At 32.2% G+C, this 68193-nt stretch overlaps 12 protein-coding genes across 17 annotated transcripts; 8 read left to right on the forward strand and 4 right to left on the reverse strand.

Annotated features, from left to right (window-relative positions):
* Positions 1-1416: 1416 nt before the first annotated feature.
* Positions 1417-5302, forward strand: LOC100806628 (3-dehydroquinate synthase). Of its 2 annotated transcripts, NM_001354557.1 has the most exons (8): positions 1417-1880; positions 2405-2555; positions 2644-2811; positions 2965-3191; positions 3791-3914; positions 4568-4630; positions 4734-4877; positions 4956-5302. In NM_001354557.1, the coding sequence occupies exons 1-8, from the start codon at positions 1576-1578 to the stop codon at positions 5085-5087; spliced, it is 1314 nt and encodes a 437-aa protein (NP_001341486.1). In that variant the 5' UTR covers positions 1417-1575; the 3' UTR covers positions 5088-5302. The 2 variants fall into 2 exon arrangements, with proteins under 2 accessions (NP_001341486.1, XP_014619379.1); XM_014763893.2 differs by lacking the exon at positions 4568-4630 and having other exon boundaries at positions 1418-1880; positions 4956-5237.
* Positions 5303-8110: 2808 nt separating this feature from the next.
* Positions 8111-10265, reverse strand: LOC102664467 (pentatricopeptide repeat-containing protein At1g80550, mitochondrial). The gene is made up of 2 exons (XM_006590667.4): positions 10035-10265; positions 8111-9786 (listed from the first exon to the last, which is right to left on the reverse strand). Exon 2 carries the CDS (start codon positions 9778-9780, stop codon positions 8431-8433), a length of 1350 nt encoding a protein of 449 aa, XP_006590730.1. The 5' UTR covers positions 9781-9786; positions 10035-10265; the 3' UTR covers positions 8111-8430.
* On the forward strand, positions 9895-13407 carry LOC100809148 (uncharacterized). The gene is made up of 5 exons (XM_003538836.3): positions 9895-9951; positions 10666-10772; positions 10862-11184; positions 11878-13032; positions 13111-13407. The coding sequence occupies exons 1-4, from the start codon at positions 9895-9897 to the stop codon at positions 12684-12686; spliced, it is 1296 nt and encodes a 431-aa protein (XP_003538884.1). The 3' UTR covers positions 12687-13032; positions 13111-13407.
* Positions 13408-14612: 1205 nt separating this feature from the next.
* Positions 14613-18778, reverse strand: LOC100807689 (3-isopropylmalate dehydrogenase 2, chloroplastic). Its single transcript, XM_003537599.5, has 9 exons — positions 18217-18778; positions 17908-17983; positions 17695-17783; positions 16741-16827; positions 16060-16176; positions 15820-15927; positions 15629-15682; positions 15396-15548; positions 14613-15261 (listed from the first exon to the last, which is right to left on the reverse strand). The coding sequence occupies exons 1-9, from the start codon at positions 18664-18666 to the stop codon at positions 15178-15180; spliced, it is 1218 nt and encodes a 405-aa protein (XP_003537647.1). The 5' UTR covers positions 18667-18778; the 3' UTR covers positions 14613-15177.
* A 1508-nt stretch (positions 18779-20286) lies between these two features.
* Positions 20287-22831, forward strand: LOC100808748 (rac-like GTP-binding protein ARAC1-like). 2 transcript variants are annotated; one of them, NM_001252934.2, is made up of 8 exons: positions 20287-20450; positions 20529-20769; positions 21019-21106; positions 21187-21296; positions 21476-21539; positions 22100-22164; positions 22243-22308; positions 22396-22831. In NM_001252934.2, exons 2-8 carry the CDS (start codon positions 20671-20673, stop codon positions 22495-22497), a joined length of 594 nt encoding a protein of 197 aa, NP_001239863.1. In that variant the 5' UTR covers positions 20287-20450; positions 20529-20670; the 3' UTR covers positions 22498-22831. The 2 variants fall into 2 exon arrangements, with proteins under 2 accessions (NP_001239863.1, NP_001354217.1); NM_001367288.1 differs by having other exon boundaries at positions 20287-20327.
* Positions 22832-24333: 1502 nt separating this feature from the next.
* Positions 24334-33229, reverse strand: LOC100809289 (vacuolar protein sorting-associated protein 35A). Its single transcript, XM_003537602.5, has 21 exons — positions 32985-33229; positions 32760-32856; positions 32523-32646; positions 31847-32032; positions 31341-31428; positions 31105-31161; positions 30906-30995; positions 30683-30805; positions 29744-29878; positions 28947-29063; positions 28392-28631; positions 28254-28319; positions 27999-28088; positions 27488-27577; positions 26793-26882; positions 26527-26595; positions 26357-26437; positions 26083-26190; positions 25894-25997; positions 24959-25072; positions 24334-24861 (listed from the first exon to the last, which is right to left on the reverse strand). The coding sequence occupies exons 1-21, from the start codon at positions 33075-33077 to the stop codon at positions 24639-24641; spliced, it is 2385 nt and encodes a 794-aa protein (XP_003537650.1). The 5' UTR covers positions 33078-33229; the 3' UTR covers positions 24334-24638.
* A 4465-nt stretch (positions 33230-37694) lies between these two features.
* LOC100809686 (heavy metal-associated isoprenylated plant protein 27) lies at positions 37695-38271 on the forward strand. Its single transcript, XM_014763692.2, has 2 exons — positions 37695-37763; positions 37873-38271. The coding sequence occupies exons 1-2, from the start codon at positions 37695-37697 to the stop codon at positions 38269-38271; spliced, it is 468 nt and encodes a 155-aa protein (XP_014619178.2).
* A 1965-nt stretch (positions 38272-40236) lies between these two features.
* LOC102666180 (heavy metal-associated isoprenylated plant protein 27-like) lies at positions 40237-40656 on the forward strand. The gene has a single exon (XM_006591482.1). The coding sequence runs from the start codon at positions 40237-40239 to the stop codon at positions 40654-40656; it is 420 nt and encodes a 139-aa protein (XP_006591545.1).
* A 3416-nt stretch (positions 40657-44072) lies between these two features.
* Positions 44073-44639, reverse strand: LOC100810220 (uncharacterized). Its single transcript, XM_003538838.5, has one exon. It carries the CDS (start codon positions 44637-44639, stop codon positions 44073-44075), a length of 567 nt encoding a protein of 188 aa, XP_003538886.1.
* A 1431-nt stretch (positions 44640-46070) lies between these two features.
* Positions 46071-51508, forward strand: LOC100810354 (GDSL esterase/lipase EXL3-like). Of its 2 annotated transcripts, NM_001415731.1 has the most exons (6): positions 46071-46418; positions 46549-46679; positions 46783-47016; positions 47571-47826; positions 48425-48645; positions 51080-51508. In NM_001415731.1, the coding sequence occupies exons 1-5, from the start codon at positions 46133-46135 to the stop codon at positions 48616-48618; spliced, it is 1101 nt and encodes a 366-aa protein (NP_001402660.1). In that variant the 5' UTR covers positions 46071-46132; the 3' UTR covers positions 48619-48645; positions 51080-51508. The 2 variants fall into 2 exon arrangements, with proteins under 2 accessions (NP_001402660.1, NP_001242335.2); NM_001255406.3 differs by lacking the exon at positions 51080-51508 and having other exon boundaries at positions 48425-48858.
* Positions 51509-56250: 4742 nt separating this feature from the next.
* Positions 56251-62827, forward strand: LOC100809825 (protein MID1-COMPLEMENTING ACTIVITY 1). Of its 3 annotated transcripts, none has more exons than XM_014763895.3 (9): positions 56251-56829; positions 57054-57220; positions 57455-57890; positions 58997-59412; positions 59677-59777; positions 60847-60918; positions 61689-61795; positions 62210-62303; positions 62501-62827. In XM_014763895.3, the coding sequence occupies exons 3-9, from the start codon at positions 57483-57485 to the stop codon at positions 62551-62553; spliced, it is 1251 nt and encodes a 416-aa protein (XP_014619381.1). In that variant the 5' UTR covers positions 56251-56829; positions 57054-57220; positions 57455-57482; the 3' UTR covers positions 62554-62827. The 3 variants fall into 3 exon arrangements, 2 of the variants coding, with proteins under 2 accessions (XP_014619381.1, XP_014619380.1); XM_014763894.3 differs by having other exon boundaries at positions 56551-56829; positions 57466-57890; XR_001383448.3 differs by lacking the exon at positions 62501-62827 and having other exon boundaries at positions 56548-56829; positions 57466-57890; positions 61673-61795.
* A 2105-nt stretch (positions 62828-64932) lies between these two features.
* Positions 64933-67052, forward strand: LOC100527683 (SKP1-like protein). The gene is made up of 2 exons (NM_001249000.2): positions 64933-65329; positions 66336-67052. The coding sequence occupies exons 1-2, from the start codon at positions 65036-65038 to the stop codon at positions 66507-66509; spliced, it is 468 nt and encodes a 155-aa protein (NP_001235929.2). The 5' UTR covers positions 64933-65035; the 3' UTR covers positions 66510-67052.
* The last annotated feature ends 1141 nt before the right edge of the window (positions 67053-68193 follow it).

Below are 68193 nucleotides of genomic sequence, written 5' to 3' on the forward strand. Positions count from 1 at the left end.
AAATTAGTACTATTACGTTAAATATTTTAAACAAGTATTTATTTTATTATTAATATAAATATTTTTTATTATAATTATGTTTAAAAAAACATTTCAATTATTTTTTAATTTAATTTATCAGCTAAAAAATTCATTTGATTATTTGATAAATAAATTTTTTTAATAACTTCTAACATATTTTGAAACATTACTTAAAATAATTCTTTTTAAAGATTAGCTTCTAGATTTTAAATTTTTATATTTTCTTACACTTTTATTTTGATATATTTATTTATCTTGTTATATTTTTTAAATCAATCTTAATTTTATTATTTGTCTGTTATTTTATATTTTGAAATTATTTTAATAATTAATTTTATTTAATACTTTTAATTTAATAAAATAAATTTTCAATTAGATATAATTTGTCAAAAAAATTGTACAAGCTTCTTTTTTATTTCATAGTAATATATATAATTCGCAATTTAGTCAATGTTTATATTATTATTTTTTTTAAGAAATTTTATATTTTGTGTGTGTGAATCACAATTTTGCATTATCTTATCTTTTCATCTTCTATTTACGCAAATTTTTTCTTCTTCGATAATATCATTTGAGTGTCCTAAGAAATAATGGATTGAGGAGGCAGCATATCAGGTGGATCACCTCATTCTTGTTTATGTACATAATTTTGATTTTTGATGTCTAAATAATATAATCTAGTATTTTAACTTCTATTAATTATCTGTCCATTGATCTTAATTTTACTTCACTCTTTGTCCCTTCAAATTGATTCTTCACTTTTTCTATTATTATTCATTTGACTTATAACTCAAACATAATGTATGTTTATAACGTGAGTATAATAAGATTACGATACATACAAAATGTCTTAAAGGTGGCAAAAAGAAAACCTAAAGTTTATATACAAGTATATTTTAAATTATAAATTTAATAAAATGACTAAAGCGTATAACACAACATAAGAATGTTAAAATTTATAACAAATTTTTAATGCTTGTGTATAAAAGTTTATAATTAATTTTATTAAAAGATAAATTTATGTTTTAGTTAAAAGTCTTATTACAAAATATTTTTAAAATATATTTTCATTAATGATATATTAAACCTGACTTATTTTTAACTTTTCTCCCCTTAAAAAATTAACGTAGAGTCAAACACTCTTTGTATAAAAGTTCTTACAAAAACAAATAAATTAATAAAGTGGCTTTTTAAAAATACTTTGCATGTCTTTATACTTTTATCAAATTTTTAATTAAAATTTTATTTTATTTTAATTGGGTCCCAAAATTTCTTCCTCTCACGTTGTTGTTATTATCATATTAGTTAAAAAGTTTTATTTTAATTTATAGTATTTTTAAAAAACAATGTATTTATTTATTTATATAAAAAACTGATATCTACGAAACATGCACTAGAAAGTAGAAACAGTTTCCTCACCTACCCCGGAGTGGTGTTTGTGTTCAAGGAAGACAGGCGCAGGCACAGGCACATCATGTTATTGTTATTGTTGGCTTCTTCACTCAGCAACCACCAAACCACACCGTCGCACCCATTCCATCGCTGATTCCCCCAATGGCTTCCACTGCCACCAATTTCTCTCTTTCTCTCTGCGCCAACCAACAAACTCCAATCCCCAAACCCTCTTTCTTCTCCAATAACAACCATTTGCACTTCAACTCTAATAATAATTGGGCCTGGGCCTCTGTTTCCACCTCTCGCAAGTCAAGGATATGCGCCACCTCCTCTCAAGTTATGGATCCCTCCGCAGCAAAATCCGAACCCGCTCTTCCCACCATCGTCGAAGTCGATTTGGGTAGCCGGAGCTATCCTATTTACATCGGATCCGGGTTACTAAACCAACCCGACTATCTCCAGAGGTGCTTATAATATTAATAGTTCCTTCATCAATTCAATTTACTGTAATTATTTCCAATATGTCTGTATGTGGATTTATACTTACTCAATTCATAGTGCAATGAATGTAGTTTTTTTTTTTTTTTTATTGGCAAATGTTAATTGTTAGTTCTTGTTAGCGGGGGATTCGAACCCGTGCCTCCTCCTTCCTTCCCTTCTCCCTCTACCGCCAGATCAATCTTATATCTCCGATGCAATGTGTACAGTATCACTCTATTGTATCTTAGGCTGATAGACTCTATTTGGATAAACTTCTTGATGAGTACTTACAAGAGAAGAAAATAAGAAGATAGAATGAATTGAAGTCTCCTCTAAGCTAAAATCAACATATGTGCCTCAACTTTTGGAGACTTTAAATGAAAGAGCTTCTATAAAATTTAATAGTATGTGGGAGAAGTTCAATTCAATTAAAGTTTCTAACAAGGCATGGATTTTATTTCTTGTTTAATATTTATTCTGAAGTGCTCTGTTCTCACTATTGGAATAGGCATGTGCATGGAAAGAGAGTCCTAGTTGTAACTAACGAAACCGTTGCGCCACTTTATCTAGACAAGGTTGTTGATGCTTTGACAAGGGGAAACCCGAATGTTTCTGTGGAGAGTGTAATTTTACCTGATGGTGAGCAGTACAAGGACATGGTAGGTCTCATGTGTTTTGAATTGGCTGTGGTGTTTGTTGGCACTCTTGAGAATTGCATAAGAAAGTCTTTGTGTGTTCAACTGATAGGATACTCTTATGAAAGTCTTTGACAAGGCCATCGAGTCGCGGCTCGACCGGCGGTGTACGTTTGTTGCTCTTGGTGGTGGTGTGATTGGCGACATGTGTGGCTTTGCTGCCTCTGCCTTCCTACGTGGTGTTAATTTTATTCAGATTCCTACAACTGTGATGGCACAGGTCTTTTGCTGCTCTTTTTAGAAAATTATTTTCATGATATGTTTTTATTAGACCTTTTGTGGCTCTGGCTAATGTTAATGGTTCTAGTCTCTGGCTCTCTGCTATCTATGTTATCCCATTCCCTGTTCATTAGGTTGTGTATTATGTTCCCAGGTCGATTCTTCAGTTGGTGGAAAAACTGGGATAAATCACCGCCTTGGGAAGAACATGATCGGTACCTTTTACCAACCTCAGTGTGTGCTTATAGACACAGACACATTAAATACGCTACCGGATAGGGAACTGGCATCAGGGCTAGCAGAGGTTATAAAGTATGGGCTCATTAGGGATGCAGAGTTTTTTGAGTGGCAAGAGAAAAATATGCACTTATTATTGGCAAGGTAAATTTTTTTATTAATTAATGTGCTGCAATAATCTAATTTTCTGGGAATGTTATGTTAAAATATGTATTTTTGGCTGGAAAAAATATCCTAAGCTTGAGCTTTATGACTTTTCATTATTTATTAGCTATGTTGCACTGCTACAGATTGAAATATCTGGTATGATACAATACAATACTTTTCTTCAGAAATTTAAGATACAGGAATGGCTAATATATTAAATAAGATATCTTTACTTATATAAGTAAAAATAAAATACAATAAAATCACCTACATGTGATTATCCTATCCCTATTCAAGATACATGTGTTCCCCCTCTCTCAAGTCCCTATGTAATAATTGAGTTTGCAAATACTGTGAAGTTGATGGATATCCAAAACAACATTGCACTAAAAATACAAGTACTGATATATTATATGAATATCTGGAATGGATACTGATATGATAGTATTTTCCGATTACCTGTGCATGATAGATAATTAGTGCCACATACTGTCTAGTTGCATTGATCTATTCTTTTTTATCAAAATGTTGTGCACCTGCTTTCATAATTCCCGTCTACTCTTTCAGTTTTTACAAGTTAATGTCCTCCACTGCAGAGATCCTAGTGTAATGGCATATGCTATAAAGCGATCTTGTGAAAACAAGGCTGAGGTTGTGTCCTTAGATGAGAAGGAAAGTGGACTGAGGGCAACATTGAACTTGGGTCATACATTTGGTCATGTGAGTGATTGTCTATGACTAATTATTATGAGGTTGTAAAACTGTGAAATCTGCATTCTGAAAATTTTCCATAGGTTTTTTTACACTCCTGATAATATTTATAACATTAGGTTATGAATTATTATCTGTTGATAACCAAATATAAAACTGCCAACATAATGAAAAAAAAAGTTCGAGTAAGATGGAGACAGATTGTTTGAGAAAAATTTAGCTGCTAAGATGGTGTAGAAGTTTATTTTAGCGTGTCCCAAACCAAATAGTTTCAGTTGTTTCAAACGGGAATTGAAGTTTTTAAAGAGGATAGAACATGAAGAATATTAAGAAAAATATGCATTATAAGTTTTTTTTATCACTGTTAGTTTGTAATGAAAGGCAACGTCAGACATTTGATTAATTAATTATTCATGCCCCTTTAATGCTATATTGGTTTGAGTTTATTTGTAATGACTTAATGAAACTTTCAGTCTCATAATCTCTCAGATTGTTTACATATTGTAGATTTTAAAATATAATGGTTAAAAATTTAATAATCTTCATTTATTTGTTGTGATGCTGTGACATCAAACTATTCCCAAAATAAATTGTTTCTGGATTCTCCTTTTCCGTAAATTTTCCTCTCTTATTATTACTCTTTCCCGTGGCACTTATTTTAGGCAATAGAAACTGGGGTAGGCTATGGGCAGTGGCTTCATGGAGAGGCTGTTGCAGCTGGCACGGTATTTTTTTTTAAAACAAAATATCGTGAATTGTACTTACATTTGTGTTTAATACTAAAGTCTATAGGTCTATTTTCATGAATCTGTATGCCAATGTACACAGGTAATGGCTGTTGACATGTCATATCGCCTAGGTTGGATTGATGATTCTCTTGTGAAACGAGTTGGAGACATTTTAAAACAGGCTAAGTTACCCACAGCCCCTCCTGAGACCGTGACTGTGGACATGTTTAAATCTGTCATGGCAGTAAGTACTGATTCTCAATACCCTTTTAATGTTCAATTTGTTTTTATTAGGGCTTATTCATTTATTTTGGTATATCAGGTGGATAAGAAGGTAGCAGATGGGTTGCTAAGGCTTATCCTTCTAAAGGGTCCTCTAGGCAATTGTGTTTTCACAGGGGATTATGACAGAAAGGCTCTAGACAATACGCTTCGTGCATTCTGTAAATCCTGATCTTTGTGCTCCATGTTTCTATTGCAGCTTTATCCAATTCCTTTTAGTGAGTTTTTGTATGTTGTTATATAACCTCACTTGTATTTTTCTTATGTACTTTGGATGGCAACCATGGTTCCCATTATATACGCAAGAGTATATTATTTGAAATTGAGGCATGATCAATAATTATTATTTGAGCGTATCATGTTCTTCTCATCTTTTTTGTTGCTCACAACAATACTGAAATCTATCGCTCTGTCTGTCTCTGTTTTGGGGGAAGGGGTTATGATTAAAATCAACAACCTAAACCTGATAGATGTTCAAAATAAATCTACAAACAGTGCATGCATTTCCTGGTCCTTCATAAGCTCTACCATACAAACACGGTGTAAATAATCTCCTACATTTAATTTGTCCTGCTTTTTCTTCTGAAGTGAAACTAAAGGCCTCCCTCTAAATCCTTACTAAAATTCTCCCCATTGTAAAGATCTCTGGCAAAGTTTCAGAGCTGCATGCAAGGCTCTTAGGTGACCCCATTTTGGTTCCTTTGGCAGACCTAAATCCACAAACAAAAGCACATAAACATGAGGTTAAGGTGGACATCTATAAAGCTGAGTTTAGCAGTGTCTCCTAAAAATTTGTGAGGGTCCAAGTCCAATGTGCCCAACCGTATTCTTCAAGAGGAGCTTCCATCATGATACTGAGTTGTTGCAAAAGAAGCTTATAAAATTTTGTTCTACCATAATGCTGTCAAAACAGATAATCAAAATGATAGTTATTAGATTTTGCTTAAAATTTTGCTCCAAAGCTTGGACAGCCGTGGTTAAAGCTGTTTACCATATAATAGTTAGTAAAAGTGTCATTCTTAGAGAAGAAACGTGCAACACAGAATGCAATGTCTTCAGCTGGTCTCCAAATGATACGAAACCTATAATGAAAAAGTAAATTCAAATAACATGAAGCAAGTATCTAACACCATTTTGGTGTAATGGACAGAGTAATACACTTACTGAGCTTTTTAATTGAAAACTGCAAGTTGAAAAAATGAAAGAAAAAAAAAACAAAAAGCAAAACAAAAGTTATTTGAAAACTGTTAGCTTTTAAATCACAATATCCAAAATTTTGTCTATCGCCAAAAACTATTTTTTTCTTAAGATAATAAATTGATTATAATCAAAATTAACAACCACATTAGCATAGTAACATCAATAATCTTTTTTTATTTCTATCAATAGTCCTGAAAAGTAATCCAAATCTACTTCTCACCCTGGCAACTAAAACACCGTAAGGAAAAACTCAATCACGTCAAGTCAGTTTTCAATATGAGGTTGATATCAATGAGACTTATAAATTATTTTCTTCATAACTCATGCATGTGGAAGGTACGAGAATAAGAGATTTTCCTTTCACTCAAAACTTGGAAGTTACAATTTGATACCATGTCACAAATTTCAAATTGACTGACAATAAGTCACAACTTCTCAATGACAAGTGTTGGATAGTGGTGTGCAAGATCTAATATCTTGTTTGCCAATGATTCACAACTATAAGATCCTGTACCACATACTCAAAAAGAAGATCTTCAGGATTCTCAATTTCATTGTCATTACTAGAAAAACCTTTTTGCTTGGTGTTTGTGCTTATCATGTATAGACAAAGTCCTCATTTGAATGAGAGTTTTCTCCCACCCTTATTGAATCGCCGGGGTACCTCACTTAACCTTGTTTAACGGCCAACTACTATGCTATTTCACATATGGAAATGGATCATATGAGATGCAATTTAACTTTGTATCTGTCTCTCTTTTTACTGGCTTTAATCAAGATAGAAATAAACACATATATAACTATCATCTTATTAAAAATATAATGTAACAAAACTATGTTAGAAAACTGTGTAATTAGATAAAGTAGTTCATGCATTGAAATTAAGGTTAAATTGTTCAAATATTAATCATTCTTAAGATAAATAATGTTTTATCAGACTTCTTTATTTTCTGACTTATTTATTTCTTGACTAAATTTTGAATTAATTAGAGTTTCTTTCCTCAGATGAATTGGAGGATTATGAGAAAAAAAAGTTTATTAAACTAAATAGGATAACTTCTTACTCTCTCAAAATTGAACGGATTTCCTCAGTAAAGTGCAGATTTCTCTAGGTCAATTTATACCGATCGGATAGCTTTTTTCTCTTCTCTTCTTTGTACCAAATACATATACATGATATTAGAGATTAATGAAAATTATTGATAAAAAATTTAAAATACAAAAATAATATAAATAGGCCACAGAGGTCTTAAATAGTTAAATATACTATCTAACTTCTATACTTTTAACCTCATCGTAAAAGTACTTACTTAATCATTAGATCGTTAGAGTGATTACAAGTATACCACCAAAATTTGACTCGTGCCAACAAGAGGAGTTTCCATTCGTCTATTCCTCTCTTTCTGGATTGGTGTTAAACATTTGGTGCCATTTGAAGAAATGATCGAGAAAATACTATCATTATAAGAAGAAAATACTAAAATAATAATTAATTAGTGAAATACTAAAATAGTATTGAAATTTAAATGAAATTGAAAAAATAACTAATGATATTATCTCTATTTATCATATGCAATTAATTGTTAATTATAAATTTAAATATATTTTTAATCCTCTAAATTTGAGTAATTTTTTTTGTTTTTCAAAAAAAAAATATTATTCTTAAAATTTTGAAAAGTTTATTTTTTGTTCATCTTAATTTGTATAAGACTTTATTATTTTTAAAATAATTAAAAGACACATTATTTTATATTATCATACAACATAAATTATTCAATTTTTAAAATCTATTTTAAAAAATTTATATAAATTATTATATAGCCATAAGTAATCAACTTTTATAATAATTACCTTTTACATATTTTATTTTATTTTTATATAAAAAGACAATTTTCAATACTTTTAAAATAATAATCCAGATATACTAAAAGGTATTTAAAAAAAATGCTTGTCTTAGCCAGTAATGAGAGAGAGAGAGATAAAGAAGCATCAGGATGAAAAACAAACCATTAACTTAACGGATAATCATGCTAAGGAAGAACATCGCTGTATTCCATATTCTCAACTAAATGAATTTGCGCCACTATTAATTGTCTTCTAATCTAAAGGTATACGTCACCTTCAAAATTGTGAAAATAAAAAGGGAAAATACCTACAACTAGTAAAAATTAGAGGATGCCTCCTTTCACAAAGAGCAAAGCACAAATGAATGAATCCCCTTCCTCTACATTCCTCTATTTTTTACCTCACTCCTTGACTAACTAACTAATATCCTAACTGTCTTAACTAACTTCCCCTTCCACCTCTCCTAACTCCTAGTAGTGTTGTGTCTGTATGGTACTTTGAGATTCATCAGCAGCCAACAGCTTTGTCCCCAACTCTTTCCTTGGTTTAGGCGAAAGTCCTTTGGCTAACATCTCCTCATCATACTTCCTAGCCATATCTATGAGGGCCTTGTCCACAAGAGCATCTATCAAGGCATTGTAAGCCGCAGCATCGGGACTACACCCAAGTTGCTTCATCTTATTCCACACCATAAAAACCGGGCGAAGAAACCCCCACCTCCCAAACTTGTTGAGGAGCATGACATAGGTGTCCATGGTGGGCCTAACCCCACTCTCCACCATCTCATCAAACATAGCAAGTATCTGTTTAGGCTTCTCCATGGAGGCAAAAAAACAATGGTAAGAAACGGCAGTGGGGTGGCAGCCATCGCGGGGCATGATGGTTCGGAGTAACGCAAGTGCCTCCTTGTGTCTATAGCAATCACACAGAAGCCTAATCAATGTGTTGTAAGTGACAACAGTGGGGTTGATACCCAACTCCTTCATTTCACGGAAAACCCTAATTGAAAAATCAACTCCATGTGATAGACCAATGGCTCGAATGACAATGTTATAAACCACAACATCTAATTTGAAACCTTTTTTTTTAATCTCCTTGAACAATTTTACAGCCTTCCAAGGTTTCCCACCTTTGCAGAGAATATCCATGTAAATTGAATAAGAGTGCAAGTCCTTGTGAACCCCTTTTTTGTCCATTTCCTCCCAGAACTCGTTGCACTTGCTCCACCACCCCAATTTGAACCAGCCGCGGAGAACCATGTTGTGGATCTTGGTGTTGCCGATTGGGTCGACGCTGAGGGTCACGCGGTTGTCGTTTCCGAAGAGCAAGTCCTGAGCCTCGATGACGTGTTTGTACTCGCAGAGGGCGTCGAGGAGGTTGGAGAAGGAGGTGTGATCCTTGAGGTTGAATTCACCGAGGCGATTGAAGGTGTCGATGGCGTCGTTGACGGAGTGGGCGGAGACGTAGCGCTTGAACATGAGACGGAAGGTGGCGTGGTTGGGGGGAGAGGAGGGGTGGGCGTTCATGCGGCGAATGAGGTCCCAGCAGAGCTTGAACTCGAAGAACTTACCGAGGATGTCGAGCATGAGGTTGAAGGTGTCAGTGGAGTGATGGAACTGGGAGTGGGAGTCTTCTACCCAGTTGAAGAACTCGAGGGCGCGCTTCCAGTCGTTGTTGAAGGAGAGGAGCGTTTGCCGAACGGTGGCGTCATCGGGAGGAGGTGTGATTGTGGCTGTGGCTGTGGCTGTGGCTGTGGATAGATGCCATTGAAAGGGTCGAAGGAGACTTGAACGTGAAATGGAAATCAACCCACGACGCATCACAACCTGAAATCACAATTAGCCAATTAGGCAGGGTTTAAATAAAGTTCAAAAAAGAAAATAATTCATGCAACTGAAATTTAGAGATAAGGGTATATTATGTTGGTGAAGCGGATGTATCATTCAGAATCAGGGGAAGCGGATGTATTTCAGTATGGGCATTTGATGTTGGTGATTTCGATTATTGATTCTCTAATTGCATTTTTATAAACCTTTTTGAAAACCCTAAAGCAGAGGGGAGAAGGAAAAATTACCTACGAGAAAACCCGATCTCTCCGGTTAAGATTGTTCCTTCGTTGAGATTACGACAGGGGAAGAAGAACAGATAATCCTTGAAAACAACCCTCGTCTGCTGCCAAGATAATCCAAGAAGCAGTTGCAGCAGCCATTTTTCTTTCTTATTGCACTTATCTTATCTGCTTTTTTCCTTCTTTTAATTCGTCTCAATTCAAGGCTGTTTCCAATTTTAGGCATAGGGGTGCCTCAACAACCCTGTTAAAAATATTATTATTTATTACAGAATTTGATTTCAGGTATGCTGTTTTTTTTATAAAAATAATTATACTTTTAATTAATCATAAATCACTATTAAAAATTAATAAATTTACTATACATAACTTTGTATAGTTAAATAATAATATAAAAACTCTTTATATTATCAACACAAACTATTTTTTAAAAATTATAAAATTGTGAATAGAAGTTTATTCAATAAGAGTGAAACCCGTCTAATTCAGAAATTTTCAATAAATTTTAGTTATTTAAAATAATATACTTTTTCTTAACAAAAGAATATACTTCAAAAAAGTATGATTCAGATTTGAGTATTTGACATCACAATTATCTTTGGCACTAAAGTTGGTGTTGCTGTTGTTTGTTGTATAGCTGGCCAGAAGACCCTTGTTTTTTAGGGAGATCAATCCACAACCAAGGAAACATACTTTGTGGCAGGCAACATCAGACTTTACTGGTGGACAAGCCAGCATAAACAGGTAGGTACTATTGTATTAGTGCTCTGGTCTTGTTTTTGGTGGTTTTTTTCAATGACTCTCTTGTGATGCAACTCTGTATGTTGTTATAGGCGACATTTTCTGCAGTGTCCGCAAGGATTGCTAGGCAAGCATTTTGAGAAGCTCATTCAGTGTGATCCACGTCTCAACTATCTAAGCCAGCATCCGGATTTGGTGCTGGATTCTCCATATTTTGAACCTGGAACAACTTCAGTTCACGACCACATTGAATCTAGTGATGGTTTTGATAGAAAGAGCGAAGAGCGATCTGGTATTTTTGGATTGCAGGATGTGGAATCAGGATCTGCAGTTCAATCATCTTCCTCAAAAAGTGAACATAACCTTGGTAAAGCTGTTGAAAATGTTAACCAAGAAATTACCTCACCTAGCTCAGGTAATTGCTGCTCATTTTTTATTATCATCTGAAAATTTGAATTCAGTATGATGGTAAATGAACCTGTCTGTTTATCCTATCCATCCAACTTACAGCATTTATCTTGATATTCGTCTATCAACAGGGTAAAAGTAAAACTCAACTTTTTTCTGGCTACGTTTATCTCAAATGTTACTTACAAACAAGAAAGCCGTATACTTAAATGCTGAGTCATTGGTGAAGTTGCATGGTATGTGATCCGATATTCTTGCGTATATAATGTCAAAGGATTATGGCAAAATGTCTTTGACGTTTTAACTCAACCCACAATCCGGATTGGGGAGGGAAATTTAATTCCCTCTCACGTGTTCCTTTGGCAGTGAATTAATATTAAATAAGAAGTTTTAAATTGATTCTCGATATTCTCTTTTAAAAATTGTTACCACTGCACTATTATATAACAACGAAATCATTTCGTTGTAGCAATTATTTTGTAGTGTATTCTTTTAATATGTTATAACACCCGTTTCTTTTTTATATTATGCATTTCTTACGTCTAAGTAATGTTTCAACTACCGCCTTAGTAATATAATGATATAAAGAATAAAGAATATGATACATGTGTGTAAAATGTGGATATTATTATAATCATTCTACATGCCTTGTGTCATCATCATCCATATATTGTACTAATGCCGTGTTCATCGTGTGCAGTGATGAACATCCATGCAATGGAAGATTTCAGGAGTAGAGGAGCTGAAACATTGAAGTTTCTCAGTAATTTGGATCAGATCAAATTGCCTGGACTTCACCCATCAATGTCAATGGACGATTTGGTAAGCCACATTGGACATTGCATTTCAGAACAGATGGGATCCGACAATCCGAGTTTGGCTGGTGACAGCCTGTATAGCAGATCTATTCTGGAAGAATTTTCTCAGTACTTGTTCAATGACTCTCAACATGCAACTACCTCTGATGAACAGCGTGTGATGTCAAGGGTGAACTCACTTTACTGCCTTCTGCAGAAGGATCCTTCTTCAGCAGAAGACATAAACACAATGGCCAAAAATGGCAATAGTCTGAGAGATGCAAATGCTTTGTCAAGGGTGAACTCACTATACTCCCTTCTGCAGCATGCAGAAGACACAATGACCAGAAATGGCAATGGTCTGAGAGATGCAGATGTGATGTCAAGGGTGAACTCGCTATACTGTCTTCTGCAGAAGGATCCTTCTACAGCAGAAGACACAAACACAATGACCAGAAATGACAATGGTCTTGATGCGGATGAGGGTGGAAAAGTTGGTGTCAGTAACTCTAACACCACTGAATTGTCACCATGCAAAATTAAAGTGCCTGATTTGGAAGTTCAACCGGATGATGCTTCTGGCTGCAAGCAGGGGGTTAGTGGTATGTCCAGAAAGGAATCAGCTGGCGATTTGCTTCTTAATCTTCCAAGGATCGCATCTCTGCCTCAGTTTTTGTTTAACATGTCCGAGGATTCTGTTAATAAAGTTTAGATAGTAACCATCTTTCGATTAAAACTTGCAAGAAACACAAAAGCTACTATATTATATAGTCTTCAACAGTGAATATTGTATATCTGCCTCAGTTTTTGTTTAACATGTCCGAGGATTCTGTTAATAAAGTTTAGATAGTAACCATCTTTCGATTAAAACTTGCAAGAAACACAAAAGCTACTATATTATATAGTCTTCAACAGTGAATATTGTATATCTGCAGTTTCACTTGCGTTGGATTGATGATTCTCTTGTGAAACGAGTTGGAGACATTTTAAAACAGGCTAAGTTACCCACAGCCCCTCCTGAGACCGTGACTGTGGACATGTTTAAATCTGTCATGGCAGTAAGTACTGATTCTCAATACCCTTTTAATGTTCAATTTGTTTTTATTAGGGCTTATAAATTTATTTCGGTATATCAGGTGGATAAGAAGGTAGCAGATGGGTTGCTAAGGCTTATCCTTCTAAAGGGTCCTCTAGGCAATTGTGTTTTCACAGGGGATTATGACAGAAAGGCTCTAGACAATACGCTTCGTGCATTCTGTAAATCCTGATCTTTGTGCTCCATGTTTCTATTGCAGCTTTATCCAATTCCTTTTAGTGAGTTTTTGTATGTTGTTATATAACCTCACTTGTATTTTTCTTATGTACTTTGGATGGCAACCATGGTTCCCATTATATACGCAAGAGTATATTATTAGAAATTGAGGCATGATCAATAATTATTATTTGAGCGTATCATGTTCTTCTCATCTTTTTTGTTGCTCACAACAATACTGAAATCTATCGCTCTGTCTGTTTCTGTTTTGGGGGAAGGGGTTATGATTAAAATCAACAACCTAAACCTGATAGATGTTCAAAATAAATCTACAAACAGTGCATGCATTTCCTGGTCCTTCATAAGCTCTACCATACAAACACGGTGTAAATAATCTCCTACATTTAATTTGTCCTGCTTATTCTTCTGAAGTGAAACTAAAGGCCTCCCTCTAAATCCTTACTAAAATTCTCCCCATTGTAAAGATCTCTGGCAAAGTTTCAGAGCTGCATGCAAGGCTCTTAGGTGACCCCATTTTGGTTCCTTTGGCAGACCTAAATTCACAAACAAAAGCACATAAACATGAGGTTAAGGTGGACATCTATAAAGCTGAGTTTAGCAGTGTCTCCTAAAAATTTGTGAGGGTCCAAGTCCAATGTGCCCAACCGTATTCATCAAGAGGAGCTTCCATCATGATACTGAGTTGTTGCAAAAGAAGCTTATAAAATTTTGTTCTACCATAATGCTTTCAAAACAGATAATCAAAATGATAGTTATTAGATTTTGCTTAAAATTTTGCTCCAAAGCTTGGACAGCCGTGGTTAAAGCTGTTTACCATATAATAGTTAGTAAAAGTGTCATTCTTAGAGAAGAAACGTGCAACACAGAATGCAATGTCTTCAGCTGGTCTCCAAATGATCCGAAACCTATAATGAAAAAGTAAATTCAAATAATAATATGAAGCAAGTATCTAACACCATTTTGGTGTAATGGACAGAGTAATACACTTACTGAGCTTTTTAATTGAAAACTGCAAGTTGAAAAAATGAAAGAAAAAAAAAACAAAAAGCAAAACAAAAGTTATTTGAAAACTGTTAGCTTTTAAATCACAATATCCAAAATTTTGTCTATCGCCAAAAACTATTTTTTCTTAAGATAATAAATTGATTATAATCAAAATTAACAACCACATTAGCATAGTAACATCAATAATCTTTTTTTTACGTCTATCAATAGTCCTGAAAAGTAATCCAAATCTACTTCTCAACCTGGCAACTAAAAACACCGTAAGGAAAAACTCAATCACGTCACGTCAGTTTTCAATACGAGGTTGATATCAATGAGACTTATAAATTATTTTCTTTCATAACTCATGCATGTGGAAGGTACGAGAATAAGAGATTTTCCTTTCACTCAAAACTTGGAAGTTACAATTTGATACCATGTCACAAATTTCCAATTGACTGACAATAAGTCACAACTTCTCAATGACAAGTGTTGGATAGTGGTGTGCAAGATCTAATATCTTGTTTGCCAATGATTCACAACTATAAGATCCTGTACCACATACTCAAAAAGAAGATCTTCAGGATTCTCAATTTCATTGTCATTACTAGAAAAAACCTTTTTGCTTGGTGTTTGTGCTTATCATGTATAGGCAAAGTCCTCATTTGAATGAGAGAGTTTTCTCCCACCCTTATTGAATCGCCGTGGTACCTCACTTAACCTTGTTTAACGGCCAACTACAATTTTCAATACTTTTAAAATATTAATCCAGATATACTAAAAGGTATTTAAAAAAAATGCTTGTCTTAGCCAGTAAAATTAGTAAAAGAAGAAAGTGGAAACACGAAGGGAGCCAAATTAGGGAGATTTTCTCAGCTTTGGCAGTCGTAGTGATCTCTAGGATAAAAACCAGAATCCAAAGTTCTATGGCGAGTTGGTCTCGAGATCACACTGTAGCAGCACCAGCATGAACGTTAGATTCAACTGACTTCAGTATCTCTTCACCTAACTGTTTGCATCCTACCAGCTTCTGCATCAATACACAATCCAAACATCAAGTTTACTCAGCAAAATAATTCCAATAATTAATCAAAGAGAAAATAATATGAAGTGTGATTTAAAAAGGACCTAAGTCTTTTCAACATTAATGAAAGATATGCTTACTGTTCCTGCAGAATATATGTCACCAGTTCGAAATCCCCTGTTCAAAGTGTCCACCACTGCATTCTCTATTCTTTTAGCTGCCTTTTCTTCTCCTAGGCCATACCTCAAAAGCATAGCAGCACTAAGAACAGTAGCAAATGGATTTGCCTTGTCCTGTATATAAATAATTGTGCTGTTGTTAAGCATGCCGGCAGTCAAAGCAAATGAAAAAAACGGAAATAAAAGACACCAACCTGTCCGGCAATATCAGGTGCAGAACCATGTATGGGTTCAAAAAGTCCAGGTCCCTGATCCAATAAAAATCCAAAACTCAGTGAAATCAATGAAGTTACTTGCCACATAACATAGCACAAATTGCAAAATAAAATTGAGAAACATGCTCATAATTTATATCATAATTGATTGTGTATATTTTTTTTCATACCGAAGCCCCTAGGCTAGCAGAAGGAAGCATCCCAATACTTCCAGTGACCATTGAAGCCTCATCTGATAATATATCGCCAAAAATGTTGTTTGTCACCATGGTGTCAAACTGAACTTTCAGAGTTAGATATTGTAACACTTACATTTTAACCATGAAAAGATTTTTTGTTTGTGAATATAAATTTGCATAGCCATAAGTAAAATGAAAGATAAATTACAATAAATTATTCCATGAGCAAACCTGTTTTGGATCGCGAATTAGTTGCATTGAAGCATTATCGACATACATATGTGAGAGCTCAACATCAGGATATTCTTGCGCTATTGCCAAAAATCTCTTTCTCCATAACATTGATGCCTGGAGAACTCAAATATAGTAAGTATAGGAACTGGACCTAAATAGCCACTAGTATCTTCTTGTTCATTCCCCCAAGTATCCAAAGCATGCACAAATTTTAAATATTCAGTGAGTGAGGAAATTCCATATATAGGTCATTAACTATTATGTTTATGTGCTCATTAACTATTTACAAATATAGGTCAATAGAACATTGCATTTTTTGGAGAAATATAAAAATGTTAACAGAAAAAGTGTTTTATACTGAAGTTGTCTTGAAAGATATCTGGAACACCTAATCTAAGCAGAATCTTAAATAAGACAAAACAACTGAGAGGCATTTTCTTTGCAGCATGATTGAATCTTCCAATTTCCAGTTTAAGCAATTTGAGGCATGCAACTAGATTCTAGAGTTAGAAAATGTAAGTATAGAATAGCACCGGTATTCTCATTATATCAAACAAGGCCATATTCAGTTGGAACTTGGAAGGCATTTGCCATTAACTCTTTTTTCTGTATACACATCATACAAAAACATCACAGTATCCCTGAATAAGTTTCATGAGGTAATCCAGCAATACATACCTCTAGTACATTGGCTTTGTCAACAGAGCAAAGTTTCCCACAACGCTTCTGAGCAACCTTAAATGCAAAGTGAGCTATGCGATCTATCTGTTATACCAATTATTATTGATCACACAGTCATAGATCCAGAGATAATACAGAAATTTGTTAAAGAAACAGCTCCAGAAGAAAACTAAAAGTCCCTTTAAAGGGAAAGAAAAAGGTGAAATCTGCATATAGTACATTCCTAGTGAGTTTGGATAACAAGTGACAATAGATTCTAGTTCTAGTCCATAAAATCATGGTGACACCATGCAAAAGCTCAAGCTAGTATTTGTTGCTTCAGTTTAACACGTGATTTTTTAATCAATTATGCTAAAAATGAATTTAAAGTTTAAACAAAACACACTATACATCCTTCCTTGTAGACAATGTGTTACGACCCTAGACTAGAAATGGGTAAAAGAAACAGATTTTATTGAATTGACAGAACAAAGGAGAGAGATCTCTCGTCTAAATATTTCCTCTTCATAGAGGATGCCTCCTTTCACAAAGAGCAAAGCACAAATGAATGAATCCCCTTCCTCTACATTCCTCTATTTTTTTACCTCACTCCTTGACTAACTAACTAATATCCTAACTGTCTTAACTAACTTCCCCTTCCACCTCTCCTAACTCCTAACACAATTTTACCTGTTTTAATTAAAGATCTTAAAGATACCCTGGCTTCGACTTTTAGTCAAATTAGAGATATTTTTCAATTTCCATCATAACTGGCCATCATATAATCATTATGAAATCATTTGGAATGATTGTACAACAAGAAACTCCGCTCAAATCCTTCACATGAGTTCTCTTTCATGGAAATATACAAGTGGATGCTTCAAAGCCTTCATCAACCTTCATTAATCTGTTGCAATTCATATATATTTTATAGCTCACGTGTAGTAGAATCATCTTATAATAGTAAGATACCTCATGTGTAGCGTAAATCTCAGTATTAAAGCCAATCTCTTCACCATTTTCATTGGTGCCAAAGCCCCTGGGTTCTCCAAAATAGATACCTAAATAATAACAGAGCAGCAGCAACAAGACTAAGTCCAGTTAAAGAAAAATAGATGAAGAAATCACATTTCAAAATTTAAATATTATATAGGAACATGAAAGCAGAATCAGAACACCACAGACCTCCAGTGAGTTCCCTTATAAGCATGATATCGACCCCTTCAGCAACCTCTCTCTTCAAAGTTGAAGCATCCACTAACTACCGAAGAATATAACACAAATTAAAATTACTTTGCACACAGTTACCACATCATAAAATACATCCCTAAGATTTTCCTGATCCGTCTGTCTTCCGTTCCAAGGGACAACAAGCAAAGCAGGGATATGTAATTTTTTCTAATAAATTTCAACCAATTAATTGTTCGAGAATGTGCTTATCCTTGACCTAACTGTATTGAATGAGAAAATGCAGTATGAAGAAAATATTTTTACCGGAGAGTACACGGTAGCTGGTCTAAGATTTGCAAATACTCCAAGCTCTTTACGTATCTGAAGCAAGCCAGTCTCAGGCTTGAGATGTTTCTCGTTCTTATCCCATTTATAACCTCCAACAGCACCAAGCAGAACGGCATGAGATTGCTTAGCGGCAGAAAGGGTATCATCGGGTAAAGGGACTCCGGTGGCATCCAATGCAGCTCCACCCATAAGAACCTCTTGGAACTCGAATTTGATCCCTTCGAGAGAACCCACGAGGACAAGAACGTCTTTGGCCACGGAGATGATTTCGGGGCCGATTCCATCGCCGGGAATGAGAGTGATGCTGTAGGAAGAAGGGGGCGAAGCGCAACACCTCAGACTCAGAGGGGGAGTTGACCTTCGCAAAGGGAATGGCCGAAAGGGTCTCGCTAGTTTGCATTGGAACAGTTGCAGAGAAGTCGCCATTTCTTCTTCTTCTGCTTCGATGAGAACAACTGTGACTCACTCGCTCAACTTGTATCTTTCTTTCCCTCTATTTTGGTAAAGTTATATTTAACCTGGTTTCGGATTATTAACTCTCACAATTGGTAAAGTTATATTGAACTATTTATTGTGGAAGGGCAAGGAATACTGACTAGGTTGTGAAACTGACTGTTTGGGTTATTTTATAATTTAAACAATTGTATAAATGTTTGAGAGTTTAAGAAAATAATTAATAATGCTTATAAAAAAGGAAAATAACTAATAATTTATTGATTCCAGATTATTCAATAAACTTTTTAGAATAATTATGAAAATAGTTTTTTTCTTTGATTATATACATAAGTTTTAAATGATAATAATCACTTATTCAACAAACGCTTAATTAATTTGTTTATCCATATACAACCCAACTTGCCACCTTGGTCACTTAACAGAAAATCGAAAAATGTGAGAATTTTCTGTATCGCACGTGATATAAATCTAGCCTTTGACTTCTTGTTGTTTGTGGACTAACTTTTAAGTTTCAAATCAAATACCGTACTTTATGTAGTAATTGAAAGCCCAACAAAGGAAACAAGAAAAATTGGAAATACAAGTGTCGTGTCAATTATCGATTATAATGGTAAAGATCAATTTTGTTGGTTGGCATTTCATATTCATCGGACATCCTAATTAATCAATGATGTTTGTTCTGATGCACATCTTAAGCGAGTTTCACAACATATTGTTGTATGCTGTACCAAAAAATAGATATATTGACATTGTTGAAAAAGAAAAATAAAAATGAGGTAAGTCTATATCTTGTTTACTTTTTTTATTAAAGTGAAGGGGCTGTTACAAGTTTTTTTTTTCGTATCACAACCTATTTAACAAATCTCATAATTTTATATTTTTTAATAAATTTTAACCAGAAAACATGTTAGGATATCATTCTAAAATAGAAGCTGCACTTTAAAGAAATTTAATCCATTTCCGGGTGTATTGTAAGCACTCATCTTAGCTATAAATGTTTTTCGTAGTTTATAAGCAGTAACTAGAGGATCATGCAATGAAATCATAATTTAACGGTTCAAATTTTGAGTAATATTTTCTTTATACACATTTACACAGTCAATCATTTAAGAGTGTAAGATTCAAATGGAACGAGTTGTTTTATATTTTTGATAAATCAAATTCAAAACATAAATTTAAGATGTCAACCATCCGATATTCACTTAACGATTTTAAAAGCATTGACAGTATAAAAATGTTGGCAATTTTGGACTGTACCAACCAAAGCCATGTCCTTCATTAAAAAAAAAAAAAACAACCTGAACGAATATGCTTTTATTGGAATTTATTTTTACCCCCTTATTTTGCGTAAAAACACAATGAAATTTATCATGTAATAACAGTAACAATGACGATAAAAAAATAAAAAAAAAATACCCCAGAATGGGTTGAGTGGTGACCATGAATTTATGGCATAGGGATCCGAATTTGTCTGCGATTTAAAGGCAAAGTAAAAATGGCCAAAAGAAAGTGAAAACTGTATTTATTTATTTTTATTTTTAAAGAAAAAAAAAACAATAAAAAGAGGAGAGTTTGTTGCTGTGCTGGGTTGTATGAGCGGTTCAACAGGAAAATCTCGCGGGCCAAAAAAGGTTTCTCTTTCTTTCTCTATCCTCCGTCAATGCCTTCTCCTCTCACAGTCTTTGTTAGGGTTTCCTTTTTTCCATTTCCTCCCTTTCTCCCACACCATCTCTTTCCGCATTTTCCCAATTAGGGTTTGTTCCTTCTTTCTTTCTTTACCCATTCTCTCTTCTGTTTTTCATTCATTCATTCATTATTATTTTGTGGCGCAGATGTGTAATTGAGACAGAAGAAGAAGAAGAAGAAGAAGAAGAAGACGAAGAAGAAGAAGAAAATTGAGGGGGTGTGTGATCGGGTCCTCAGGTGAAGATCTGAGGCTGTTGGTGTCTCTTTTCTTTTCTCCGAGTTCCAAAGATGAGCGCTTCTAGGTTCATCAAGTGCGTCACTGTTGGGGATGGTGCTGTGGGCAAAACCTGCTTGCTTATTTCCTACACCAGCAACACTTTCCCCACCGTTAGTTCTTTTCTCTCTCCTAAAAACTAAATTTTGGGTTCTGGGTAATTCTCCAATTCCGCATATTTTGAATAAATTCAGCTACGTTTGCATTTAATCTCCATTGGGGAAATGTTTCATAGGCTGCAACACGTGTGCATTTTAAATGGGTCTCATTTTGTTTATTATAAAGTTTGGTTAACGTTTTTTTTTTATAAACATTAGGTTAACAATTTGATAACGTTGTATTTGTTGTGTATTTAAAAACAGGATTATGTGCCGACTGTTTTTGACAATTTCAGTGCAAATGTGGTTGTCAATGGGAGCATTGTGAATCTGGGTTTGTGGGATACTGCTGGTAATGCTGCGTGATTATTGTCTCTGTGATGTTGGAGCTTGGAAGTTTTCTCTGGATTTATTGTGTTATTTGTGGAACAGGACAAGAGGATTACAACAGATTAAGACCTTTGAGTTACCGTGGTGCCGATGTTTTCATATTGGCTTTCTCTCTCATAAGCAAGGCCAGTTATGAAAATGTCTCTAAAAAGGTACTTCGTTGCAATTTATTGTGGTCAGAGTGTTTTGGGAGAATTCTTATTTCTTTTGAGAATCATGAGGTTTCTGTATGGCCTGTAACGAAGGATGTATGGATCATGTTATATTTTAAGAAAATAATTCATTTATATAAAAAGTCGATGATAAATTGCATGTCTGGTTTCTTTTTCAGTGGATTCCAGAGTTGAAGCATTATGCACCTGGTGTCCCCATTATTCTGGTTGGCACAAAGCTTGGTAAGCTTATTGCTGCATAATGTGATACTGATATTGAGTACCATGCATTCATTAGATGCTTCCCTCTGGCTTGTTTATTTAATTTAGTCAATGTGGCTTGTGGTACAATGAAATATATGAACTTATCCCCACGGATTTCATGATTGATTAATGTTGACTTCAGATACAAGTACAGCACCATTGAAATTTTTATTTATCTGAATGATGAACTGCTGAACCAGATTTTGTTTTGGCCAGAAGTGGCTGTATTTCTGGTGCATTTTTTTCTTCTTTAGATTCTCATCACCGTTGTTTTCCTTTTTCCAACGTGTAGCTGATACCATAACGGTGAATGCATGGATGTTTCTGGTTGATTAATTTTATTCATGCATTGTATAGGCTGGCCCTGCCTTGAGATATGTATTAAAATTTTCAAATAATCTTCCAGTGAGGTTCATAGCATGTTTTGTTCTATTGAGGGGACAGATGGTTGTTTTAGTTTCTCAACTTGTGAATATTATATTGATGATTTTCGCAACCAAGAGTCTATTCCTTATTATTTGTGATTTGTAATGAGATAGACCTTCGGGATGATAAGCAGTTCTGCATCGACCATCCTGGTGCCGTACCTATTACCACAGCTCAGGTGAATATTGTTTCGGGTGCTCTGGAACCTTGTTTAGTTATGTAATAAATTAAATCTGACTTGTGCATTCCCTTTAAGGGAGAAGAGCTTAGGAAGCTGATTAATGCACCAGCTTACATTGAATGCAGTTCAAAAACACAGGAGGTACATGGTTGAATGTATTTCTTTTATTTTTTTAAAATCACGATGGTTAATTCAATGTTTTTAAAAAAAAATTGGTATTTATTACAGAACGTGAAGGCAGTCTTTGATGCAGCCATAAGAGTTGTCCTTCAACCACCTAAGCAGAAGAAAAAGAAGGGTAAAGCACAAAAGGCATGCTCGATATTGTGATTCACTAGGTGTTAACATTTGACTGCCCTTTGTTCTACCTGTATTACCCTCCCCTTCTTTCTTTTTATCATTTCTTTGTTATTGAAGAAGTTGGAGTAGTTTGTGGGTGTTCCTCAGACAAATACTCTAGATCTCCTTGAAGCATAAGGTGGGTTAATGCTTTGCTTTCTTTGAATTATTGTCAACTCTAATAGTCAAATTTGCATTTCATGGTTCCCACCTTTTTTTCCTATAACTTTCGTTTTGATTAATGTATTAATAGACTGGAATATCCCAGTTAGGATAACGACCTTGTTTGCTTGAAGATATATATTTAAAGTATATTATTTTTCAATTCAAGGTATGGCTATGTGTACAGATTTTTATTTGTTTCTTAGTTGTCATTCGGTGGGATAGAAGAGTTAGGCTGAAGCAGTTTCTTCGTTTCTTCACATTATTTTTATTCACGTTGTCTCCATGACTAATCCCAAGTTTCTTGAAAAACGAACGACAAATACTACTAAACAAAAAGTTTGATTTTAATGGTAATATACTCACGGGATAAAATAATTTTATTGGGTTAACTATTAAAAATTAGTATTGATTAAAAATAATTATTATAAAAAATAATAAATGTAAATTTTAATATATAGCCCATTTGGTCATATAAAGTTTTTTCTTCATTCACTTTTTTTTATGACGGGTGCCTACATCTTTTTTGGGTGTAGTGCTAATCTCTGGGCGTTGACCTGTCTTTATTAAAAGATATTTTTAGTGGGTTATGATTTATGAATCTTTGCTAGTCAATTTATATAAAATTCATACAAAGTCAAACCACGTGACTTTTTTATCCACACTGGTAATATCGTAATATGCAAAGGAAAATTATTGATGTTACGAAAAATCAAGTCCTTTTTGGTTTATGTATAATAATGAATTTAACTTCACAGACCGAGAATGGATTTTGCTTTCTGTTATGGTTTATGCTGCATGAGAAAGTGAGAATCACATCTAAATTAGTACATGAAGTGAGAACCAGAATTTTCAATGAACCCATTTCAAATGAGACTGGTTACGATGATCGCAACACGTAACGTCTAGTATTAGAAAATTATTAAACTACAATTTTGAAGAAAAACATGAAGCAACCAAATTCCTATGAATTATTCTTGTTAGAGACCAGAAACATGAAGCAGATACGCTTGTGGATTACCCTACTCAGACAGAATACGAAGCGAAACATTACTAACCATGTTTGAGAAAACGGGCTATGCATCACCATTAAACCCGTCGTGCTTTATCCTTTTGAAAATATACTAACCCAGCTTTTAAAAACATAAGCAGCTGCAGTACTCAACCCATTTTTTTTTATAGTTTTTAACCAACGTATTTACATAGGTCTTAATTTGCGTTCATATCTGTCTCAATTTCTTACATGTTATTGTCTTACATTTGAAAGCATGTATGTAACCATTTTTCTACCCCCTCAATTATTTATTATTTAAAGAAATTAACTAAAAAAAATATACAAGGCAGAAGTACCGGTATGGCAACGCTACGTCTAGATAGCATCCAAAAATATCCAACATTCCATTCCCGCCTATCAATGTACTAATAATCCATACTAACGAACTAGGCAAATGAAAAAAAGAAAAGAAAAAAAGCACTCCTTAATGAGATAATTCTATCAAAAAAGGGAAAAATGATTAAGAACTACTTTTTTAAAAAAGAATTATTATAAAAAAAATAGATTGATAAGAATAACTTCAAATCTTTTTTCAATTTTCAAAATTAAAAAACAACAGTTTAAAACACACTCTTATAGTCTGACTATAGACTCCACTGGAAATCGACAAGTCCGTCTAAACCTTTGTGCACACTTTAAGAATTTAAATATAGCAACTGTACTACAAGTAATTTCTCTAAACTGATGTAAAATTGGAAGAAGAAGAAAAGATCTAGCAATGTTTAATGGTGGCTCAGTTTCATTAGTTACAGAGTGAATCGGAGTCCTAACTCAATGAGCGAGTGTACTTTTGCTGTGGGCACATATCAGGAAGTGGTTCTTCAGTTTGGAATCTAAAGACAATTGAAAACAGTAGCTGGACCAGCCCAAGAACAAATTGCTTCAAAATCTAACATGACAACATCAAGGGTATCAGTTATCCAGCATGTGAAACCTTGATGGCTTCATACTTCTCACCTACCGCACCGCCTTTTTGTTTTTGGAACTCTATATACCGCATAGTACTGGCTAAGAAAGCATTGGCAGCTGGATCTGGAGTTGTGGTGTCGCTCTGCATTTCATTCATAATTAACTCAATTAAGCCCTGGATAGCCGCAACGGTGACTTGTAGGTTTCCCTTCTCAAAGAAGTAAAGATACCTAGAAAAAAAATACACACATCATCATTATTCCATTTTACACTGTTGCGAAGCAAAGAAGAACAGTGCTGACATAAGATTATGGACGTTAATCTTACTTGTTCAATATCTCAATGAAGAGCATTACTGATCCGGTGCTACCTCGTGCTGCATTTGCCATTTGTTGGGCTGCATTTGCAATTCTTAAAGCCCGCTTAAGACATAATAGGACCCTGGTTCAAAAATAAAAATGAATATAACAAAAACAGCAAGAATCATGATAACATAAAGTAAGAAATAAATTCTCAAATTCCTTTTCAAATATTACGAAACATATCCCCCATCTATTTTTTCTTTCCCCACCCTGCTTTTCCAACTTGTAATGTTCTTCAGAGTCAATGTAATTATGTTCACTCCCTTAAGAGAGGGCAGCATTGGACAAAATCATTCTTACTCTCCTCTAATACACTCTTATACATTCAACTCTTCAATCTTGAAAACAAGATATCCTTTATATGTACTCAATTATGCAGCCACACGTCTTCATTTTATAACATGTATTATGAGTTTTTATATCAATATTTCTTGTCTCTTTAATTAGTTATCCAATCGGAGATGTTTTTTAGTTTTCTCAATTATTTTAATCAATGCTCGAATTTCTTCAATCAACATCAAGTATACTGAAATATTTGCAATTTATCAATTAAACTCATTTTTAAAATTTGGAAGTTCCAATAACCTTCTAACCAATAAAACAATCTTTTCTTAAATATTTTTCACATTTCACGTGTATTTACAAATAAATACACGTACTATGCACGAGATACTAGATAGTTACATACTTACATATGTATCTCATAGTTCTAGAAACAGCAATGGACTTTTTGGACATGCAAACAATTAAAATTCACCAACTACTTCTGTTCAACCAAAACCACAAAAAACCCTGAACAATCTTACAAGCTACTGCAAAGAAACAAGCATAGCACTGCAAAGAAACAAGCATTCCATAGAAGTCTAAAATCTCATAAAAGTCATGTCAACGGAAACAAACCTCTCTCCATCTTTCATGTTATCATGATCATCAACCCAAAACAGATGTGAGCATGCATACACAGCTCTGCATTGATCTGGCTTCTTTAAAAGCTTTGCTGAATACTGTCCAATGAGAAAGCACAAAAATGAGGATTCAGTAGAAAAATATATATTGAGCACTACGTAAATGATGAAATTCAATAATTACCCCTGTGGCCTTGTGGGTTAAAGTATCCCTGTTTTCAACACCAAAGACGTGCATCCTTTGAAGAGTCCCTATTATTAAATGGATAGCTGTGATCTGTGCTCTGGAATCCTAGTATAAGAAACACAAAATGCATAGTTGAGAATGGCTAAACCATAAATTTTGTCAACATAAACATTCCTCCTCCAAACTCAGTACTCACCTTCAATCCCATGAAAATAACAGGATTGTTTTTTTGGGAAGGGAGGGAAGCACAAAACTAGTAGGGAGTACTTACAGAAATTTCTTCTTCATATAGAATATAAGCTTGGGTGAAAAATTCATAAGCAACAGGCTCCAATTCACAGTCATTTGCAGCCTTAATGCAAGAAAAAGAAACAATAAAATCAGCAAATATAGTTAGGAAATATCATTTTGATGCACTAACAACCAAATATATTCAAGTACCTCAGCACATTGCAAGTACAACTGCAATGCTAATTCTGGCGCCAGGACACCTGACAAAGTCTCGATGGTCTGAGAAAAGACAAGACACCATCAAATAAATCAACCAATTAACTATACATAACTGTTTAGATTATCAGTTACCGTACCAACAAATCTTCACCGCCTCCATATTATTAAATATTCAATCATCATTTATACAGAATTATGTCGGCATAAATCACCGTTAAAAAATAAACCCACATCGGTTATCAAGGGGAGAAAATTACCTGATTTAAAAGCTGAAAAATTTTCTTTGGTGTTGTTGATGCATCATCTCCAAATGGATTTTCTTCTTGACCTTGCAACTGTCTGACCAACTGTAGATGGTAAAGTAAAATACACTGCATAAACTCTACTATTTTACTTTATTAAAAAAAAAAAAAAAGAATAACTGAACAGTGTAGTAGCAGACAGCCATTTTCATTTTCATGCAAGATAAAAAAGGGTCACAGGGAACAACAGCATCAAGAAAGCATGAAGTAAAAGGTAATACATGTCTTGGCATTTTGGCTTTGATTTAGATATTATGGCTGTGCCACTTTATCTCAATGAGAAATGGAGCTCCCAATATAACTCCTGCCAGCTGGAAATATAAAGACAATTTCCATACAATACAATGGGGGAAATTTTCAACTTACTAACCCAGTTGCGTCATTTATCAAACTTCTAGCATGAAATCAGAAGGCTTAGCATCATGTTAAGTAATCTAAAATCCAATTCCAAATCAATTATTACATAGTAGAGTCAATGAAATATTTCAATCAACTTAAACATCAAAACCAAGTGAAAATGCTGAATTGATTTGGTCTCAACCTATGCTTTAGCTTCCAGCACTATCAAATATCAATTCATCATGATGTAAGCAACAAAGCAAAACAGCACACTGTAAAAGCAGGCAACTAATCAAAAAGGTCTGCCAAACCTTTAAAGAAGAAAAAACAAGAGGTGGAACAGTGAAAGGCAGACGTTTTGGTCCTCCAGTCAGTATGTGCTTCCTCACAGTATCAATGATCTGCAATTTAGTGGATGAAAATTATGCACAAATTAAAGGTTGAACTCATAAAATACAGCATAACCCCTACCAACAATGTAGTTTGCAGTCATAGGTAACATATCAAACATCATTGCCTCGAGTTAGAAACATTATAATCACAAATAAGCATTCTTATTTACAGGAGTCCATGACCAATTAAAATGTTAAAGCAATATCCCAAGTTAACACTAACTTCAGTTTAGTGCTTGAGAAATATTTATTTCTAATATTTTCCTGGGTAAAATTCATGTGCAGCTTCAGTGCAGAAGTACTAGTAAGTAAAAAATGGAGTCAGCAAATTATTAATTGGTGTTAGAAAGAGAAAATTTCCAGCAGAAAAACAAGTACAAAACAAAAAAGTTTTTATCATCATCATAGCACATGGATATAAGCAGTTCACCTTAAACATTTCTTCTGGATCATCATTATAAAGCATCTGGATTAGACGGGAAACAGAGTTCTGCTCCTCTTTGAAATCATCTTCATCCAGCTAAAGGGGAGAGGGAAAAAAATAAGTATAATGCAAGGAGAATGGATCACAAAAATAAGTATTATTTTGTCTTACATTTATAAGAACATAAGTGACATTAATGGGAGAAGTCAAATAGGCATTGTAAAAATAGACAAATGAGACTAGTCATGGTACTAAAATGACCTCATCATTAGGGATCCCATCAGAATCCTTGATAAGCCCCTTTATCAGTTCAAACAATGCTTCAACCTACACAAGCAAATCATGTTATGTTATAATAAGAACTTACACCAAAAAGCACACAAGTAAGATATAACATACCTTTTCTGAAGTAGAAATGCGTGTTCCGTTTTTCATAATGCTTTGAATAATGACAGTTGCCATGACCTTAGTAGTTCGAATATCAACGTATTCTATTACGCGAGGATAATTTGAAAGCTTCAATGCAATCATAATATCATTATATTTCTCTAGCGGAGCACTTAATAGAGCAACAATCTGCTTAGTTGCCCTGTTGTCCTCAATTTTCCCCTTGCCAGAGAGTTTTTTCACACATGCTCCCTAACATGCATATACAGTTAGAGCAGAGGTCTTACAAAACACAGGAATAAGTTTGCTTCCTTACATTAAAAGAACTACTGTTGCTATAAATTCAATCAAAATGTACATCCATTAAATGCAACAACTATTTTCAGATACATAAAATTCTACCAAAACTGTGTCTTTGATTGAAAGGAAGTATTGGTTTATCACCATCCATGAGTAAAGAGATAAAAATAAAACAATGCCAATGGCTACATTCAGGTAAGCTTAATTGTATGAATCAAAAAGTTAACATGAAAATGCACAAAGCAAACAGTTTGAAATGAAACATACCAAAACTTGATCTGCATAATCAAGTCGATCAGGGTGGACATGAAGAGTGAAGGTGAGAAGGGACGAATATAAAGTTACAACTCCAACAGTGGGCATGTCAGGCTGTGCCTCTATCACCTGCATAACAATTGAAGACATCATATTTCACAACCCATGAGCATAACAACAATAACATTGTATCATGCATAAAATGAGAAGGATGTAAAGAAGTACATTTCTCTCTTTAAGGACATCCAAATCAAAAGTATGAAAAATTAGACATTCAATATTCAAGTGGCAAATGAAAATGACAATTCACAAGGTTCATAATCCAACACTGAAAGTGACCAGTTATGAGAGAAATATTTGAAGATAAACAGAACATAAAAAGAAAGAGGAAGAACCAAGATTAAAAATAAGCAGAGACTTTATGTATATACTATATAATATACATTTGAAAAAGTATATAAAAAAATTCACAACAGCAGCTATCCTGCTATCCAACTAAAGCATCTGAGAGACCTAGCACACAGTAAAAAAGGGTTTTTGAAGGCTATATCATGGTAGCGCCACTATAACTCGCAAAAAAGGCTATTGCAGCCACGATGGCCACAATTGAAAACTGCTCTGCTATTTGAATCCCCCAGCTGTCAAACGCCACTTCGCTATTCACTGCTACAGGTTAAATCATGCTGGCCACAAAATTAGACAAACCATGACAGCCTATTGACTTTAAGGCAGCAAGCAGTAGAGAGATACATATGCTTGTGCTACCTGAATAGATTATCCAAGAAAAAACAAATGGGGGGGGAAAATACCTTGCCAATGGCATTGCTTAATTTGGAAAATGCTTCCACTTGTAAAAACTCTGGCAACACGTCTGCACTTGAAGCAGCATAATTTGAAAGCCTTTCCATTAACTGGGACAGTACTGTCTTGATGTCCACAGATGGCTGAAAAATATGGTGGGGGGAAAAAGACAGAAAGCTAGTGAGTGTCGATACCTACTGGATTTGCAGCATAAAACTGTCTAGATATTTTGGATGCAATTTTTATAGTTCTAAGCAAAGTATACAATAGCTACTGTCAAGCATGTGCTCAACTAATAAAACCATGGCATTCAACATAGATTGGTTTCCCTGACAGGCGAGGCCTATTGTCCAAAGTATGAGCACCAACTAGAACTCAGAATGCAGAAACTATTTTATTTAAGCAAATTATTAGTACCTCAGTAGCATGAATCAGAAAATAATAAATCTCAAAAATAGAATATAATATAAAATGGATCAGTGAGTGTAGCATTATCTACAAATAAATGCAACAAAATATAGGTAGGCTGGCTTTCATCTATTACGTATGGACAGGCACAAACTTATAATTAATTAATGCAGGTTTCAACTTAAAATCATATTCTATAGGAAAATTTTGGAAACGCCAAATACATCCCCTCCTCAAATTCTATCTTTCCTGCTATTACAGCCGACAGAAAGTTGGGAAATAGTTTGATAACTCAGACGATGTGCTAATTGCTTATTACTATGTAGGAGTCTACTTTCTCTATTTTTCAGAATTGTTTGATAAATATCTTCTATATTTTATTTGTGCTTTTTCACAATAAAATATAATATTACTATATTAGTAAAACAAAACTGTGCAAGTTCACTAACCTGAACTTTCATGTTTCGGAGTGAGAAAAAACATATATACATTAAGGCATCCTCCAGAAGTAATACAAAAAAATGTGCAAGTTCACTGACCTGAAGTTGGGGGTAAGCACCCAACAAAACATCAAGAGTTTGCAAGTGATACTCATCAGGGAAGACTTGAATTATACAATCCATCAAGTAGAACTGAGCTAACTCATCTTTGCAATTCACAACCTGCCCATGATAATTGAGGAAAAGGAATCGTTTTTTTTTATGGTTAGAAAGTTAACCATGTCTTTGATGATTAGAAATAGAAACAATAAAGCAATTAGACCTGCTCCAGTACTCTGGGAAGCACAACATCTTTGTACATATCTAGGTCAACACCCTCTATCTGACTGAGAACATGAAGATTCTTGCCAACCTAATTATGTATCAAGGACAAAAAAGCAAGAAAAGCCTTCTATAAGCATTTCATCATTTATACAACCCCATTGCAGAGAAGCAAACCAGTAACAAGCTTCAGGTATTACAAGATCGCGCAACTCGCTCCTTTCCTTTTCCCGTTTCTCCTTCTCCCGGGCAGGCCCCTGCAGACCAGAAAGCCCGACAGCAAGCCTCAACTCAGGGTCAGCTAAGAGTATGAAAGATTCACATGCATTACTACACCTGCATGACCAGAAATCATGCCCTCATGATGTGCAACTATTGTGACGACATGCATGTCTGAACATGCGTGCTGTAATGATGTGCAGACAACTCAACCAACCTGATGTTGCATTCGCACCCAAAGTTTGTTCATTTCAGTGAAATTTTGGAGCACGAACTCTACAGCATCTGCTACAGTATCTGCATCCCTACAGTTGTCAAAATAGGCATTCACACATCAAGTTAATTTCCAATTGGTGCAGCTTTAAAATAATTGCCACTGCCCCATATTCAAGACAGATACATCAGAGAGTGAATCAGAAAGACTCAAAGACAGAAGAAACAAAAGACGAATCATTAAAAAAAGGAAACAAAGAAGGAGGATCCAATATTCTAAAGACGGCAAGAGTTGACATCATGCATTAACATTGCAAAGTTGCAGTGAGATGATAGTGTGGTTGGTGGTCCAGATAGAGAAATGGTGATGCTTAGTGTGCCATCAATTATGTTCCAAATGTTCACTACTACTGGCTCAGTTCATTGAAACCTCAAATCAGACTCAACTAAGAAACCTCAAAGAGGAATAATCTTGCCTATGAAAGGAGCAGAGGGCAAAAAATTACTCACCCTTCGTACTCTGAACCAATATCTGGCAATTTGTCCCTGCTAACTTGAGAAAGGTAACTTCTGAGAAAGAGTCCGCGAACAGGGTGCTGAATGCCACGGCACATCTCCACAAGATCCTTAAGAACATCCTTTGCAGGAGCTTCCTTGGATTTGATGTATACTGATCCTACTGTACAGAGGAGGTACCTGATTGCAATCATAATATTAACAGCTCACAAGCATATTAAACATGAAAGAATGAAAACTTAAGCACGGCAAAACTTCAGAACATTAAACCCTTCTCACTAAAAATTAGTGCGAACGAGGTTCGGAACCACAAAACCATATGCCAAGGCATCAGTGAGAAAAGTTACGCGCAATTGGTTTTTAAGCAAGCCAAGTATTTTTCACCACCAGTCATGATGAAATAATAAATATCAATCTCAATGATGCACCATTAGCAGGAAATAATAATATCAACAAGATTGTGCATCGCTCCACTTGCAAATATAAAATAAAATCATTTAAATCAGAATTTAGAAACAAGCTTAACAGACACACAACCCACTAACTATTGGTACAAAAACATATTTATTATTTTTAATAGAACAGTCGGCAAAAGTTTCCTATCATGAACGACGCATAATCAACAAATAATATGAGAAGAAAAACGGATTCCGCAACACTTGCCACTTACAATCGGGGCAAAATGTTGCCGGCGTGCTGGACGAGTTCATAAAGATCAATAATGGAGCAACCGCGACGAGTCTCTTCCTCAAAGAACGTCTCCAGCTTCCTTAACTGATCAAAGGCGCGCATGTCTGAAACAACGAATTCAGCGAGAGAAAGACGCAAATTAACAATCGTAATTGCAGAAACAGTTACAGGATCCAACGAAAAACAAGATAACGGTGGATCTGAGAAAGGAACTGACATAGTTCGTAGTACTTGTGAGGAGAAAGCTTGGAAGTCCTGAGCTCGGAGAGCATCTGAGCCGAATACTTCAAAGCATCCCTGAGATTGTTCGAGTCCTGCGACGAATCGAAATTGGATCCGAATCAATTAGGAATTTGGAAGGCGAATCTGAAAAATTAGTGTGATCGTGGATGCGTGGAATAGAAGGAAGAGAGAGGTTAGGGTTTAACGGAGGAGGAGTTACCAATGCACGGTGCATGTAGAAGGAATTCTGCTGAAGGCCGGCGATTCCGGCGGCGAGAAACTTCTCTTCGTCTTCGGTTCCGTCCAACATCATTCTCTGTCACTCTCTCCGTCTAAGTTCGCTTCGAATTGGTCCAACCGAGCTAGTTTTGTTCTTCGTGCTGGTCTCCGCTTGGGATGTACGTAATTTTGAAGGGAGAATATGCCTCCTCTTTCACTTTCACCCCCCTATTACTATTAGTTATGTTTTCACTCTGCTTCACATACCCTTGTTTCTCATCTACTTTTCCATCAATATCCTAATTATCTACTTTTCTAATTATTCTCCTCCAAGATTCTCCATTACTACTTACTAGTACTTTTTTTTTTTCATGAGATCATTAGTTAAGCGGAGTGGTCAAATTTATTAGAGATTCAATCAATAATAAAAAATGAGTTTAAAAAAATATTAAAAAATATATTGCTAACATTTCTCAGAATAATTATTGGTGGTTTTAGTCTTTAGGTGACAATGTGTCATTTATCAACAATAAATGTTCATAATTTTCTTTTTTTTAATGAGAATGTTGTTAGATATTTTTTAACATCTTATATCTTTGGATCCATCTTTTCCATTATTATTTCAAAATCCAATTTCAATATTTCAAAATATATATACACGTATAATTAAAAAAATATTATATATTTTATTGTAAATTATTTATCATAAATCTAAAATATAATTTAATATATTAAAAACATTTATTTATTATAAATTTAAATTATGATATAATTTATATGACGAATTTTACATGAACCACCTATAGTGCACTATATCTTTTAGCCATTATATTAATTTTAGACTTATGTTATATTAAGATGCACCTTTAACATCATATTATTTATTTGTCCCTTTTATTTTCCTTTCTTGATCTACACATTTGCCACAAATGAATCCCTTCTTGTCACCAATGATACCACCATCATTCTCCTTATCACCACCACCAACAAGGATAACTCCAAACCACTATTGCATGCTTTTCCTTTTGTTGTTGCAACAAGTCTCAAACTCTACTGCATCATATCCTCTTTTGTCACCATGCATGGCCATAAACCACCACCACCAAAGTTTCCTCACATCATCTTGGAAAATGATTAAACAAATGACACCATTTAAGCTCCACTCCCTTTTATGTTCTTCAACATAAATGATACATCAAGAGCATGTTAATCATGAAAATTGTATTAATTATTCGAAAGAAAAAAATATTTTTGAAACAACAAAGATTTTTTTGTTAAATAATTTTATTAACAAATAAATGTTTAAAGATAAAACATAGAATTCATTCTCAATTATAAGTTTTTTTTATTAAAAACATAAGTTGATAGTTTTCAACTCATCAAAGAATTGTTTAGTACTTAATGCAAATCACAACTATAACTTTGATAAATATATCCATTTTTATTACAATAATATCGTAGTTTACAAGATAATAAGGAAACTTTGATAAAAATGTTTTCGATTTAATGATTAGTTTTATAATAATTTCAATAATAATAAAAAAAATAGGGATTGAATAAGTAAAAGTTTGAGAAGAAATGGAGATTGAAAAAATTAAAGGATTTAGAAATGTGCAATAAAATGAATAAACATGAATTAATAAAAAATGAAAATTAAATACATATACGATGACTTGCTGAACTTGTAGCTAATGTTCGATGGTAGACATTGTTGGTATTTGAAGAATTAAGTGATAGTGTTTCAACCCCAAGAAAATTGACAACTAATAATTTATAAATTTCTAATACTAACGGTTGAATTATATAATTTCGATATGTGTAAATCAATATTCCTAAATACATTAATCTAACACTACTAACTATCTTCGTATAACTTTTCCGCAATCACATCAATTGACACTTCAATTACCAAAAAAGATTTCGTTTTTAAGCGCTTTCCAATCTTACACACCTTAATGAAATTATTAAAATCATCAATCTCAATCGAAATAACTCTCTTCAATTATATAATCAATTTCTCAAAATTTAGACCATAATAGGGTTGCTTTTGAAATGATTATTCTAATCCTCTTAAGACAAGTATATCGAAACATGATTTTCATAATTTAGTCAAATTTTATATGACTGAGATAACACGACGTCATTATTCCACCACCACACTACTGTTCCCACACATTTTGACAACGAGCTCCTACTCTTGGAAAAGCTTGGCAAACAACACCAATCAAATCTGACTCAGAACAATGTCATGTGGGTTCGTGTTACTGTTCATGTCATTTGGGCCTTTTCAATTCTTCATGGGGAAGATTCAACTTGATTCAAGCAACGAAACAGGAGGAGGTGTGAGCATGCATTCTAATCATCCTAATTAGAGGAAGAAAAACCCTCCATTTTGTTTTGCAAATCGTTGAGCAGTGAGGGAAATATCAGGAAACCAAGAAGAACCTTTTGTGTTTTGCTCAAAATCATGTAATCTACCAAATTCCTCAATCAATTTTGAAAAAAAAAATTATCCATGTGAAAGTAATTGATTTTTTTAAAAAATGTCTTTTTTGAAGGTTTTGGGGATCATCTTTTTGCAATTACTTAATCGTTTTTGAATGAAAATACAAGTTTAAGCATGTTTTTTTCTTTCAAAATCATGTGATTTACAAAATTCCTCAATCAATTTTAAAAGAGAAATATTCATGTGGAAGTAATTTATTTTAAAAAATGACTTTTAGGATATAACAATTTCTGACAACTTTTTTTCACTAAAATATGTATAGGACCTTTCAAAAAAGTTACACAAACAATTTTTCTATAATTTTTAATCACCAAAAAGTAATAAAATAAGAACAATAAAAAAAACCTTACATCGTCACTTGACAGACAAAAAACAAAAATTATTTGACAGGAAAAAAATCCAAAACATTAATCTGCCAAATAATTTAATAACCAAAATTATAAATGGTAAAAAAAAATTGGCCACTAAAACAATAAGTACATATGCAAATTACATAATAATACAGGTTTATAACACCCGTACACTTCACTCAACCAAACCAATTATATTCATGTTGTCGGCATATATGTATTATTACAAGGGGTCTCTTACATCCTGCACACTTAGTATATATATATATATATATATAAAATCAAAATCAAATTAGATGAGGGATTCTAAAAAATTATTATTAGAATAAGTTAATCTTCCACATCAAATTATACCGTTATAGTTTATAAGTTTATACAGACCTATTTCATTGTATATTTTGATATGTAACTATTATTATACTATATATTTTAATAAATGTAACTAGTCAGGATCATGTCTAAAACTTCTAAGGTCGTAGAGAACTTTATATTTTGAGGCTTACCGTAATATAAACTATAAATTTTCATTTTATTCTTTTTTTAAATGTTAATTAAAATTTAATAATTGACAATTTTCAACGTACAACTGCAATCATTCATTCAATCACTCTTGCAATATAGTTGATATCAAATTGAATATAAAAATTTAAATTTGATTTTTAATAAACATTACATGTATTTAGAAATAATCAATTTTTTAGTACACTTCAATACTTCTAATAGAGCATTGCTTTCTTTTGGTAGTATTTTTTTTATTACCTTCAATTAAGAGGAAAAAGAACCCCAAACCACTAATATAAAATTAATGCACACTGAAATCTAAGTTTGTTTTAAGATTTATAATTTTTTTATAGTTTATTCTGCTTTGCAATTCTTAAATATTGGGGGTAAAATAAAACAGTTTAAAGTGATTGTATTTTTTTTTTCAAATAAATTATAAATAAAAATAAATAAATTTATTTGATAACAATGATTAACACAAGTGATAATGATTTGTCTCTCTTAATCAAGTGATTTTGGATTTGAACCATGTTGACAGAATATTTGTGCATTTAAAGTTTGATGAATGTTTGTCATCACTGTGATAGGAACAATTTCATACTATATCATAATCAAAAAAAAAAAAAAAAACTAAAATGACCATCAATCTTTAACTAAATGTGTGATGTCATCCCTATTATTTTGATCAAAAAGTCTTTTTATGAATCATACTATTTAGACTAAATTTAATATCTATATTCACTTTAAATTCATTTCTATTTGATTTTAAAGAAAGTATAAACTATTTTTTCTTATAACATATGAAATGAAAAACAAAACTTCTCAAATAATCTATAACAATATTTATGTGTGTGTATATTTTTAAATCGTGATCTTATTAACAAATTCATATAATAAAATTTATTATTAAATAGTTTAAATTAAAATAATATTTCAGAAATATATGTAGAAAATAATTTTTTTGAAATGAGGCCAGCAGCCACGGATTTATATTATATATTTTAATAACTTTTAGTTCGATAATTTTTTTTTAAAAAATCACTATTATAATATTGAAAGTTTATTTTGCATAACATAATCTTATCTACAAAAAAAATTACATTAATCCAAAACTAGTGGATACATTATTCAGATTGATTAAAATTGATATAATACAGAACGTAAAAAGAAAATGAGGTTGCAACTCATTTAATATATTGTAATAAATCAGGAATGTTTTGTATAGTTTCCTGATCTTGGGATTTTGTTTCCTGTTTTTAATATTTTGTTGAGATTTGTTTGCATGTACATATATATTGCTGCTGCTCACAGGAAAGTGAAATGAAAAACACTTTTGTCTCATTCTGTTACGCTAATGGGTGTCCAGAATATCATTTCGGGGCTCGTTCGATGCTGGCAAGGTTGTTGGCACGAGGAACTTGAGGTAAAAAGTGCTTTCTAGCTCATTTGTTGCTTTCAAAGCAAATATTTAGGGATGAGAATTACTTGTTTGTTTGGTGGTGACTAATTTAATTAGAGTGATGATGATATAGACAGTGGAGATTGGATTAGCGACAGTGGAGATAATGATGATGAATATGTATTGTCAGTGCAAAGGGTGCAAGAGAAAGGTGAAGAGATCAGTGAAAAACATGGAGGGCGTGAGGGAAGTGGAAGTGGATTTAGAGCAGGGGAAGCTCACCGTCACAGGCTATGTGGATCCAAACGAGGTTTTGGAGCGTGTGAGGCGCCGCGCGTGGAAGGAATCTGAGTTCTGGGCCATGGCCGATGAACCCTACGTCGTTCCGTACGCTTATGCACCTCAACCCTACGTGCTGCAGCCTAAGCATGATACAGAACCACCCACTCTTGCCCATGCAAGCTTCTTCCAGGACCTCAATTATGCCACACCTTTCAACCATGACAACCCAAATGCTTGCTCTATCATGTAAAGTCTATTTGCTAAATCCAAAAATATATTTAATTAAGATTTAACTTTTAAATTTAAGTAAAATATAAAAGTATAAATCCATTATCCACTATTTTACTGTTTTTTTTCTTTCTCTTTTCAAACGAACACAACCTTAATCACATATTATATATTCATTTTAAGTCAATGAATGTTGAATCTTGCTAATGGTTATGATGGAGTATTAATTATTGTTCTCTGTTTTCGATGGATTGACTTGTTAATTTGTATATCAATTTCATTTTTTGTTTATCCGCTCCCAGCTCATTTAATTAACCTGCCCGCCAATAGACCGGTCCTTGAACTGAATAATGTAATAAAAAATAACAGAGTTTATATTTCTAAGAAAAATAAATATTGTTAAAAAGTCTAAATAATATAAGAAATAATAAGAAAAATACTGAAAAATGCAACATAATATATTAAAAAATTATAAGATAACAATATGTACAAATTAATCAAATAATAATTTAAAAGAAAATATAATTTTCACCACTCAAACATTAAATAAAACATAAAAAAAATTATTTTAAGCTTCAGTTAAATCCAATGACATATAAAGGCTAATAATTACTAAATGTAATAACATATTCGTTATTATTAATTATTAATATATCTCATATTATGTGTACGCAAATATATTTATAAAAAAAATCGTTACCTATTATTCGATGAAATATTTAGTTGAATTATTCTCTTCAATTTCAAATATAGGATGGTGGTTTTACAATTTTAATATTATAAAGAAAATTTGCAATATAATTTTTATCTTTGAATTATTGTACAAGTGAAATAAATATAATAACATACATAAAAAATTATATATGTTAATTATATATACTACTTGTTTTTTATAAATATTCTTGTAATAATACAATAAAGATTACAATAAATATTTTTTTTATCAAATATTATGTCTTTCAATTCACTTAATGAGATATTAATCTCACTTCTAGTGTATAATTTTTGTTGTTCTAAGGAAATTTTGTATTTAATGAGATTTTTTATTATTATAAATTGATCATTTTGATACGTGTGAGAGAACAAAGGGATCTTATTCTAATGGGCCAACCTTTTGGGTTAGATTACAATGAATATAAAAGATAATAAATTAATCCTCTATTATTACAAAAAAAGTTTAATTACAATTTTAATCTTTAAATTAATATTATAATTGTAAAATTTTGATTTCTTGAGTTTCAATTGCTCAAATTAAGTTCTTCTAGAATTATAATAGTATAATTTTGATCATTTCATCATTTTTTTCAATGAATATTTAATAAATTTTATTTATGTGATAACAAACGGGTTAGTTAATACGTATGTTAATGTAAATTAATTATATTTTTAGTCATTTACAATTGCAATATCAGAGATACTAATTATAATTAATTGTCATATCAACGTAATTAGAACTTGATAGACTACACTAAAATTAGACAATTGTAATATTTGAAATAAAAAAAGTGAAACTAAGTATATAAAATATAACATAATTATATATATATTCTTCAAATATCGTATGATCTGATATTATATTGTATATGCTAAATAATAAAAATAAAAGATAGCAAACTAACCTTCTCTGTTATTATGAAATAATGATACAATAATTATAAATGATACAAAATCAATTTTAATAATAATAAAAAATGGGCAGAATCTCAATGAATATAAACTGCATGCATGCTTGATCTACTCAAATCCTTTCTTCTCAGTATTAGAGAATTCATTCTTCCCTACCACACTTTCTGAGGTGCATCAGCACACCATACGTATGTAATTTGTTGCTTTCAAATCCATTTTTTGTTATGACAATAATCCAATATTTGTTTATTAACTGCACCAGCTTTAATTTTGTGCAAAATAACAACAGAGCTTTAATAGAGAATTCTTTGTAAGTATATGTATATTTACTTACTAAATTAGAGTGTGATGATTCTAGAGAATGGAGGCGAGAGTGGAGATAAAGGTGCGAATGCAATGCGAATGCACAGGGTGCGATAGAAAGGTGGAGAAAATGAAGAAATCAGTGCAAGGCATGGAGGGTGTGGCGCAGGTGCAAGTGGATCGAGAGGAGCAAGGCAACTGCAAGCTCACTGTCATTGGCCGCGTCGATCCAAACCATGTTTTGAAGGCTCTGAGACGCCTCACGCACAAGAAGGTTGAACTGTTGCCAGTGCCCCAAGTCCAAGACGACGTCGTTCCGCAACCGAGCCAACCCGAACCCGTGAACGTCCACAACGTGCTGCGTCATGATCACGACGATCAAGAAGCTTCGATGCTTCCACGTGCGAACTTCTTAGGCGACCCGAATTACACCACTGCCTTCAGCGAGGATAGTCCAAATGCTTGTCCTATTATGTGATCCATCTTCCATTCTATCACTGTCATTGCACACAAGTTTGTTTGCATTAGAGCGAATGTCGTGTTTTTTTCTATTATTGAATGCTGAAGTTGAAACTCGTTATTGGTTATGAAACTTATGATCGATTTTGAAAAGCAGATGGTTATTAAATTAAAGGAAGATATTAAAGCTAGGCACACTCTTATTCTTTTTTAATTATTATATATGAGTCGGGAATGCTTTTCACTCCCTCTCCCTGGTTGAAACTGATTATAGAGGAGGAAGGTAAGGGTACGTGTTCCCATTTTGCGTAGTATTACTATCTTAGTTATATATCAAACTTGTGTGTATTTTGCATGTGTTATTTAAATTTTTCTTCACTGAAATGTTATATACATTTTGTCATATAAGTAAAAAAATGGCTTCAAGTTGCTTTTTGTAAATATATGCTCGCCCGAAAAGGAATATGTATATATCCTAGCTTATTATTTTAAGGAATTCAGAAAGGTGTCGAATTTTCTCACTTTTGTTATCCAATAGTTTAGAAAAGGCTTCAACTGCAATTTAGGCATATTCTCAGGGAAGGAAATCACGTGGCTGATTGACTGCAAAAGAAGGATCTAAATTGTTATTTTGGATTCTTGTCCTAATAGTCTCACGCCAAAATTGTTAGCACATACGGCCTAGGGGTTCTTTTCCTTGGGTTTTTTTATATATAATATAACGTAAAATATTCATTAATTTTATTGATAATTTATTTTCTCTGAGAATAACTGATCACTCTTAATGAAATTTTCTCTCTTAATCATGTTTTTTTTATTCAAGTTTTAAAGTTGAGATGTCAATGAAAAAAATCGAGTTGAAGATAATCCTGACCAACAACTTGTTAATAGACGTTAACTTTTTAAATTTTGTATTCCTTTTTTATTTTTGAAGCATAAAAAATGAATAAGTTTATCATTTGAAGAAAAAAATTATCTTTAATTGTATCAATTATAAATAATGTGCATTTATGATAATGATTTTAAATAATTAAACAGTCACAGCAATCTTATTTTAATTTGATTAAATTTAATTATGATTGTAAATTTATATTTTGTCCCGTTCATTTAAAGGTAATATTGTCATATTATTGGAAAAAATGCATTTAATTGCATAAATTATAATTAATGTGCATTTATGATAATAATTTTAAATAAAAAACACAGTCACACCAATTTATTTTAGTTTGATTAAATGAATTATTATGATTGCAATTTTTATTTCAAAATAACGTAATCACGGAAACTATTTAAGTTTGAATTATATAGCATTATATATAGCGTAATCATGGTTTAATATTAATTATTTAATTGATTATTTGATTTGGAGTGGAATAAAAGAAAAGTCAGTATCTACTAAATATAAATTTATAGAAATTAAGGGGGTATCTACTAAATAATACTCCAACATCATTTGGCTTTTTAATCGATAAATACTAATTATTGTCTTTCTTCTTTTCATATTTTTTTTAATTATCACGACAATCTTATATCTTCTCCTGTGCCATCAAAATAAATGTCTGATACACTCCTGTCTCCTGCAAGTTCGCATGTTATTTAATAGGTACTCTCTATCTCTCTCTACGTGAAAGGAGAAGAAGGGAGTGAAAATATGACAGCATGTTATAGGGTGCTATAACTCAATTTTGACCATGGGTAAAAAGTTATTTATTTATTTAGATTTTATTTTGACAGAAATTTATTTATTTAGATTTTTTTGCTGAATATTTATTTAGATAGTGAATGCTTAATAAAGGGAATTATTTGTTACCGTTAGCTTTTATTTCTTTGGTCCAAGAAGAACAAGATTAACAAAAAACAATGAGAGAACAGAAAAAATAGAAAAGAAACTAATAATAAAATTTAAAATAGATGATAATATTTAGGGATGTCCGTGTTTATTAAACCCTCCTTCAGCGGGTGTTTTGATAATGATTGAACCTTTATTCGCAATTAACTTTATTTGATTTTAAGAAAATAGGACTAATTAAGAAAATAATTAAAATATTTAAAATTAAAAAAATACAAAAAATATGATGTAGTAATATTTATTGGTAGGGATGCCGGTGTTTATTAAACCCTCTTTCAGCGGGTGTTTTGATAATGATTGCAATTTGGAACCTTTATTGGTAATTATATTTATTTCATTTTAAGAAAATAGAAATTAAGAAAATGGTTAAAATTTAAAATTTAAAATAAAATAATAGATGGTGATATTTTTGGTAGGGATGCCCGTGTTTATTAAACCCTCTTTCAGCGGGTGTTTTGATGATGATCGGAACCTTTATTGGCAATTAAATTTATTTGATTTTCATTTAAGGAAAAAAGAAAAGTGAAAAGATTTAATTGCAATTCCTTTTTTTTATGCTAATTGTAATTCCTTTGTTTAAGGAAAGAAGGAAAATAAGAAGATTCGATTGAAAAAAATGATTTAGCTAAGGAAAGAAATAAGGTAAAGTTAGTTGGATTTGAATGGGAACTAAAAATGATTTTGAAAAATAGTTACAAGAAAGAGGCTCGATCACTCCATTTCTCTTCTATAAAGGGGCACTTTATGTATTTCGACATCCATAAAATTATGGTCTCAATCTTAAATTGTTTTTCATATAATTTGGATAAAATTAGTTATTCACTTGATAAATAAATAAATATTTTTTCAGGATTTCCTTCCTTATATATTTTTTATTCTCAACAAAATTAAGTGCTAACGCGGAATATAATATTTGTCAATGGATATTTCTCGTGCATGCACAAAAAGAAAGTATAATGAATTAATTAATCGATTGATTTCTTAGTTTTTTGGGGTGCATAGCATGCCTCATTGGTTATTGGATTTTGTTTGATATTTAGTAAACAATCTTTCTATGTTCTAACAATTTATAATAGTTTCTTAAAAAAAACAATTTGTGATAATAATGAGTACGCTAATGTACTAAATATTTGAGAAAATACTTTACTATCGTCTATAGTTATTTTAATCGATTTGAATATGATTAAGGGGGGTGTATTGGATTGGGATTTTGAGAGAATATTTTGACAAAAACAATCTTAAAGATTTTAAAAGATTATGTGGGATTGTATTGATTTTGTGGGATTTTAAAAGATTTTTTTTAAAAGACTTTTTACAATCAGGATTCTTAACCCAAGATTTTAATGGATTTCTAACACAGATTTTTAAAGATTTCAAAGTACTTTATGGATTTTTAAGATTTTGAAAGATTAATACATTTTAAACAAAAAAATAACGAAAGTTACAAAAGTGAATGAAAAAGATGATAAATAAATTATAATGTTTGAATAAAGAAAATAAAAACGATAGAAATTTTAAACCTTTTAATAACAAAGTCATTATTGCCTAAAAAAATAATAACAAAGTGATTCTCACTTCATGTTCGCCTAATTATTAGCATTTTTCCACATATCTGAACCTATATTAGTCCTCCATATATTAGCATCTTCTCGTTCCTGCTCTTGTGTTTGAACAATGGGTTCATGATCATTGTCTTCGTAATTTGGTAACACTGAAGATGAAGATGAAGACTCGTCAGTAGGTTCCACTGGAAATTCATCAGAACGACATTCTTTGCGAAGAAAATTATGAAGTGCTGCACATGTCAACACAAGCTCTGCTTGTGTTTTAAATAGAAATGGAGGTGCTGACTTAAAAATTGTGAACCGCGATTTAAAAATACCAAATATCCTCTCAATCACATTCCTTAAGGATGCATGCCGAAGATTAAATAATTCCTTTTCATTTTCAGGGTCATTACCGTGACCTGCAAAATCTTGTAGATGATATCGTACACCTCGATATGGGGCTAAAAATTTGCGTCGATTAGGAAATCCACAATCCACCAGATAATACTTACCTTGGGGCACTTTAAGTCCATTCTTCCTTGCCAAAGCATCACTTAACACCTTGGAATCATGTGCTGAACCCTCCCACCCGCTAAGAACGTACATGAATTTCAAATCAAAGTTACAAGCAGCTAATATATATATAAGAAACTAGTTATTTGACAAAAATAGTTATTGTTTCCTAATTGTCAAAAGTATAGTGACTATATCCCGAATAATATACAATTCAATAGAAAAACCAATAAAAAACTACCTAATAATAAAATAAGGGTCATGCTAACATGCGCACTTAGGGCACATGTTAAGGATACTTCCAATAGTAACTATGTCTTAAAAACAACAATTTTTTACTTTTAAAAAAGTAAATTGCACAACTTTCAATACAAAATTTCTATACATAATACACTAACAAGTGTCTTAAGGGCACATGTTAGCATTTTCCATAAAAATAATACTCATATATCATAAAATCATTTAAAAAAAAACTATTAACAAAATAACAATAATAATAACACAATAACAATTAAAAAATTATTAACACAATAATAATAATAATAACACGCTGTCAAAAAAATAATAATAACACATTAATAATTAACATTTTAATAATAACACAAGAAAATAATAATAATAATAATGGACGTTGTAAAAAAACAAGTTGAAGAAACAGAAAAAAAAAAGAGTTTTTTATTTTGATTTGCATATACAGTACTAAAAAAAAACAATATGAAATCTTGATGCATATCAATTGCCATTCTTTTGATGCATATTCATTGCCTGGACGTTGAAAACAATATGAATACGAAATCTTGAAGCATATACAACACCCTTTTCTTTTGATTTGCGTAATATCATATAGTATGAACAATATTGACTATCGATTGCCATTAAAAAAATAGGTAAAATTGATTGAAAAGTTGTAAGAGAATGAACCTGGTAGTGGTTTGTGTCTTGTTCGGCAGGAGAAGAAAAAGTCTTTGGAAGATTATGAAAAGTCTCAAGGGTTTGGGTGAGATTGTTGGAGGAGTATTTTATGTGTATTTCTAACTAAAAAGTCTCTCAAAATCCATTCCACAAAAGAATCCATCAAAATCTATTTACTTTTGAATACCAAAAGACATTTTAAAAGTGGTAAGAAATCTCAATTGAATACCAACAGATTTTGTTGCCCTGAAAAAAAAATCTTTATTATCTTAATTGAATACCACAAGATTTGTTTATATTTTATAAAAGTCTTGATTGAATACCACAAGACTTTTTAATCATAAAAAAGTCTTTTAAAATCCTTTGAAATCTTAATCCAATACACCCCCCTAATTTGAGTAGAGGATACTTGTGATCAATATAAAATAAAATTAATAATTTTAAGACATCATATCATATAATTCTTTGTAAAAAAAAATTGTTGGGATAAAAACTTATTAGATACTAATAATAATAAATAAATAAATTGTCTATGCAACCAAATAAAAAAATAAAAAGAAGTCTAGCTTTGCTATAAGTAGCTTGCAGTCTTGCACCAAGCTCAAGATGTATCCACAATAACAAGGGATCATTAGGTTCTTTGTAAAGAAAAGCAGGGCACAAGTCATAGAAACATGAAGTTTCTCTTTCAAAATCTTCTTTCTCAATTGCCTATAGTCATTCTTTGGTATTTTTCCACTGTTATCATCTCTCAACAACATGTTAGTGCTGTGAGTCTACCAAACAATGAAACTGTCCCAGCAGTCATTGTTTTTGGGGATTCTATAGTGGATTCAGGTAACAACAACTACATCAACACCATACTCAAATGCAATTTCCAACCATATGGTAGAGATTTTGCTGGAGGAAATCAACCAACCGGGAGGTTCAGCAATGGTTTAACCCCATCAGACATCATTGGTACAAAAAATCATTACTCTTGCACTATGTTACCACATGCTACAATATGCATAAGCATAACAGAATGAACATCAGAACATGTTCATCTTCTTATTCAATTTCTCAACAAATTTCCTTTTGTCTTTTTCAGCTGCAAAATTTGGAGTCAAGAAGATTTTACCAGCTTATCTTGATCCAAAACTGCAACCTCAAGATCTCCTCACAGGCGTCAGCTTTGCATCCGGTGGCTCCGGATATGATCCTCTAACTTCTAAAACAGTAGTAAATAACCGTCCATAAAACCTTATATTTATATATCTTCATTTAATCATTTTCCTCACCATAACTAACTAAAATTTACTTTCTTTGCCATGTGCCACAAAAGTCCGTGCTATCATTATCAGATCAACTAGACAAGTTCAGCGAATACAAAAACAAGATAAAGGAAACAGTTGGAGAAAATAGAATGGCCACAATAATATCAAAAAGCATATACGTCTTGTGCACAGGAAGTAATGACATTGCCAATACTTACTCTCTATCACCGGTTAGGAGAGCACATTATGACGTTCCAGAATACACGGACTTAATGGCTTCACAAGCCACAAACTTCTTGCAGGTATGTTTTAATTAAAGAACAAAAAGAGGAAGTTAGAAGTTATCATATTTCTTTGCATGTGCGCACTTTCCAGTACATTTTGAAGCTAACCGACTTAAACGTGCGAAACTATGGTCTAGGTGATAAATTTTCAGACATGATGGAATATGTAGCTGTTCCCAACACTATGGTCAAAATAGGGTAGAGCAATATGGTTGGCAAATGACATTGTCATTAGGCATTAGTCGTTGTTGGTAGTTGGCAATTGGATTTTTCCTTTGAAGGGTTGCTTAACAGCCAATTCTATTTCTACCCTTTCATATTGGGTCAAAATTCAAAATCCAATTGCACTCGAAGCATCTAACATGAATGTGCGTGTGAATGTGTCTAAAGCCCACGTCCATGTGTGAACCACATGTCCAAATGAACAATTTGGTTTAGACTTTTATTTTGGACAGCCGTTTCTTAAAACCTAGTTCATATTCATATATATATATATATATATATATATATATATATATATATATATATCTTTGCATAAAAATATTTAATATATAAAAATGAATTGAATGCAGGAACTTTATGGACTAGGAGCTAGAAGAATTGGAGTAATTGGTTTGCCTGTTCTTGGGTGCGTGCCCTCACAAAGAACAATTCAAGGAGGCATATTGAGATCATGTTCAGATTTTGAAAACCAAGCAGCAATGCTCTTCAACAGCAAACTCTCATCCCAAACTGATGCCCTAAATAAAAATTTCCCCGAGGCTAGATTTGTGTACCTTGATATTTACAACCCATTATTGAATATGATTCAAAACCCTTCCACATATGGTACAGACACATCTACCATCATATCTTTTATTTTTTTACAAATCATATCTTTTCTAAGTAGCTCAATATAATTTCTGAACTTTATCCTATATACACCAATTATTCATAATAGGATCCACCCAAAATAAAACAACTAAAACATAAACTTTAGACAAAAAAAAAAGAATTATTATTAATTTTTACATAACAAAAAAGTCATATATGTTATAGAAAACCACATATATATTGATAAAAATATCTAAAACATTTAGGTCTCACTCAGTTGTTGGATGGACCCTGAATTTCAGAACACAAAATATAAAAGTTGTCGTTATATTGAGAGACTTTTCATATAAAAGGAAATTATTAGTAACTAACTAGTTACATAAAATTCACTTGCATGTTCGTATAATTGTTGGGTTGTTTGCCTTACACTCTTGGCGCGCGTGGGTCCATGAGATCTACAAATTAGCATGAAAATGCCCATAACAGCAATGGAATAAGAATCTCATGCACCTATATATGGCACTATATATCTTGACTAGTTATTCAATGCCAAAAATTTGATTAGCACATTTTGATTCGACTGATTCATTGCTCATGGTATTTTGTTGTTTAGGTTTTAAGGTAACAAACGAAGGATGCTGTGGCACTGGAATTATTGAAGCAGGCATACTTTGCAACCCTTTCACCCTACAAATATGTTCAAATACCGCAAACTACATATTCTGGGACAGTTTCCATCCTACGGAAGAGGCCTACAATGTGCTTTGTTCTTTGGTGCTTGATAACAAAATCAAGGATTTCTTCTGAATGCAGTTCCACTCTCATTCTTGAAAGGTAATTTTCTAATGTAGTTCTATAATTTACGATTTTTGATTTTTGTTCATCTACGGTCCTAACTTGTAACTTTTAAATGCTATACATACGAAACACTGAGAATGTGTTCCGATCCTTTTTGCTATGAAAAATATCTATCGTTTATTATTTGATGAGACAATATCTTTATTCAAACCTTATGGGTATCTTTAATGTCATGAGCGAGTTTGATGATATACTTTTTTTTGTGTGGTCAAGTATGGTGATATGGTTTTTTTTAAAGCAAGTATGGTGATATGATGATTGATGACATTATGGACTTAACAAGTATGTAGAATTAATTAGTGATAGGTGGCAGTTAGAAGTTGCCACCGGGCACAGGTTTGGTTTGCAATAAATATAAACATAAATATGAATGCTAAAATTAAATAGTTTAAAAATAAAGGGAATAAGCCCAAATATTATAGTTTATATCCGTACGTATAATGTGATACATACCATGTCTTAAAAAAAAAACACACATAACCATGGCTTAATTAAAATAGGAAGAAATTACTTAGACCATCCAACCCGTGCCTACAAAGTTCCACTGTGACAGAAAAAAGAAACACAGTTAAATTTTATCTTATATTTAATAGTATTTAATATCATTTTCTGATTTCAATTATTAAATAAAATATTATATATTGGACTTTATATAAAAAACATGATCACGAATCAATCACTAATATTTCTCAAAGTTATAATGGCGTTAAATTAAGTCTTTATATGTGATATTGTTTCTCATTTTATTTTTTTTCATAAACAAATAAACTTCATTTTAATTCCTTTATATAAAAAATTACATTTTAATCACAACATTTGACCTAATATTTTTTATTTTAGTTATTTTATGAAAAAAAATCATTATAACTTTAACATATGGTGAGAACTAATGCATTTTTTTCATATAAAAATATATTCTTTTATATAAAAGTTAAAACTTAAAAAACGAATTAAGTTCAGATATTAAATTATAATTTGACCGAAAATAATTTACGAGCCTTTCATAATTTGTGTTCTAGTCGAAATGACAAGTCCTAGACTCCCCATTCTCACCAATTTTCAGCATTATCTAATTTTTATTTGTTTGTAACACAACTGGGTTGTGGGCCTAACTAATGGAATATCAAGTAGCAATTACAAGAAGGGGAATACTATTGGCACTCCAATTGCTATTGGCACATGCTATACGTTTTTATTAATCATAATGACGAAAATGTCACTCAAACGAAAATTTGTTTCCATTGAATACGAGGAAAAAATGTATAGCGGAAACAAGTTTTCGTTATATATAAGATTCTTACAAACAAAAGAAAATTATTGAGTTATTTCCACTGTGTGTCTTTGCAAAATATGCCTTGGAAACTTGTGCCTATTGCATAAGAAGACATATGCACATATGAGTGACAACAGTGATTCTAAGAGGAAAAAAGTTAGAAAATGAAACTTAACAATACAGCTAACAAAATATTCAAAATATACTGCAATTAGGTTTACTAAAATCAATATATTCATGTTATGTGTTGGAACAATGGGCAATCAAAAGCTCCTTCGTGGATTATATTGTCCATTTGTTCCCACACCACATGAATATATTGACCTTAGTAGATCCTAATTGTACTAATATATATTTTGAATATTCTAATAGTTGAAATGCTTGTATTATTAAGTTTCATATAGTTTGTTCTAATGTTTTTCCTCTCAAAATCACTTTTATCACTGATGTGTGTATATTGTCTTATGCAACAAAAACAAGTTTTCAAAGTGTATTTTACAAAGACACATGTTTTCGTTGTGTTAGAATTCTTATACACCATGGATTTTTTTTATTGTGTATCATGATTTCACACTCTCATATACGCAATAGAAATAAGTTTTTACTGTGTATAAATATTCTTACACACTATAAGAATTCATATACACAATGAGAATTTATTTTCATTATGCATTTCTTTCTCATGCAACAGAAAACAAGTTTCCATTTTTAAGGGGCATTTTTGTCAATACAATTTTCAGAAAAATCTAGGAGGATGCCAATAGTAATTGAGAACACAAAGGCTTTTAAAAAGCCCAGTTTCCTTCCATTCCTCCCCTTGGATCCAATTGATTCTGAATCCTAGCCTGCACTATCTCCCTCACCACCATTTTCTGTGCTTCCTAATACTACCGAACAGCAATGCCAATGTTAAATGTTCGGTTGTTGGTTGGTATCGTTACACTTACACAGCACAAATTATGTTTTTTTTTATATAAAAAAAAAAGCAGCACAACAATAGATAAACATCGCCAAGATCAAATTTTGTATTTTAAGAATTTTGTTGAATATGGTCTATTGCCGAAATTTATGCATCTGTGTTCAACTTTGTGATTGATTTCACTTTAAAAAAAAATTGTGATTGATTGCCCTATATAGGACGAGGAGGGGCCAATAAAAGGACATTGATTTCCAATGATGCTTTACAAGCTTACCTTTCTTGTCGATTATTCTACCTACATAATGGTTGGCACTACACCATCTCATGGGCTAATTATAACAGTTCAAAAGATCAGTGAATTCCTTTGTGATTTCAACTAAATGGTCACGACAAGGAAAATTGGAAAATCAGAAAACGACAGCTCCAATGATGTCCAATTGTCAATGGGCGATGGCATGCTTTGTAAAGGTCCACCAATGTCAATGAACGATAATTACGGTTCTTAATTAGGTTGATTTTTTTTTTTTACAGTTTTATGTTTTAAAATCCAATATGCAATTTATCAACACAAAGCACCTACTTGTACACTCAATTTAATTTAATGAATGCCTTGACTAAATGTCTCACAAACCGGGGTTGAATCTATTCTACATTTGATATGGTATAAATTATAATGCTTCTAGAACATTAAAATAAATTACCTATATAGCATATTATAATTTTTTTTTAACTTTACCTTTTCTTATGGTTGCATTTCTATAATGGGTGAGTTTGTTTAATTTTTTTAAAAAAATAACTTTAAAATAAGTATTTTTTAAATAAGCATTTATTTAAAAAAGATAGAATTTGCTTCTTAAAATAAACAGAAAAAAATAATTTAGACAAACACACAACAAAAAATTACTTATTATTAAAATAAGCACTTATTCAATAAATAACTTTAAACAAACTGACTCATTGATAAGAATATCTAAATCATGTGTAGTGTTTTGGGTATTAATATTAATAGGATATTTATGCTATCATTATGTTTTCAATTAAATTTTTGCTTTTCTAATATATATTGAGATACAATTTAATTTAATAGACATACATTTTCAATATAAAAGTTTTTACAGTGTAAATCACAAAAGTAGTTCCTAAAATAACTTTAAAGCTAATTATTATAGATTTCAATATATATATATATATACCATACATGTGAAATAGTTATTATAGAAGTAAAAAGACTATTACACTTTTAACATATATTGTGCTTCTTTCTTCAATTGTTTTAGCCACATGACCCAGCATTATCTTGCCAATTGGGTGTCTTTTTCCTGATAATAAAAAAATGCAGGGGTCCCAATCCACAACTTCCTAGCATGCGACAAGTTAAAAGCCATCTTGATCTTAGCTCTCCTTATGCCATCCACACACAAACGATTGTCTTAGGTGTAAAAGAAATTTGGACGAAGACATAAAGTTATGACCACTTTGTTTTCCCTTGAATGCCATGAAAACTAAGTGGTTAACTAAATGAACAAATATGGTTTTCATGCCTTCGGCTCTGTCTGATTTTTTCATCCATTCATATACTTTTTTCATCTCCCATTATATGTTATTGATTTTAATTTATTTTAAAAAAATTTAAAAGTATATGTTAATTATTTTTCAACATATATTTATTTATTAATTATATCACCTGAATATTTAATTGAATTTATAATTATATTTTAATTTTTAATAAAAAATATTTTTTCTAGAAAATATACATTACATAATGTATTTTTGAACTCAAGAGAGTTCGAAAGATGATCCGTGAATCCACGTCGGCACGGTAAAGGGTCCAAACTTTGATAAATATAACAGAAAAATTTGCAAACTTAAAAAAAAAAAAACTACAAACATAAGATGAATATAAATATATAATAATGCTCCAAACAAAAATTGGTTTAGTTAAAATAAAGGTTGGACTCATGTTTTATAAGAATGTGAGTTCAGAATTCGTTGTTTACGTAAAATTCTATAAATGTCCTTTAAACTTTGAGTCTTGTGCTGAATCTAATGAATCTCCTAGCCTAACTCTTCTAAACTTTATTAAAATAAAAAAAGTAAATATAATAGTACTGCAACAACCAATATCTCCATATAATACTATCACACATAGAATCGAAGTAGCTTTTCTCCCGTGACCAAAAAACCAGGCTCAACTATGACAGCAGCATCTTAGTTTGTCTTATGTGAACTGATTATGGTCATGAAGTACTTAAAGAGTTATTAAACGCAACCATTTAATATAAAACATTCATAAATTCCATATTTTAATGTAAAAGCGCACGTAAAGCACCCGTGTGTGCTAATGTGAGGTGGATAAAGTGGGTCACATGGATAGCACCATACAAGTAGGCGCTTATCTAGTTACAATTTTTTTCCTCAAAAAATACCTAATTATAAAGTTTCCTAAAAAAATCTGTTTAAAAATTTATACAACTTTAGAATGAATTATTCTGAACCTACGCCAAATGTATCAAACCTACTACAGTTTCATAAGTTGGATTGTTGAATAACAAAAATGTAAATTAGAGTTTTGTTTATAAATTCTAAAGTTTGGACGGAATTTATATTGAAAGCTTAATTAATTTAATATAATTTCCCATTTTTCTTTGTATTTTTCTGAGGCATTTGAAAATTTTTTTATATTAATTTCTATCCGTGCACATATAATTGTGTTAAATATTTTGAGAGAACTTTGATTTATATAAAAATCTTATTCAATTAGAACAAAATTATATCCCAAAATAAAAAAAACATACACTAATTTTTTAGTCCCTATTTCTATAAATAAATTCATTTGAATCCCTCTCACTTTTATAATGTCATACCGGTTACTCTTCTGTCTTATTATAATTGTCTTCCACCCATCCTAATTTATTTTACATGAAAAATGGATAAAATATAATAATAATAATTTTATAAAATTGATCTTGTGATTATTAATTAATTTTAAATTTTTTAAGTTCATATAATTAATTTTTAATTTTTTAAGTTCATATAAGAGATATAATTAAAATAACAATAATTAATGATATATCAAAAATTAAAGGTTTGGGCCAATGTCCCATATATCAAAGAGAAACCACGACATTGTGGGGGCAGATATCGCACTATATATAAAAACATTTGAATTGCATTTTAATCAGTGCCCAAGTTAGTCACGAAAGTGTTTGATGAGGGGATACACAAAATTAAATTTTAATAAAATCGTTCTTCATTTTTCTCATGCTTACTCTCTTTCCCGCACAATCATGTATATAAAATAACAGTAGCAACAATAAATTTTAGATTTTTCTTATTTGTATGCAGTTGTCGAATAACTAAAAATAGAATAATATTTTTTTTATGAATTTGATTAAATATATTTAGGAAGTAAATATTTTTATGATACTATTCAATTATATATTACTATACATGGTAACATTATTAACTTTTGTAATAATTATTTTAAAAGTTATATTTAATTTTTTTTAATTGATTGATACTATATATAAAAAATCATATTAACAGTATATATAAAAAATTAAAACTAAATTCTATATTTATATTTAATATTTAAGAATAAAATGAATTCTCAGATCTATTTGTCTCTCAAATTTGTTAATGCATTTTTTTTATACCTCGAGGCATAGTTTGTGGCTCGCGACTAAAAGATATTTTGAAAAATAAATATATTTTTTATTCTTATTAAATATGATTATATTCATGGGAACATGAAATATATTTTCAAGTTTAAAAATTTTAATGTTTAGAATAACATTTTGTTTACTACTTTTTATATACTATCAATCTAAATATTTCAAGCTATCAACTAATTCAAAATCATTATAAAAACAAAAAATTTCCAATTTATTATTAGATTCCAATCTAAATATTGTTTTTTCAATCACAGTCATTATTCAGCCAATAGTTACAAATAATACATGTATGAATAATAAACATATTTTAGTAATACATGTATGAAATTGGAACCCATTGCTGTGACTTCTTCATTTCACCTTTAGACCTCCTTTCCCAACCATAACAGTAGTCTTAATTAAATTCATAATTAAAATAAATCATTGATACACTTTTATGGCATGTATTAAAATTATTAATGGATAGACGTAAGACTGTAGGATAAATTTTGTTTGGCTTTTGAATAAAGTTATTTTTTATTATAACAAACTTACATAATACTTTTATAAAATTTTGTTTGAAAAGATTATAATTAGTTTGCTCATTGACGAAAAAGACAAAGACAAGACCATAGTTAATCCATATCCATTTGCATCCATAGACCATAGTCCACTGCATGAAATTGTAGATGGTGGGGATAGTGTGAAGCCACGTGCACCTCACCACATGTGCGCTCTCTCTCATCCTCACCATTGCCTTTTGTTTCTCTTCAATCAACACTTTCTTTTATCATAATTAATCTCATTATTCTCCCTTAAATCATGCTATTGCCCTTTTTCTTCAATGCTCTTTGCTACTCCCTCTTTTCCTTTTCTTTTCAACCTCTCAACTTCCAATCTAACCAACCTTCTTTTTCTTTCATAAATCACACCACTTTCAAAAGAATCTTACTGACATGACCTTTAAGATATAATTAAAACATATTCAATCTATTATATTAAATATTATTATTTTTTATAAAATAAATTAGTCCATAAATAAAGAGACATTCAATATTGTTCTTTGTTTTTTGTTTTCCAAAACTATCAATTAATACTTTTTAATGGATATATCCGTTGAAAATATTGTTATTTGATACAGTATATTACTAATAAATTATTGATTCCATAATATCTTCAATAAGGACGGCAAGATATATTTAAATTTTTTGATAAAAAATAATCGTTCATAGAATTAGTGAATTTTCACACTAATATTACGAATATTATTTTCTATACAATATATCATAAAACGTGTGGATGAATCCATATAAAGTTATTTTATTTTAACTTAACTAATTTTGATCCTTGAATATGTAATTATATCTAATGTTCAAAGAAAGAATACTTACCGTTTATATATAAAAAAAGATTTAGTGCAATGCGAGTTTACAAAATAATTAAAGATTCAGTGTAAATTCCCATATTTTATTGGTGTGAATTTAAATGATTCTAATATCACTTTTTTTACTTGGTGGATAAAGCTTCCTAAAGAGATTATTGGTGCCTAATGACTAATTGAACAACTATAATTAGATAAAATTGCTCACAAATTTGAACTATGTGTGATAAGTAAAGTTCTACCGACAATCCATACTACATGCTAGTATTAGCATTCTGTCCAATAACGTTAGGAGTTTCTTTTGGTTTTTTTTTTTTATAATCAAATTTGATTGAAATCCTTGACACAATTTTGTATCCCTACGACCTTTCCCTATAGTGGCTACAGACTTTGATAAGTGCGTTTTCATTTGTTGGCATTGGCAAGCTCAGAATGCTACTATTCATGCACATTGCTTCAACTACATTACAAGTGCCAGCTGGCACGCCATTAAAAAAAAACTCCCACTGAGAAATGCCTTCTGGAAGGGTCAACCTGTCCGTGTCACGCCGTTACAGTTTGACAGTCCGTGAAACGGAGAGTGGCATCATCGTAATAATAGTAAAAAACGGAGGGCACTTGCGTAGTGCTTGAGGTGGGGTTCACATGCGGCCAAGCTCCACACTGCAGAAAACAGCACCGAACCGAAGCTGTGAGCGATAAGAGCAAGAGAGAGAGAGACACAAAGAGTGATTCAGAGGGACGAAGAGCTCCTTCGCGCAAAGCAATGCCTGTCATCACCTGAATTCCATGCTCCTTTTCCGTTTCTCCGCATTGCTCTCGTCTCTTTCACTACTCACGACCCTTCCATAACTAAAATAAATAAATATAAAGCCCCGTCGCTGCATTTTTTTGTCTAGCGTTTGATGCCATTGTTTTTCCTTTGCTTGTTTTGGTAATAATGTTTAATCATGCATTCCAACCCGCTTCCGAACTCAGTTTCTTTTTTCCTTTTTTCTTTTAAATAAATAAATAAATAGAGAGAGTAAACCGGATTTGGCTGTGTTTTAATTATAGAATTCATGCCGGGATGTAGTGATTTTAGATTTCTTCAGTCTCAAGATTTTTTGGTTTATTTGTTTTCGTGACGGATTTAATTGCATTTGCTATTTTTTGTAGTGTCTTTGTCTGAATAACCAAGATCTTCAAGGGCAATGCTATCTCTGAGAAACGTTTTTCTGAGGAGCGCTTGATCCGGCGTGAAATATTCTTTGTTGATAATTTTCGTCTTGGACTGTGCGAGTGGAGCAGCCTGTGTTACTATTAAAGGCATATTCTCTTGCAAGGTATAAATGATGTTTATGCATGTGTTTTCAGGTTACATTATTTATTTTTATTTTTATAATCATCATAATTTATTCCAATTTTTATGACATTCTTTTTTCTAATATTCACCATTATAATTTTTATGACATTAATTTTTTTTCTTACAATCACCGTTATAATTTATTCCATTCTTTTGTGATGAAATTAAGGATTATAATGCAATTTTTGGCAACTGATGTTCTGAGCTGATGTAGCTGGATTTCAGGTTGATTTGCAGAGAGCATGGCGTCTTGGGATCAAATGGGGGAACTTGCAAATGTGGCACAGTTGACTGGTGTAGATGCTGTGCGGCTGATTGGGATGATTGTGAGAGCTGCAAGCACTGCACGGATGCATAAGAAAAACTGCAGGCAGTTTGCACAGCATCTGAAGTTGATTGGGAACTTGCTGGAGCAGCTCAAGATCTCGGAGCTGAAGAAGTACCCGGAAACTAGGGAGCCTCTGGAGCAGCTGGAAGATGCTCTCAGAAGATCTTATATATTGGTCAATAGCTGTCAGGACAGGAGCTACCTTTATTTGCTCGCTATGGGCTGGAACATTGTTTATCAGTTCAGGAAGGCTCAAAACGAAATCGATAGATACCTGCGTCTGGTTCCTCTCATTACTCTTGTGGACAATTCTCGAGTCAGGGTACCTGTTATACTTTGCCTTGCTCAATTATATGCTATCTATTGTTGTGAATGGTATTTTTATTGTTGTTCACCCCAAAAAAAGAAAGATAGAGGAAAAAGTTTGTGGTATTTTACTCACTGGGAACATTCTTTCAACTTCTTGGGTGTTACTGATCAACCATGCCGGAGTTGTGTTCCCCTTCAAATCTATGCCTATATTGTTTACCTAGCTATCTTAGCTTATAATATTCTGGATTTCTATGTTGCATGTTCTTGTCAGCTTCAACATTGAGCAGTGTTTAAGTTTTGAGGCTATCAAGGATTAAAATGGGGTTGCTCACTTCTTCAGTGTTGTCCTAAACATGTTATCTAGCATATGGTCCACATCTTGCTAGATACCCCAGATAATTTGTTATTGGTTGTTTCAGTTACCACACTGAAATATTGTAGTGTTGGGCACAGAAAGTTTAAAATATTGGCTTTTGAAAATTTGGGTCCGGCCCTTGTTATTTGCATTTACTGAATATGTACAGCGTACTGCCAGCTAGCCATATTATGTGGTTTAGTTTGATACTATAAACAACTTGTATGCTTAAATGTATGGAAAATTAGTTTGAAAATTAAATAACATTTAACTGAATACTCTTTTTGAAAGTCGTATTAAGATTCATACTTTAAGAAAAGGACCGTGTTTCTTCAGTACATGTACACACACAACTATGTCCCCTGATGTTTTGTGTTGCACTATTTGCTATCAGGACAAAAAGCATTTATTGTAAATTATGACTCAACTCATTTGTCAGGATTACTGCATTATTTTGGTCCTGTAATTAGAGTTAGGTATTAGTTTTACTTTTACATTAGTTTTCAATCAACAGCACAATAAAAAAGGCAGTAGCCCAAGTTGTAAGCTATCGGCCAACTAATCAAATCCATGTTCCTCTTCTTATGTATGTGTGGCTGTTGCACAAGTTGCTGCATTTTGTTTTTGGATTTTTCATATTCCCAATATTTATGAGGATTTTGACCTGCTTTGTCATTTTAACGGTAGCATCTGCGTCTGTAAATTTGGTTTGAATATATGGTTAGCAAACTATTACTTATCTCATTCTCTGGAATATTCAGGAGAGACTTGAAGTTATCGAAATGGATCAACGTGAATACACATTGGATGATGAGGACCAAAAGGCACAAACAGTTATTTTTAAACCTGAGCCTGACAAGGATGACACTGCTGTGTTGAAGAAAACACTATCATGTTCTTACCCCAACTGTTCTTTCACTGAAGCACTTAAAAAAGAAAATGAAAAGCTTAAACTAGAACTACAACGGTCACAAGCAAATTTGGATATGAATCAGTGTGAAGTCATTCAACGTTTACTAGATGTCACAGAAGTTGCAGCTTATTCTGTTCCAGCCAAGTGTTCACCGGAGAAAAGTCACAAGAAAGAGGAATACAATTACTCTGATGTCAACAGTGACCAGGACCATTCATCTGATGAAAAATACCATGCAAAAATTGACAAGCATTCACCATCAAGGTGATGTATTTCTCTCTTCCTCAACTTCAATGTGTTTTAGGTTCACTCACGATAACTAGTTGACCAAAATCAGAATATTTATGTGAATTTTGAACCATACCCTTCTGTTATCTTGGAAGACAAAATTTTACCTTTTAACTTCTCTAAAAAGTTCCTGCTTCTTCCATCCCTTTATTTCAGTTACATGCAGTCAATAATAGTTATTTTTAATAAACTTATCTGTCTTTACCTTTTTTATTACTAACTTATATTGATGTCAAACAGATATTCAGTTGCGCAAAAGGATCTGGCATCAACTGGAGGTTCATATCAGCAGGAAGATTGGCACACTGATTTACTCGCTTGTTGTTCTGAACCTTCTCTTTGTATGTCCCTTGCTTGATTTTCTTTAGGTTTTGTTTACCATTTTTCCATCCAAGGTTTATTACCTGTATATTGTGGTTAACTGTATTTGTACTTGTAGCCTTATCAATGATATAATGCCTTTTTTGTTCATTTCCATTATGTCAGCGCTACTAGTTTGGTAGTTTGTAACCCTTTATCATGTGGAATGCTACAAAATTCGTGCTCTTTTGTGCCATCAATTTGAGGCTTATTTTTCATCTTTTTAAGCTATTGTATGCTTAGCATGTGTCTGTTGAGGTAAAATGATTTGTTGATCCCCCCTTCCTTTTTGGGCATTTGGGATCTAATCAGTTGAAATATTAGTTTAATGTAAGTTTGACTTTATTTCACCAAATTTTAATCCCTCATGTTGCACTTACGGGAATGTGGTTTGCATGATATTTTTTCAACACCTAATTGGATGAAAAAGATGACTGCATGAAAATTAGAAAACAGGATAGATGACTTGAAGAAGTCTCGATAAGGAGAGAGTAGATTAGATGGAGATGGTGGGTACCCTATCTCTAGAGGAAAAGGGAGATCAAGAAAACAATAAGCGAAACCATTAAGAAAGATTTAGAGGTCAATGATTTTTCTGTAAATACTATTCATAATAAAATAATATGGTGCTATTTGATCTATGTAATTGACCCTACTTAGTGGGAAAAGGCTTGGATATGGCTTGTGTGATGCACTTGGAATAAGATGAATACATGTCGAATCAGGGAATTGGAATATTTATGTTGCTGGACACCTTTTTTCTTCTGTGAATCTCAATCAGACTAGATGCTGTTAGTGGTAATTGTGGAATCTGCCTTTCTCTGTTTTTAACTTGCATGTTGAATCACACATGAATAATTGTCAAGGGGTTGCCTCATTGAGCTTTGAAAACCCCTTATGTTTTGATGAAATAGAAACTATACTGGTCAGTCCTTTGAATGGCAGAAAAAAACAAGGAGATAGTATAAACACAGCAAAATTATTTCAAGAGAGCCTCCAATACCTCTATACTTCCCCTTCTTAATAACAAGTGTAAAATTTGCTCTGCAGGTATGAAGACATTCTTCTATCCTTGTGGAACATTTTCAAAGATTGCTTCTGTTGCAAGAAACAGGCCCATATGTAAGTTAGCTGTAATGCACTGTGTTAGTTTTAAAGTGATGAATGTACTTCTGGTTGTTGTTTCATTTTAAATGTTTCCTGCCAAAAAATCTTGAATTTAAGATCAAGTTGACCATGACTTTTTTGGGTTCACCTTATTCAAATCTCTTCCTTGTTTACCATGACATTTTTGGAAAGCTAGAGTGATGAAATCTGGAATCTTTACTTCATCAACTTAGCTGAAGATTAGATTAGGGTTTCCTACAGCCACCACTCTCCGTTACAGAACGAGATCACTCATTGATGCTTCCACAGAACCCTAATATCTTGTTCAGACTAAAATAAACTTTTTTATGTTGTGAAAACTGAAGATGATATCATGATAAGGACTCAAACCACCCATGCCCACAGAGACCCACTATTTGGAAAGTATATTCTAGGAAAATAGGACTTAATTTTAATAAATGTAATGTTAGAACTTGGTTTTTGAGAGAAAACCTGAGTTTCTGAACTTTAGGACAGCCAAGAAATTGCTGTAATTTCTGTGATCTGGTGTCATTTAATCCTATTTTCTTCTATTACAACTGGCATTCTATCTGAAGCAGAGTGTTATATCTTGAATATTTTTACCCACAGTATTTATCCACAACTTACAAGTTAATGCTAAGGGTTCTCTTTGTTGCAAAAAAAAAATCGTTACTTATAATGTTTACCTTCAATCTGGTTGGTTTGAAACACTTTAAGCATTATTGAGGTTCTGTTACTATGTTTTCAGTTTTGTGTTTTTTCAGCATCTGGAGAAGCATGTAATGACTTGATGGCATATTCGTTAATTTTGTCTTGTTGTTGCTATACTTGCTGCGTAAGGAGGAAGCTTCGGAAGATGTTGAACATCACAGTAATGCCTCATCCATTCTTTGCATAAATATGACCTCTCATCTCCTCTTTTTTGGTACCTAGTGTTTGTGGATTTTTATATATCAATTAGCTTTTAAGAAGCAGATTGCATGTGAAGCTTTCTTTGGAATCATTACTCATTGTAAATGCATTCATTTTATTCCATGGGATATATTCCATAATCCCCACTTATTTTTGTTAGTGTGCGCATATCATTCAGTGTATTATTAATCCTTTTTTCTATGCAATTTATACCGTTATTATTTCAAAGTAGGTCCTGCTCAATTTTCAAGGTGAGTTAAAAATATTGATAACGTATTTGTTAAAATTTAAGCATACATCGGAATTTAGTATTAAGCATACATTTGCTGGTCTCTTTAAATGTTTTTTTACCCACAGCTACTTTCTATGCTAGGGGGGCTTTATTGATGATTTCCTCTCTCATTTGATGTGTTGCTGCTGTGCCCTTGTGCAAGAATGGAGAGAAGTGGAGATCCGTGGGCTTACTGGTATGCCCTCCTAATTCTTCAGCTTACTTGAATGGAATATTGGGAACTTTATCTTGTTCAACCTGCTAATTCACCTTCAGCTTATTATAAATTGTTATTTATATTTCCGTGAAGCGTTTTCTTTTTAGCTCCAAATTATTCTCGGTGATCAGTGCTCAAGTTGCATGCGAAATGTTTGATGCCAAACCATTTTGCAGGTTCTGAGAAGACCAAAACAAGCCCTCCACCCTCTCAGTACATGGAATCTTAACTAACAAATGAGATTATCATTTGGTTGTTCGGGATTCAAGGTTCCTTGAAGACCTTATTAAAATAGAGGCTATTTGGCTATATTAGAATTCTCACAGGAAGGCAGGAATTATGTATTTTTATTCTCACCGCACCTGGCCTCGTTTTAACTATGTATAGTAATTTTATTTTGTTGTACTCGAAAAAAATTGCTATTAGATATAGTTGATGGTGTATCATAAACCTTTTTTTTTTTGTTTCCCTGGTTTAATATAGTCTGAATTAATTTCTTGTCATGTTTTGTCTTGTCATGTATAAAATTAAAATCTTTCATTTTTCACAACTCATTCGATTAGTTAACCCTAGTTTTTTTTGGCGATCTCGGTTTTTTTTATACATTGACAAAGAATAAAGCTAAAGGAGAGGCAGTTAATCTCACAACCCTTTGTGCTCATAATGTCACCCTAAAAAGAGAATTTAAGGGTGTAAGCAGGAATGAGTGGACCTGACCTTGATGTTTCATGGTTTAGAGACATGCCACATTTAGTTTCTTAGGGAGCGCCACCCTCTCCATGGGAGGTTCCTTTACCTTCATGTTCATGGGAGGTTTTTCTTCCATTTCTGGTGTGTATTTTTCTCTCTTTAGTGAGAGTTTTTTGTTCTTTCACTTTTTTTACCACTACCATCTCTCTTCCCTCTTCTTAAAACTACTAACTTTTTTTTCTTCTCAATTTTATCCTCACTAATTTATTTGAAATTTCTTTTTTATCCTTTTATTCTATTTAAAAACCCTTTTACTTATTTTAACATTCTTACAAACACTAGACCAGATTTTTTTTATAGACATTTATTTTCTTAGTTATTATGAAACTTGAAATTTTACTTTTTTTATTATTTTATTTAATGTCAAACTATTTATTTTAATGAATTAATACATTGTTTATTTTTTATTTAAATATTTGTTCACTAAACAAAAGTTGATATAAAATCAATATTATAAAGAAAAAAAATAGTTTTTATCTTTTTTTAAAAAAATAATATTATTGATAAAAAATTGATTTTAAATAATATAAGTTTATTTAATTTAGTTTTACTTTTTAATAAAATGATTTAAAACAAAATTAATTTATTAAAATTTTGATTTTAAACCATATGAACAAAATCATCATATGTTTACTATTCTTTTTCCTTATATAATACAAAATTATTGTCCTACTTTTTAAGAAGATAAATTATTAAGAATAAATTCAAATATTAAAAATATTAAATATATTATTTTATATTATTTAACATTTATCAACAATCTCATAAAAATTCTTGTAGAATTAAGAATAAATTTTTCATTCTATACATGTGAAATCATGAATTAGTAGCTGCATTTGATCTCCATTAATCACACAAAATACTTTCTTTTCTTATTTATTATCTTTTATATTATACTTTATTGTACATATTATTAATGAAAAGGGATTTTTTTTCCCATCTATTTGTCCATATTTTATCATTTTCTCAAATGATTTAAACATTTAGCTTTATTTTTAACCTTTTTTATTCCAGTTAAATTTTAATTTCAAATTTAATTTAATTTAATTTTCAGAGTATTTCCACTCTCACTTGCCACGTCAACAATTTCTTTCTTAATCGTATATTTGATTTTTTTTAATCACATACTTTTTAATCTATTATTTTCAATGAAAGAGCAAAATCTAGTACATGGATATAGATAAAAATGAGGGTAATTTGAATAAGATGATTGAGAAATATTTTTTTGGATTGAATATTGAATTAAATTTAAAATTAAGAAGTATATTTGAAAGGAATTAAAAAAAATAAAAAATACTTAATATATAGGAATTATTGAATAAGATGTAAGATATATGACTTAATGAAATTGAAAATAAATCTTGATTAAAATGTCCTCGTTCAATAATCTAAAATAATTATAACTCTTAAAAATGTTTCATGTTCATGAATAATTCTTAAAAATACTCTAATACAATAATGACATAGATCGTATATTTATTTGTCTTGATCCTTAATTAATCTTTTAGCAGTAGTTAATAATTATATATTTCATTTGTTCTTGGATTTCTCATTTTAATAGAATTAAATACTAAAATAATAGCATATTTTTTAGTAAAATAATAATTTCTTCAAATCCATGTCCATATATATCAATAAAAAAAATAAAAATCATACCAAATCTTGTTTTTGATTGCAAAATCATATCAAATCTGAATCCAGCAATGGAAAAGAAATCTAATCTAATGTGACGCGGGAGAGACTAGGGGACGTAATATAATGATCTAATGGATAAACAAAACGATATATTTATTTTTATTTTTTTAAAAAAAAGAAGTCCCTTTAGTCCTATAAATAAAGCCCAAGCGATATATTTGGTCTTTCATCCCCAATCAGAGAGAAAAGTTAGGGTTCACAACTTTTCCTTTTCCTTTTGCTTGCGAATCTGAATCAAATAATCAATCATCCATTCATTATTCATCATGTCGTCGGCGAAGAAAATCACGCTGAAGAGTTCGGACGGCGAGGCTTTCGAGGTGGAGGAGGCGGTGGCGCTGGAGTCGCAGACGATAAAGCACATGATCGAGGACGACTGCGCCGACAGCGGCATCCCTCTGCCGAACGTGACGAGCAAGATCCTGGCGAAGGTTATCGAGTACTGCAAGAAGCACGTCGAGGCCGCGAATCCCGAAGACAAACCCTCCGAGGACGATCTCAAGGCCTGGGACGCTGAATTCGTCAAGGTCGACCAGGCCACGCTCTTCGATCTCATCCTGGTCAGTTCCTTTTCGATTGACCACTTTAATAATAATTTCGAATTTAATAATCATTAATTCCTAAATTGATCATGGTTTACGCGTTTAGAATCTGTTTTAGTTCGTGTTTTTCCTGCGTTTGCTGTGTGTTACTTGCTTTGGTCGGTGATGGAGTTAGCTAGTTCTTCGAATTGCGTGCCGTTGCAATTTGGCAATTTTGCTAATTGTTGTTTTTATTATGTTACCTGATGGCTAACCCTTGCTGAGAGGTTTTATAATTGTTTTGGTTGATTATGAGTTTGATGCAGGATTGCTCTTTTGTTCTGTTTTTATGGGCTCATACAAGGAAGGGACGGTTTGTTTATATGTACCTGATGTGTGTTTTTGCATTAAATTGATGGTATTTATAATTTGCTTTTGCTTTGTCAACGGCTGTTATTTTGTAGGTTCAACATTTGCATGATATACAATTTGTTCAATATTATTGGGCTCCCTCTACCTTTTTATCATTTTGTATATATAGACATTAATTGAATAATATAAACTATAAATTTTTTAATAGCTGTCATCCTATTGTCTACTCCATGGCATAGCATACTGGGCCTACTGCATCATGCTCTGCTATCATGAATTTCAAACTCTGGAATTGGTTGTCGTAAGATATTATTAGGGGTACCAGAATTGTGCATTGGGTGTAGTTAAAATGCAACTGAAACATTTTTTAGAAGAAATTAATAATTGGAGTGTAAATTTGTAGATTCACAAAGATATTCCATATTATAGTCTAGTTTTATTAGATTTTGGTCATTTCAATTTGTTGTTCATAGGATGATGTAGTTTGTTGTGAATGACTGCACGTGTATTCAACTATCTCTTTTTTGTCGTCAATGGCCTGAGGTCTCTTGCTACTAGGTTTCCTCATTTTCCATGTTTGTATTGTTTGTGCATTGCAATGCCACATAAACTCTGTTTATTTAGTAGGTTAAGTCTGTACTAATACATATTAATGTGACAATTTTCTTTTTAGGCTGCTAACTACTTGAACATCAAGAGCCTGCTGGACCTTACATGTCAAACTGTAGCCGACATGATCAAGGGGAAGACTCCAGAGGAAATTCGCAAGACCTTTAACATTAAGAATGACTTCACCCCTGAGGAGGAAGAGGAAGTTCGTCGGGAAAACCAATGGGCATTTGAATGATTTTGTTAATCTCAAAAAATCTGAATCAAAGATCTGCCATGTGGATTTATGCTATGCTTGTTTGTTTATCAAAGATCTCTCTTGTAGATTTGCCTATGCTATATACTTGTTTGTTTTATATTCAAGACTATTTCCGTTGACTGTGTTCACTACAACTAGTCATAAGAATTATCTTCCTTCATGAACTTAAGAGCACTTTGAATTGTAAGTAATAGTTATGATGAGGGATGCGTTGATTCTGACACGAGGGTTATTGAGTTCAATAACAGCCAACCCTTGGCTCCATATTTTTCATCCCGTGAACTACGTGATAATGTGTATATGCACCTTTGTAAAGGGGAGGTGCAGAAACAAGATTCGGAGACCATTTGATCATGTTTGCCAAGGTGGTAGGTAGCTCCATGTTTCATGGTCGATTCATATTACTTTTCATCACGTCTCACTAATCTACATTAATGTGTTACTTTCAGACTTTGTCATTCATGTCTAAGAAGTAAGAGAACATTCCAAGTATCTTATAATATTCCAGTATATTTATGCTCTATTCCCAAGTGAACTTTTTGGCACTACTTCCACTTTGATAGTTCTTCTTGCAGATGTCTATTAAAAATTAGAGCACATGAATTACCCTAGACCTGACCAACAAATTATATTTAGATTTCCATACTAAATAATGATTTATTTCTTGATTGAAAATTATGACAATTTATTTATTTTGTTCGAATTTGTATCCTTTTTCAGTCGATACACACTTTCGTTGCAGGATATCTTCATCCGTGAAAGCAATGGATTTTTATCTTCATCCCGTTTTAGTCGATACACTTTTGTTCAAATTCCATAAATATATTTTTTTTCAAATGGGAGTCCCCCTAAGAGCATTTGCAACGCTATTGCTTACACAGGAAGTTGTTTCGAAGTTAAGCAATGTTGTTTATCATTGGAGTAGATGATATGGTGTTGCTTAACCAATTTATCATTTTCCGAACTCATTAAAGCAACTCATTTGGAAATCTTAAGTCTGAAATGGGGTGTACGATCTACCAAAAAAAGCTCTTAAACAACTTAATAAGCAAACTATACATTATAGAACAACTTAATAAGCAAATACATTATAGATGCTCTGAGTTAACAAGGAACGCCAATGAAAGTCGGAAAAAATATCTCGTCCACGAGGTTGCCTTTAGGTTATCCGCTTTAGAGTGGAGATTAGATACTCGTCCTATAAATAACGGTGACCGATCATAATATCCTCATTGCGTTTTTAAACATATGATAATTTGATTGATTGATTTATTTCCTTTTTACACACAAGAAGATAGCTTTAATCTAGAAAAACTTATTTTCATATGAAATTTTCATACACACAAGAAGATAACTTTAATCTAGAAAAACATATTTTCATATGAAATTTTTTCATCTTGCTTTTTGAGATGAGATAAAAAAAAATTATATTCCTTAGTATTTTTAAAATGCCTCGTTAGTTATTAGTAAATAAGTCCGAGTGTTAACTGCGTAAAATGAATTTAATTGTTATTAAACAAACCAACATGAAGACGAGGTTTTGTATGTTGTGATGTCAGCTTGTCATAATCTTTCAAAATTTTATATTTCTACTTTCTAGCATCCTTTGAGTAATCCATTTCAATAATAAGAAGATTAATCATCTCGACAACCAATCCTTCTG

This window comes from Glycine max, chromosome 11 (genome assembly GCF_000004515.6).
Source record: "Glycine max cultivar Williams 82 chromosome 11, Glycine_max_v4.0, whole genome shotgun sequence".
Taxonomy (NCBI): Eukaryota; Viridiplantae; Streptophyta; class Magnoliopsida; order Fabales; family Fabaceae; genus Glycine; species Glycine max.

Excerpts from the sequence above, each read along its gene's own strand:
- LOC100806628 (NM_001354557.1), top strand. The coding sequence starts at position 1,576 with ATGGCTTCCACTGCCACCAATTTCTCTCTTTCTCTCTGCGCCAACCAA. Across the intron at positions 2,556-2,643 it reads GTGAGCAGTACAAGGACATG|GATACTCTTATGAAAGTCTT; the intron begins GTAGGTCTCATG and ends TTCAACTGATAG. Across the intron at positions 3,915-4,567 it reads TGGGTCATACATTTGGTCAT|GCAATAGAAACTGGGGTAGG; the intron begins GTGAGTGATTGT and ends CACTTATTTTAG.
- LOC102664467 (XM_006590667.4), bottom strand. The coding sequence starts at position 9,780 with ATGCGTCGTGGGTTGATTTCCATTTCACGTTCAAGTCTCCTTCGACCC.
- LOC100809148 (XM_003538836.3), top strand. The coding sequence starts at position 9,895 with ATGTATCATTCAGAATCAGGGGAAGCGGATGTATTTCAGTATGGGCAT. Across the intron at positions 9,952-10,665 it reads AGTATGGGCATTTGATGTTG|CTGGCCAGAAGACCCTTGTT; the intron begins GTGATTTCGATT and ends TTTGTTGTATAG. Across the intron at positions 11,185-11,877 it reads AATTACCTCACCTAGCTCAG|TGATGAACATCCATGCAATG; the intron begins GTAATTGCTGCT and ends CATCGTGTGCAG.
- LOC100807689 (XM_003537599.5), bottom strand. The coding sequence starts at position 18,666 with ATGGCGACTTCTCTGCAACTGTTCCAATGCAAACTAGCGAGACCCTTT. Across the intron at positions 16,828-17,694 it reads AGATTTACGCTACACATGAG|ATAGATCGCATAGCTCACTT; the intron begins GTATCTTACTAT and ends TTGGTATAACAG. Across the intron at positions 15,262-15,395 it reads ACATATATTCTGCAGGAACA|AAGCTGGTAGGATGCAAACA; the intron begins GTAAGCATATCT and ends GTATTGATGCAG.
- LOC100808748 (NM_001252934.2), top strand. The coding sequence starts at position 20,671 with ATGAGCGCTTCTAGGTTCATCAAGTGCGTCACTGTTGGGGATGGTGCT. Across the intron at positions 21,107-21,186 it reads GGGTTTGTGGGATACTGCTG|GACAAGAGGATTACAACAGA; the intron begins GTAATGCTGCGT and ends TTTGTGGAACAG. Across the intron at positions 22,165-22,242 it reads TACCTATTACCACAGCTCAG|GGAGAAGAGCTTAGGAAGCT; the intron begins GTGAATATTGTT and ends ATTCCCTTTAAG.
- LOC100809289 (XM_003537602.5), bottom strand. The coding sequence starts at position 33,077 with ATGATGTTGGACGGAACCGAAGACGAAGAGAAGTTTCTCGCCGCCGGA. Across the intron at positions 28,320-28,391 it reads GCATTTCTACTTCAGAAAAG|GTTGAAGCATTGTTTGAACT; the intron begins GTATGTTATATC and ends TTGCTTGTGTAG. Across the intron at positions 25,998-26,082 it reads TAACCCACAAGGCCACAGGG|TATTCAGCAAAGCTTTTAAA; the intron begins GTAATTATTGAA and ends CTCATTGGACAG.
- LOC100809686 (XM_014763692.2), top strand. The coding sequence starts at position 37,695 with ATGGGTGTCCAGAATATCATTTCGGGGCTCGTTCGATGCTGGCAAGGT. Across the intron at positions 37,764-37,872 it reads GTTGGCACGAGGAACTTGAG|ACAGTGGAGATTGGATTAGC; the intron begins GTAAAAAGTGCT and ends ATGATGATATAG.
- LOC102666180 (XM_006591482.1), top strand. The coding sequence starts at position 40,237 with ATGGAGGCGAGAGTGGAGATAAAGGTGCGAATGCAATGCGAATGCACA.
- LOC100810220 (XM_003538838.5), bottom strand. The coding sequence starts at position 44,639 with ATGTACGTTCTTAGCGGGTGGGAGGGTTCAGCACATGATTCCAAGGTG.
- LOC100810354 (NM_001415731.1), top strand. The coding sequence starts at position 46,133 with ATGAAGTTTCTCTTTCAAAATCTTCTTTCTCAATTGCCTATAGTCATT. Across the intron at positions 46,680-46,782 it reads CTCTAACTTCTAAAACAGTA|TCCGTGCTATCATTATCAGA; the intron begins GTAAATAACCGT and ends GTGCCACAAAAG. Across the intron at positions 47,017-47,570 it reads AAGCCACAAACTTCTTGCAG|GAACTTTATGGACTAGGAGC; the intron begins GTATGTTTTAAT and ends AATTGAATGCAG.
- LOC100809825 (XM_014763895.3), top strand. The coding sequence starts at position 57,483 with ATGGCGTCTTGGGATCAAATGGGGGAACTTGCAAATGTGGCACAGTTG. Across the intron at positions 59,413-59,676 it reads GACAAGCATTCACCATCAAG|ATATTCAGTTGCGCAAAAGG; the intron begins GTGATGTATTTC and ends GATGTCAAACAG. Across the intron at positions 62,304-62,500 it reads GGAGATCCGTGGGCTTACTG|GTTCTGAGAAGACCAAAACA; the intron begins GTATGCCCTCCT and ends ACCATTTTGCAG.
- LOC100527683 (NM_001249000.2), top strand. The coding sequence starts at position 65,036 with ATGTCGTCGGCGAAGAAAATCACGCTGAAGAGTTCGGACGGCGAGGCT. Across the intron at positions 65,330-66,335 it reads CGCTCTTCGATCTCATCCTG|GCTGCTAACTACTTGAACAT; the intron begins GTCAGTTCCTTT and ends TTTTCTTTTTAG.